The sequence below is a fragment of the Mustelus asterias genome, unplaced genomic scaffold (assembly GCF_964213995.1).
Source record: "Mustelus asterias unplaced genomic scaffold, sMusAst1.hap1.1 HAP1_SCAFFOLD_35, whole genome shotgun sequence".
Taxonomy (NCBI): Eukaryota; Metazoa; Chordata; class Chondrichthyes; order Carcharhiniformes; family Triakidae; genus Mustelus; species Mustelus asterias.
Genome location: NW_027590117.1, coordinates 2642584 through 2714180, shown reverse-complemented (window position 1 = coordinate 2714180; position 71597 = coordinate 2642584). Strand labels below are relative to the sequence as shown.

The 71597-nt window shown below is 44.7% G+C and overlaps 2 protein-coding genes, 4 non-coding genes and 1 pseudogene across 16 annotated transcripts; 3 read left to right on the top strand and 4 right to left on the bottom strand.

Moving 5' to 3' along the window:
• Positions 1 to 3546: 3546 nt before the first annotated feature.
• On the bottom strand, positions 3547 to 3618 carry trnam-cau (transfer RNA methionine (anticodon CAU)). Its single transcript has one exon. It is a non-coding gene; the product is annotated as a tRNA-Met (tRNA).
• A 12621-nt stretch (positions 3619 to 16239) lies between these two features.
• LOC144482253 (uncharacterized) lies at positions 16240 to 28446 on the top strand. Of its 9 annotated transcripts, none has more exons than XM_078201441.1 (5): positions 16258 to 16405; positions 16953 to 17135; positions 18703 to 18819; positions 26068 to 26117; positions 26974 to 28446. In XM_078201441.1, exons 2-5 carry the CDS (start codon positions 17027 to 17029, stop codon positions 26995 to 26997), a joined length of 300 nt encoding a protein of 99 aa, XP_078057567.1. In that variant the 5' UTR covers positions 16258 to 16405; positions 16953 to 17026; the 3' UTR covers positions 26998 to 28446. The 9 variants fall into 9 exon arrangements, 4 of the variants coding, with proteins under 4 accessions (XP_078057567.1, XP_078057568.1, XP_078057565.1 ...); XM_078201442.1 differs by having other exon boundaries at positions 26864 to 28446; XM_078201439.1 differs by having other exon boundaries at positions 26739 to 28446.
• Positions 28447 to 31346: 2900 nt separating this feature from the next.
• Positions 31347 to 31428, bottom strand: trnas-uga (transfer RNA serine (anticodon UGA)). Its single transcript has one exon. It is a non-coding gene; the product is annotated as a tRNA-Ser (tRNA).
• A 330-nt stretch (positions 31429 to 31758) lies between these two features.
• trnag-ucc (transfer RNA glycine (anticodon UCC)) lies at positions 31759 to 31830 on the bottom strand. Its single transcript has one exon. It is a non-coding gene; the product is annotated as a tRNA-Gly (tRNA).
• Positions 31831 to 33417: 1587 nt separating this feature from the next.
• On the top strand, positions 33418 to 34068 carry LOC144482201 (histone H1-like). The gene has a single exon (XM_078201407.1). The coding sequence runs from the start codon at positions 33418 to 33420 to the stop codon at positions 34066 to 34068; it is 651 nt and encodes a 216-aa protein (XP_078057533.1).
• Positions 34069 to 58111: 24043 nt separating this feature from the next.
• On the bottom strand, positions 58112 to 65868 carry LOC144482185 (histone H2B pseudogene; annotated as a pseudogene). 2 transcript variants are annotated; one of them, XR_013495890.1, is made up of 2 exons: positions 65192 to 65868; positions 58112 to 59331 (listed from the first exon to the last, which is right to left on the bottom strand). The product of XR_013495890.1 is annotated as a histone H2B pseudogene, transcript variant X1 (transcript). The 2 variants fall into 2 exon arrangements; XR_013495891.1 differs by lacking the exon at positions 58112 to 59331 and adding an exon at positions 64322 to 64350 and having other exon boundaries at positions 65192 to 65862.
• Positions 59623 to 59694, top strand: trnam-cau (transfer RNA methionine (anticodon CAU)). The gene has a single exon. It is a non-coding gene; the product is annotated as a tRNA-Met (tRNA).
• Positions 65869 to 71597: the final 5729 nt, after the last annotated feature.

Here is a 71597-nt window from a genome sequence, read left to right as displayed (position 1 = left end):
GTAGAGACAAAGCATACCGTTCATAGAGAAGGAAAGATGAGAATGCAGAATGTAGTGTTACAATCATAGCTAGGGTGTCGAGAAAGATCAACGTAATGCAAGGGAGGTCCATTCAGAGGCAGCAGGGCAGAAGCTGTTCTTCAGTCGGTTGGTAGGTGACCCCAGACTGTTGTATCTTTTTCCCGATGGAAGAAGGTGGAAGAGAGAATGTTGTCTGGTGAGATATTCAGACGTTGTGGGTCAGAATCTCATCGAAGTCGGCTTTTTAGGTAAAGTTTGAAGAAACAGAGGATAACAAAGAGAGAAATAAGGAAGGAGAGGATCAAATATGAAGGTAGGCTAGCCAGTAACATTAGGAATGATAGTAAAAGTTTCTTTAAATACATTAAAAACAAACGGGAGGCAAAAGTAGACATTGGGCCGCTCCAAAATGACGCTGGTAATCTCGTGATGGGAGACAAGGAAATAGCTGAGGAACTTAATAAGTACTTTGCGTCAGTCTTCACAGTAGAAGACATGAGTAATATCCCAACAATTCAGGAAAGTCAGGGGGCAGAGTTGAATATGGTTGCCATCACAAAGGAGAAAGTGCTAGGGAAAATTAAAGGTCTGAAAATTGATAAATCTCCGGGCCCAGATGGGCTACATCCTAGAGTTCTAAAGGAGATAGCTGAAGAAATAGTGGAGGCGTTAGTTATGATCTTTCAAAAGTCACTGGAGTCAGGGAAAGTCCCAGAGGATTGGAAAATCGCTGTTATAACCCCACTGTTCAAGAAGGGAACAAGAAAAAAGATGGAAAATTATAGGCCAATTAGACTAACCTCAGTTGTTGGCAAAATTCTAGAATCCATCGTTAAGGATGAGATTTCTAAATTCTTGGAAGTGCAGGGTCGGATTAGGACAAGTCAGCATGGATTTAGTAAGGGGAGGTCGTGCCTGACAAACCTGTTAGAGTTCTTTGAAGAGATAACAAATAGGTTAGACCAAGGAGAGCCAATGGATGTTATCTATCTTGACTTCTAAAAGGCCTTTGACAAGGTGCCTCACGGGAGACTGCTGAGTAAAATAAGGGCCCATGGTATTCGAGGCAAGGTACTAACATGGATTGACGATTGGCTGTCAGACAGAAGGCAGAGAGTTGGGATAAAAGGTTTTTTCTCAGAATGGCAACCGGTGACAAGTGGTGTCCCGCAGGGTTCAGTGTTGGGGCCACAGCTGTTCTCTTTATATATTAACTGGGGACTGGGGGCATTCTGGCCAAGTTTGCCGATGATACAAAGATAGGTGGAGGGGCAGGTAGTATTGAGGAGGTGGGGAGGCTGCAGAAAGATTTAGACAGTTTAGGAGAGTGGTCCAAGAAGTGGCTGATGAAATTCAACGTGGGCAAGTGCGAGGTCTTGCACTTTGGAAAAAAGAATAGAGGCATGGACTATTTTCTAAACGGTGACAAAATTCATAATGCTAAAGTGCAAAGGGACTTGGGAGTCCTAGTCCAGGATTCTCTAGAGGTAAACTTGCAGGTTGAGTCCGTAATTAAGAAAGCAAATGTAATATTGTCATTTATCTCAAAAGGCTTGGAATACAAAAGCAGGGATGTACTTCTGAGGCTTTATAAAGCACTGGTTAGGCCCCATTTGGAGTACTGTGAGCACTTTTGGGCCCCACACCTCAGGAAGGACATACTGGCACTGGAGCGGGTCCAGCGGAGATTCACACGGATGATCCCAGGAATGGTAGGCCTGACATACGATGAACGTCTGAGGATCGTGGGATTATATTCATTGGAGTTTAGGAGATTGAGAGGAGATCTAATAGAAACTTACAAGATAATGAACGGCTTAGATAGGATGGACGTAGGGAAGTTGTTTCCATTAGCAGGGGAGACTAGGACGCGGGGGCACAGCCTTAGAATAAAAGGGAGTCACTTTAGAACAGAGATGAGGAGAAATTTCTTCAGCCAGTGAGTGGTAGGTCTGTGGAATTCATTGCCACAGCGGGCTGTGGAGGCCGAGACGTTGAGCGTCTTCAAGACAGAAATTGATAAATTCTTGATTTCTCGAGGAATTAAGGGCTATGGGGAGAGAGCGGGTAAATGGAGTTGAAATCAACCATGATTGAATGGTGGAGTGGACTCGATGGGCCGAATGGCCTTTCTTCCGCTCCTATGTCTTATGGTCTTATGGTCTAAATTAGGAACGGTTGTGTCAATGCTCTCAGAGTAGTGAAACTGCCGCCTCGAACTTCATGAGAATCCCTGCAGGGCAGAAGGAGAACATTCGGTCCATCGGGCCTGCACCGACAACAATCCCACCCAGCCTGTATCCTCGTAACCCCACATATTTACCGTGCTAATCCCTCTGACATTAAGGGACTATTTAGCATGGCCAATCCTGCTAATACGGTGCTAATTTTCATGGCTGAGCTGCCTATTCCAGAAAGACAAAATCTCCCATTCGGGCCGCAAATGAAGCTGGCGTCTGCTTTGGAGTGTCTGAAACCTCAGGTTTCCCTGGTGGCAAACTCCTCTCCAAAACTGGTGTCCTGATTTTAATCGAGTTTCTCATCTGATTAGAAATATGGGAATGTGGAATTGTTCTGGACTCTTTACCCCTCAAGCCCGTGTATCCAAACTTCATCTTGGTTCTGTGAAGCTCAAAACACTGAACGAATCATTAGTTCATCGGCAATAAGGATACAGAACAAATGCACCACCGACGAGGATGGGATTCGAACCCACGCGTGCAGAGCACAATGGATTAGCAGCGTTAACCACTCGGCCATGAAATGGTCACTCCGCAATCCATTTTTAGTGTTTTAACATCCGGAAGAAAGAACATATTTCTCCCGCAGGAAAATGTTGCCTTTCTGCTTTCTCGTTAATCTTGATTCGCTGTTACTTTTCCATTTGATGTAAATTCAGAGAAAGTAAAGAGAGGGGCAGTTTACCTCTCTGGTCCCTGTTTGGTTTTGAATTCATCGAACATGACCCTGATGTAAAACGTGGCGCAACGGGAGAGCGTCTAACTTCAGAGTAAAGAGCTGCGTGTTCGAATCACGGAGCTTTTCTGCGTTGGTCTTTGGATTTTGGTTGTTTCCAATTGTTCCTGAAATGATACAACTGTGATAGAATTGAAATTTTAGGGATGCTTCCGTTTCGCATGCTCAGTTTACTTTTTTGCACACTTTCATATTTGAACAATGTGTCAGAGATATGATTCGTCCATTGTTTGTAAAATTAAAGCAAGGTCCACAGTCCCAGTTGTATCTGGGAGGCATCAATGGGGAGAGCTGACCGGTGGTGATTTAACCAGAGGAGTCACATCTCAGGCGAGGAGCAAGGCTGAGAAGGTGGGGCCTTCATGAACAATCTCAACCGATACTGGAATTGATCCCGCGCTGCTGGCTGAATAAACTGTTTAGCCAACTGAGACAAATACGCTGTGCTACTCGTTAATGAAAATCAAGAAGCAAATGAACTGCAAAGAAAACCCTGATTTGCTTTTGGGCAGCAGCAGAATACGTCTTTTTGATGGAGTGATTACATGATAGCAGAGGATGGTTTTGATCCATCGACCTCTGGGTTATGAGCCCTGCACGCTTCCGCTGCGCCACTCTGCTTCCTTGAACTGAGCAGCTTGATAGGTGACCTCAGAGGGCAGCTTAGAGTCAACCACATTGCTGTTGGTCGGGGGCCACATGTCGGTCCAGACCAGGTAAAAAAAAAATCATTTCTTAAAGGACATTAGTGAACCAGCTGTGTTATTTTATGAAAATCGATTCGTGGTCATTGGACTTTTAATTCCAGATGTTTTTTATTGATGTCAAATTTCACCAACTGCCATGGCGGTGTGAGTGTGTGTGTGTGAGAGAGAGAGAGAGAGAGAAAGAGAGAGATTCTCACATAGTCAGCCTGTTTGTGAGTATGGATTAATCCTTTATATTCCCTCATAAACACGGTGATCCCTTGTCTTTGTGAATTCCTCCGATACACTTGTACCACTGAGACTCTGGTGTGCAGGTGGAGGGTTGGTTGAGGTTTGAAGGCAATGCTGCAGGGTGCTCAGTGTGAAAACAGCCGATTTTGAAGTACGTGTGTCGGAAAGTGAAGGGTGAACTTGTCTGTGTGAACATCACAGAAAAGCTCTGTCTGGTGCTGTGTCCAAGAGACAACTTTTGGGTTGTCAGTAAATTAACTCCTGTAATGAAGGCACAAAATCTGAAACAGGAAATGCTGGAAATATTCAGCAGCTCCGAAAGCAGCTGTGGAGAAATATTCCTGTTGCCAGGATGAAAGCCTCCAATAGCATAGTTCACGTTACTCAGACCTCTCAATCTTAGCACCTTCTTGCAAGGAACCCGTAGGGCGGGAATTGGGTCTTTGTTGACTTGAGCAAATAGAACAATGCACAAGCCTAGTAAATAGGAGATCTCAGTTTCAAATCCCAGCGAGAGCCTTGAGTCCTTTCAAGTGATCAGTGCAATTGTGCAAGTCGCAATGTCCCATCCTTGCTCGTCGATATTGTCTTTACCTTTACAGTGGATGGTCTACAAAGATGAAACAAAAACATATTTCGAGACTGCCCACAAATATAGTCTAATATTTATTTACTCGATCAGGTATTTTCATCATCTTGCAGAAAAAAATAATCTTCAATAAAGCCAATGCTGTAAATTCTACAAATACAACTTTTCATTTTTTTTTCTCAGGGAATTTCTAACACAGTCGAATGGCCTTACAATCATACAATCCCAACAGTGCTGAAGGAGACCATTCTGCCCATCGAGTCTGTACCAACTCTCCAACAGAGAATTGCATACAGACCTATCCCCGTGTCGCCACGCATCCACCCCGCTAATCTACCTATACAAACACCTTCGGGATCAAGGGGCAATCTAGCATGGCCAATCCACCCAACTTGCTCATCTTTGGACTGTGGGAGTAAACAGGAGCACTTGGTTTCCTGAGATATCTTGCCTGGGTGAATGCAGCTTGAACAGCACTACAGAAGTTGAGCACCATCCAGGACAAATCATCCCACTTCATTCGCTTCCCACGCATAAAAATTCACTCCCTCCACTACAGCAGTGCGCACCGTCGACACGATGCACTGCAGCAGCTCAGCAAGGCTCCTTTGCCAGCAGCTTCCAAACCAATGACTACGACAGCCTGGAAGGACAAGCGCAGCAGACACACCAGAATAACACCACCAGGTTGCAGGGCACTGATATTCATTTATTGATTGTAGTTATTTGTAAGTTGTTGTTGTGTGTGTGTGTTCTTTAATCCTCTTTATCTTTCAAAAGAAGTGAAATATCTAATTGAAAAAGATGATACTATTTCTAACCCAACCAGCGAACGTTGTATCAAACTGAAAGAAAGCCCCCGGGGTTTGTGATTTATTCTCGAGTTAGTGGTTTCCCTGGGAGCCGAGGCAACAGAAACAGCGTGGAGAGTTGGCAGAGCAGGAAATGTCGGTGCCGAAGCTGAATCACATCATTGAAGCAGCTAACTGTTTGCCACTAATCTGACCCAAAATCCAACGCTGGTGGGTCTCGAAACCACAACCTTTGAATGGCTAACTTGCTATCATGTGGAAGCCCAACGCGCTTTCCATTGCGCCACAGAGCTGCGTGACGGAAGTTTACTTTACTTGTCCATATATGGATTTTTGACAACGTAGAAACGATTCGTATTTTCACCAATCTCGGAGTTAAAACGTCAAGAACTGTTCAGAGGAACTTCATTGATTGCAACTCGTGTTGGAACATCTTATGTCTGTTGAGACAGTTGTGGAAATACACACCTTTATACAGGAAATGTGTCCATCACAGAATGATCCTCCCTCTCTCTCTTCCTCATTCTCCTGTACAGCTTGGAGTCAAATCTCGCAGGCTTGATAGTCGGGAGACACACTCTACTCTATCTGCCACAGGGCTGATCAGAACCTGTTCCCTGTTCCAGTAAAACATCTGCACAGAACACAACGCAAAGCTGGAAGCTGGAAATCTGAAACAAAAACAGAAAATGCTGGAAGTGCTCAGCGGATGAGGCAAACATTTTGATTAATGAAGATTTCTGGAAAAAAAATTCCTGAAGCACAGCACAGCTGCACAGTTTAAAGTTTCCTTTCATCCACAATGGATGGGCCATTCTATGATTTTGAATAATCCAAATTGACAATGCGCATTGTTATTCTAGTGGCCACAGCCTGAAAACCACTCCAGGCATTGATGTCGCCCTTGGATTTTAAATTTGTAAATCCATTCTCTATCTTTTAAAGCTGCAATTGAAATTGTATCTATAACCCATTCAGTTCTTTGTGAGTGAGAAGGAGAATTGAAGATACATTTGGATAATTTTCCTTTGACTGAATTTGTACAGAAGCATAAAGGCGGGCATCACACACAGCACTTCATGAAACTCATCCGCTAAAAGCTTACAGCGTTTAATCAAGGGATGGTCCTATTTATTCATTTATTATTTATGGAGAATAGAAAAGTTGGAACTGTATGCAATCTGGGCAATATAACTGAGCAAAGTGAAACACAATGGGGACTGGGCACGATAAGCCTCCCATGGGCAAAAGACAAAGTGGAGGTGCGACGTTGACTGCCTTGTGAGACGGAGCAGGGAAATGTTGTCGGATGAAGATACATAGGAAAGTGGGAGTGCTAAATGTTTAATGATCACTGTACAAGCAAAAGGTGCAATGCAGACTGCAGGCTGGATATTCAATTCTTACTATCCTAAACAACAGTGATTCAAAATGCCACTTCGTTCAAAACATAATGCCAACCGGCACTAATACATTCCGTAAAAAGCATAGCCTTACTGATTTTTATAATTTAAATGATTTAATTTCATTACAGAGGAAAGCAGCGTACTGGTAGATTTCAAAAAGATACGGCCAACAGATTTAGTATTTCTAAATTCCTCCGTCCCGGGTTCAATATAATGTGAACAATTCTTGTCTGTTGTGTCCCTCTCTGATGTCTGAACTTCAGTCTACCAGAGTGTGCTGACATCCACTGGCCGCAACACAGAACTGTAGTAGCGCGGGATAAAATGCACATTAACTGTCGCTGTTGACCGACATGGAGTTGGTCAAAGAAGACAGAGGGGAGCAGTGGAAAGTGGCGTTCCTCAGGGATCAGTGTTGTGACCTTTGCTGTTTGTAATATATATAAATGATTTGGAGGAAAATGTAACTGGTTTGATTAGTAAGTTTGCGGACGACACAAAGGTTGGTGGATTTGCGGAGAGCAATGAGGACAATCAGAGGATACAGCAGGATATAGATCAGTTGGAGACTTGGGCCGAGAGATGGCAGATGGAGTTTAATCCGGACAAATGTGAGGTAATGCATTTTGGAAGGTCTAATACAGATAGTAAATATACAGTAAATGTCAGAACCCTTATGAGTATTGATAGACAAAGGGATCAGGTACACAGGTCACTGAAAGTAGCAATGCAGGTGGAGAAGGTAGTCAAGAAGGCATACAGCATGCTTACCTTCATCAGCCGGGGCATTGAGTTTAAAAATTGGCAAGTCATGTTGCAGCTTTATGGAACCTTAGTTAGGCCGCACTTGTTCAATTCTGGTCACCATACTACCAGAAGGATGTGGAGGCTTTGGAGAGGATACAGAAAAGATTTACCAGGATGTTGCCTTGTATGGAGGGCATTAGCTATGAGGAGAGGTTGGAGAAACTTGGTTTGTTCTCACTAGAACGACGGAGGTTGAGGGGCGACCTGATAGAAGTCTACAAGATTATGAGAGGCATGGATAGAGTGGATAGTCAGAAGCTTTTTCTCAGGGTGGGACAGTCAATTACTATGGGGCACAGGTTTAAGATGCGAGGGGCAAGGTGAGATGCACGAGGCAGCTTTTTTTACACAGAGAGTAATGGGTGCCTGGAACTCATTGCCGAGGGAGGTAGTGGAAGCGGATATGGTAGTGACTTTTAAGGGGTGTCTTGACAAATACATGAATAGGATGGGAATAGAGGGATATGGTCCCTGGAAGGGTAGGGGATTTTGGTTCAGTCGGGCAGCATGGTCGGTGCAGGCTTGGAGGGCTGAAGGGCCTCTTCCTGTGCTGTAATTTTCTTTGTTCTATAACTTCGAATTTGGTATTACCTAAAGCATTTGAATCGACTAGCACAGATGTACTAAAGGGCAATCGAGGTAATGAGACGTTGGAGAATGAATTTCAGAGATAAGCAGATGATGTTCCGTTGAAGATTTTGAGTAGAGGACCGTGTGGAATCATATACTAATTAGAACAAAAGGCCCAGTTTCAATTAGGTATCTTCCGGGTAGAAAATGTACAGATTTGCTAAGTTTCTCAGATAGAGAGAGAGCGATACAGAATGAGTCCAACATCATACATATAGAATCTTAGAATGGATACAACAGAGAGAGGGAGAGCATTCGGCCCTTTGCCTGCATGCTGGGCTGTACAAGAACATCTCAGCTCATCCCTTTCCAAGTCCTTGCCTCAAAACCCTGGAAATCCTTTCACTTCAGGTGCTGATCCCATTCTCCCTTGACAACCCGGATTTGATGCTGCCTCGACCAACCCCCCAGGCAGTGCATTCCAGGTTCTAAACACTCAGCACATTAAAAATCATCCTTCTCTCCTCTGGCAATGGGAACAATATTTCTTCATCTCCTCTTCTTAGACTGCACCCACCAACCCACCACCTCTACCATCTCGAAGGACAGCAGCAGTAAATACATGGGAATACCAGCACTGCAAACTCCCCCTCAAGGCACTCACCGTCCTGACTTGGAAATACATTGCGGTTCCTTCACTGTCGCAGTGGCAAAATCCTCAATGACTGTTTGGCTAACAGCACTGTGGCTGTACCGACACCTCAGGGACTGCAGCAGTTCAATAAAGCAGCAAACCACCACCTTCTTAAGGTCAGTTAGAGATTGGCAATGAATGCTGGCCTCGTCAGTGATGCCCTCTCGAAATGAATAAAACAAAAAAAAACTCGCAACTACAACTGGAGACAGACAGATACAGAACAAATCTCACTCACGTGCCCGTGTGGGATACAATATGAATCCGCAAATCACATTCACTAACAGAGGGTAAAATGTAGTCGAAATTGGGCGATCTTTATCCAGTTGCAGTTTAACCAGTGTTTTATACAAGAACAGAAAACATCTTCACACAACATGCGACATTTTAACCCAATATGGAACATCATGAGACCAGATAATTTACAGAGCAGGGCATATATTAACAAAGCATTTTTTTAAAATTACACAAGATGGACCGTATTTAAACAATCAGAAAGACATTGACAGCATCAGGGAAGCATTTTGCACAACAGCAGAAAACACTTCTCAACAACAGAGAGCACAGTTACACAGGAGGAAATATATTTGCAAACATGTATTTGCAACAGAAAATTCCTTGAAATATAGTGCTAGATTCCGTGTCATGCGGTTTCCCATCACCTTTGTCTGTCGTTATATGTCCAGACAATTTACCTTACTGCTATTGTGTGTTTTTCTCTGTTGTATTCTGGGTGTGATGCAGGGGCTGAGCCTCCTGACACTGGAACTAGTATTAAACGATACAGGGGCGAAAATCTGCCTGACTACATTGATAGACAGGTAGCCTTTGGCGTAGCAGAGTGGCGCAGCGGAAGCGTGCTGGGCCCATAACCCAGAAGTCGATGGATCGAAACCATCCTTTGCTATTCCTATTATCACTGATAATGAAACGACTTGAAACAACGTTTGTGACTTTTCGGTGCAGGATGCAGACAGGTATTTACATCGGCTTCTCTTTTCCCCAAAAAACCTCGATCTGCAGTGAATCACTTTTATATGCAAGAGTTTTACACTAAACAGGGAAAATCTTAACACAACATACAAAAATTTACTGACAGAAACATCTTCATGGAGAATCTTCTTACACAATAGAGAACACGTTTGCAGAGCAGGGGACATATTAAAAGAACAGAAAAAAAACATTTACACAGCCTGAAACACATTTACAACAACAGGGGAGCATTTTGCGCAACAGCAGAAATCATCTCTCAACAACAATTGAGACAGTTACATGGGTAAGGTGGGTGTGGAGGGATATGGGGCAAACATGAGCAATGGGAATAGCTCGGTGGTAAAAAAACTCGACGGCATGGACAAGTTGGGCCGATGGGGCTGTTTCCATGCTGTAAACCTCTAAGTCATAGAGCACAGCAGGAAAAAGAGTGAAATACTTTGCACAACAACAGTGAAAATCTTTGAACAACATAGAGCACAGTTACACAGCAGGAATTATATTTACAAACATATTTACACGAGAAAACGCATTTAAAACATCAGTGATCAATTCCGTGACCGTCCATACAGGTGTACAAACAACCTCTTTTGCTGTTTTCGTGCGTGTATTTCTCTGTCCCTTCAGTCTTGGTGCTATGCAGTGGACTTTTGTGTCCAGACTGAGCCTCCTGACACTGGTGCTGGTGTTAAACTACAACGTGGAAGTTAATATCTGACTGGCTACATTGAAAGGCAGCGGAGATGGGGAGGAGAGGGAGGGGGAGAGGGAGGGGGAGGCGGAAAGGGGGGAGGGAGGAGGGGGAAGGGGACGGGGAGGGGGGAAGGGGAAGAGGAAGGGGGAGAGGGAGGGGGAGGGGGAGGGGGAGAGGGAGAGGGAGGGGGAGGGGGAGAGGGAGAGGGAGGGGGAGGGGGAGAGGGAGGGGGAGGGGGATGGGGAGGGGGAGGGGGAGAGGGAGGGGGAGGGGGACAGGGAGGGGGAGGGGGACAGGGAGGGGGAGGGGAGGGGGACAGGGAGGGGAGGGGAGGGGGAGGGAAGGAGGGAGGGAGGGGGAGGAGGGGGAGGAGGGAGGGGGAGGAGGGAGGGCGAGAAGTGAGGGGGAGCGGGGGGAGGGGGACAGGGGAGGGTGAGGGGGAGGGGGAAGGGGAGGAGGGGGGACGGGGAGGGGGAGGAGGGGGGAGGGGAGGAGGGAGGGGGAGGAGTGAGGGGGAGCAGGGGGGAGGGGCGGAGGCGGTGGGGTGGGGTAGGTGAAGCTGGACTTGACGTAGCAGAAGTGGGGCAGTTGAAGCGTGCTGGGCCCATAGCTCAGAGGTCGATGGATCAAAACCATTCTCTGCTACTTCCTATTAACAATGATAACAAAACCACTTGACTACAATTCTGCAACATTTACGTGGAATATGCAGACAGGTATCTGCATTGGCTCCTCTTTTCTGTTATAAGCCCCAAAACAGTTTGGTATGCACACAAGGTGTAGGCACTGTGAACATGCACCAGGATCTATTAGTGACAGAGCTAATGGTGCACAGGGCACAATTTCAGAACTTTTGGATAATGTGAAACTTGGAAGCATTGTGAACTGTGAGAAGGAAAGTGTGAAACTTCAAAAAGGACATGGACTAGTTGACGGAATGAGTGGACAATTTATAGATGAAATTCAACGCTGAGAATTGTGAAGTGATTCATTCTGGTGGGAAAATTATAGAGAGACAATGAAAAGTAAAAGGAAAACAGTTCCAAAGTATCGAATCAATTTCATTCGTGAGTTTCTCAGTCCTACAACTCTAAATGAGGTGCAACAGTACAACTCTAAAATAATAGCAAATTACTGCGGGTGCAGTCATCTGAAACCAAAAGAGAAAATACTGGAAAATCTCTGCCGGTCAGGCAGCATCTGTAAGGAGTGAAATGAGCTAATGTTTCGAGATTGGTTTACTGCCAACTGTTAACTTCCTTAAAGTCAATAATAATCCATTCAAAATATCAGCATGTGTGTTTTACAATCATAATTACTCGGTTGAATCAATTACTGCATCTCACATTGCTTCTTGTTAGCTCATAAATGTATTTAAAAGTCATTTAACTGAACGCTGCTAGTTTTATCAATGCCTTAATGTCGACTGGTTTAAAAATCTTACCACCCCATCAGGGGTTCCACTTACAGGTATTAAAAGTTATGAGACGTCTGGACAGAGTGGATAGGGACAAACTGTTCCCATTCGTGGAATGATGAAGAATGAGAGGGAACAGATTGAATGAACATCATGAGCAAAGGAAGGAATAGGAACACGAGGAAAACATTTTTCACACAGTGAGTGTTTAAAGTGTGGAATGCACTGTTGGAGAGTGTGGTGGATACAGATTCAATTGAAACGTCCTCAGGGAACTAGACTGTTGTCCGAAAAGGAAGAATGTGCAGGATTACAGGGAGAAGTCGGAGATGTTGATTTTCTGTCACAACTCCTCACATCATTTCTCATTCATCTCTCATCACTGAATCGAGTGCGAACTGTTCTCTTGTCTTTGCTGAACAAGGAGAAGTGCAGCAATGATTAAATGACAAGACAGCTGGTGGCCTAAGTCGAATGGGAGAGTTAAAAAATTACAAATATGTTTCTACAAGGAGGTGAGGATGGCAGAGAGACGGAATTTGAAATAAAACAGAAAATGCTAGAAACCTCAGCAGGTCTGGCAGCATCTATCGGGAGAGAAACAGAGTTAATGCTTCCAGTGCCTATGACTCTTCTTCAGAGCTGAGGAGGGGTTGAAATGTGACGGATTTAAAATGTTGAGGAGAATTCGGAGCACAATCTGGATTATTCATTAAAGCAATCACAAAAGCAAATGGCATGTTTGTTTTTATTGCAAGTTAATTGGAGTAGATGAAGAAAAGTGTCTTGCTACAATTGTACAGGAGTTTATGGAGACCACATTTGCAATGCTGTGAACAGCTATGGTATCCACATTTGAGAAAAGATAAGCTTGCATTAGAGGCGGTACAGAGAAGGTTCACTGGATTGCCCCCCGGAATGAGGAGGTTGTTCCATGTTGAAAGGCCGAGTGAATTAGGCTGAGAGATCCTAGAGCTCAGAACAATGTGTAGATGCTGAGTGAACGCTTCCATTGCTGTCCTCTGGGCAGACGAGTGGCAGATAAAGTAAAAGTACAGAAAAGTAAAGTTAAAGGAAAGTTTATTAGTCACAAGTAAGGCTTACATTAACATTGCAATGAAGTTACTGTGAAATTCCCCAATTTGCCACAGTCGGGCACCTGTGCGGGTCAATCACCTAACTAGATGAAGTTCAATGCTGAGAAGTGTGAGTTGATTCATTTTCAGATTGTGGAGAAATAAATGGAGAAACTCTTAAGGAAATGCAGAAAAAAAGGGATCTCGGTTTCTAAGTACAAAAGTCATTAAAGGTGGCTGAGCATGTTGGGAGAGCAGTTAATAAAGCAAATGGCATCCTACATTTTATTGGAGGATTAAATAGACGAATAAGAAGATCATGTTGAGCTTTTAAATACACTAGACAGGCCTCACCTGGAGCACTGAGTCCAGTGCTGGGCACCACACTTGTCGAAGTTTGGAGGGAGTGCAAAGGATATTCACATGAATGATTCCATTGATAAAGGTTTGTAGCAATGATGATCGATTGAGAAGTTGGGTATTTTTCCTTACAGGAAGAAGCCTGTGAGGACCTGTAGAGGTACAGGTAGCATTGAGGAAGCAGGTGTGCTGCAGAAGGATTTGTATAGGCTGGGAGAGTGGGCAGAGAAGTGGCAGATGGAATACAATGTGGAAAAGTGTGAGGTTATGCAGTTTGGAAGGAGGAATGGAGGTGTAGATTATTTTCTAAATTGTGAAATGCTCAGGAACTCAGAAGCACAAACGGACTTGGGAGTCCTTGTTCAAGATTCTCTTAAGGCAAACGTGCAGGTTCAGTCGGCAGTTAGGAAGGGAAATGCAATGTCGAGAGGGTCAGAATACAAGAGCACGGATGTACTTCTGAGGCTGGCAAAGACTCTGGTCAGACCCCATTTGGAGTAATGTGAGCAGTTTGGGCCCCTTATCTAAGGAAGGATGTGTTGGCCTTGGAAAAGGTCCAGAGGAGGTTCACAAGAATGATCCATGGAATTAAGAGCTTGTTGTATGAAGAATGTTTGAGGACTCTGGGTCTGTACTCGTTGGAATTCACAAGGATGAGTGGGATCTTTCTGAAGCTTAGAGGACATTGCGAGGCCTGGTTAGAGTGGACACAGAGAGGATTTTTCCACTTGTAGGAAAAACTAGAACCAGAGGGCACAACCCCAGACTAAAGGGACGATCCTTTAAAACAGAGGAGGAGGAATTTCTTCAGCCAGAGAGTGGCGAATCTGTGGAAATCTTTGTCGCAAAAGGCTGTGGAGGCCAGGTCATTGAGTGTTTCTAAGACAGAGATGGATAGATTCTTGATGAATAAAGGGATTAGGGGTTATGGGGAAAAGACAAGAGAATGGGAATGAGAAAAATGGCAGAGCAGTCTCGATGGGCTGAGTGGCCTCATTCTGTTCCTATGTCATATGGTCTTTTGGAAGAGAAAGAAGGGTGGCTTTCGCACTGCTGCTGCAGAATGACAGGGAGTCGGGTTCAATTCAGGCCTTGAGTGACTTACGTATTTTCCAAATTTTCTCTGTGTCCACGTGGCTTTCCTCCGGGTGCTCTGGTTTCCTCCCACACTCCATTGATAGGGTAAGTGGATTTACCATGCTAAATTTACCCTTATGTCTCCCAGTATGTTTAGATTAGGAGGGTTAACAGGGTAAATATGTGAGGTTATGTGGACAGGTCAGAGAATCAGTGCTGACTCAATGGGCCGAATGGCCATCTTTTGCAATGTAGGGATTCATTGATAGAGATTTTCATGTTCCAGTCATGAGTTCATCAAGAACGAGGAGAAGATTTCAAAGTAAGTGTAAAAACTGCAACGATTCAGAGCCTAATTTACATATCTTTGGAAATTAAAGGAACATTTAACATGGCCAATACACCTAACCTGCACATCTTTGAACCATGGAAGTGAACCAGAGCACCCAGACGAAACTCATGGGGGAGAATGTGCAAAATCTGCACAGTCAGCAAAGGCCAGGACTCAACCCGGGTCTCTGGGGCTATGAGATGGTAGAGTGGGATTGGACAGCGTGCAATTTTCAATACGGGAGTGTAGACTTGACAGGCCAAATGGGCTGTTACTGCTTTGTTAAGATTCTGTGGTTTGGGAATCTAAAACATAATCCTATTGCATGGAGCAGCAGGCTTGAGGGGCCATTTAGTCCACTTCTGATGCGATTTATTGTGCTGCTGTGTCCAGAAAGCTGCAAATTGAGTTCTCATCATTAAATCTGAATTTACTCCAAATACCGTTGATGCATCAACTCAGTGCTCAGTGACAAACACTGACCCGCGGTTAAACAATGTCTAAATTTTAATATTCTTATCCGTGTTTCCAAACCCTCCATGTCCTCAGCTCTTCCTCCCTTTCATCACCTTCAGCCTAACAATCCTCTGAGAGATCTGAGCTCCTCTGATTCTGCCCTCGTGAGCATCCCTGATTTGGTTCACTCCGTAAGAAGTCTCACAACACCAGGTTAAAGTCCAACAGGTTTATTTGGTAGCAAATACCATAAGCTTCGTCAGATCTGACGAAGGAGCAGTGCTCCGAAAGCTTATGGTATTTGCTACCAAATAAACGTGTTGGACTTTAACCTGGTGTTGTAAGACTGCTTACTGTGTTCACCCCAGTCCAACGCCGGCATCTCCACATCTTGGTTCACTCCACCAGTGATGGTCGCACTTTCAGCTCTCTGGATCAGCTCTGGAATTCCCTCTCTCAACGCCGCTGCTTCTTGCTTGCCTTCCTCCCAGTTCTTTTTTGTCACCTGTTCCCTTCATTTATTTCCTCCTTCCTTTCCCGCGGGGTTCAGCTTTTGCATCCTCTGACTTTACGCAGTCCTTTTGCCGCTTTAACTGCCATCAAAGAATTATAATTGAACAACCATAATTCTGTGAGCGGTTCCACTTTAAGGATTATTTCGGCCACAAATTCTTTGATTTCTCATTGGTTTCAGCTCCGGATCGAATTGAATGACGCAATGACGCTGGGCTGGGAGTGACGCTGCACGAGTCGCGCACGAGCGGCACATTCCGATTGGACAGTGCGTTCCGATTGGCGAGAGAAGATGTCCATCTCATTGGGGGCGTGCGTTGTTAGCAACGCGATCTGCGATTGGGTACAATTAGAGCGTCATTTTCAATGGTCTCGAACTTCTGACTATGGAGATCACGGATTGGATAAAGCAGCTGTCACTCAGTGGGCGCAGAGCGGCCATTGGATAACCGCGATGCGGCAATTTCCGATTGGTTTTCCCAGCTGCCGGTCACAGGCCGTTGGCGGGGATTTACCCCGGGCCCATCAGACACCGCGCGGAGCGGCAGCAAATGTCCCGTCAGTGGCTTCAGTCCCCGGGCCCGGATTCTGAGCCCGCGGCGGAGCTCCGGATGGGAGCAGGGTTTCGGCAGCGGGAATCCCATCCTGCCTGGCTGTGAATAGGGCGGCACCGTGGTTAGGGACCCTAGTTCGATTACGGTTTGGGTCACTGACTATGCGGAGTCTGCACGTTCTCCCCGTGGGTTTCCTCCGGTTTCCTCCCACAGTTCAAAGATGTGTGGGTTCGGTGGATTGGCCGTGCCAAATTGCCCCTGAGTGTCCGGGAGATCAGCTAGGGTAAATGCATGGGGTTCTGGAGATAGGACCTGGGTGGGATTGTGGTTGGTGCGGACTCGATGGGCCGAATGACCGCCTTCTACGCTGTAGGATTCCATAAATCCGCAGCTCAGGGTTTCAATGGCAGCTTCCTGTGTAAACATGTCACGCTGCAGTTCCCCAGTCTCAGCAGTGGCGGCACTGCAAACTCCCTGGAGTCAGGCCAATCAGCACAGAGACTGGGATCTTCCTGTGCTCGATGTGTGGGGCTCAGTGCCATTCCCGGTTAGAGCAACTCACTTTGCAGAGGCCACGGTTAGATCCTGGAATCATCCTGTGCTCTGTTTTGGGGGTGGGGCTTGGTTCCTCTGACTGAATCTCCCTTCTTGTTTGGTTCCAATTATAGCCTCTCTCTCTCTTATCGTCAGTCTGGGTGTTCCTGACTGAGCAGAATGGCCTGATCTCACCACACACATTGAGATGGAGGAGCTGCCGCTTGAGGTGCAGATGATTGAGAACTCCAGCCTTCTCTACACTTGTTTACTGAGGCCCAGCCCTTCATCCATCTTTAGTTTTCCCAGGATGTCAGGTACATTAACATCTTCATCTGCTGTGCACACTGACCTGACAGTGTGAAGGTATTGGAGCAGGATAGTGCAGTCAACCATGTCAAAGGTGTGGACAGGTTGAGAAGGATAAGGAGGGATAGTTTAACTGGGTAAGACTGCATTTACCCTGTTCTGATCTTTTCTTTCTGGCTATATGCAAAATATCACCTGCAATGATTTCCTGCCACTGCCACCCTTAATCAATGTCAGGACTGGAATTTGAAACCAGGCCTCGAGAGGAGTCTGTGACCTGAACGCAGCAGCTTCGACTACTCAGCCGTCCTGACACAGACTATTTATTTCACTCCTCTGCCACTTTATGGTTCCCCACTTTTAATTCCCAGTCTCGATCTCTCAGGAGCTTATGTTCACTTTAGCCTCTCTCTTGTTATATATTTAAAGAAACTCTTTCTGATTCTTTTTATATTACTTGTTCATTTACGTTTGTCGTTCATCTTCTCTCACGTTAGTATTTTTTTGGTCATCATTTGTTGGTTTTAGAAACTTCCCCAATGCTCTGTCTTATCACGAATATATGAAACATCCTATGTTCTTCTTTCAGTTTAATGCAATCTTAACTTCCTCGGTTAACCATGGTTGATTTATTCCCTTTCAGAATCCTTGTTCATCACTGGTATATATCTTTGTTGTGAGTCACTATCTGTGTGGAGTCTGCACGTTCCCTCCGTGTCTGTGTGTGTTTCCTCTGGGTACTCCAGTTCCTCCCGCAGTCTGAAAGGCTGAAAGGAACATTACAGCACAGGAACAGGCCCTTCAGCCCTCCAAGCCTGCACCGACCATGCTGCCTGACTGAACTAAAACCCTCTACCCTTCCGGGGACCATATCCCTCTATTCCCATCCTATTCATGTATTTGTCAAGACGCCCCTTAAAACTCACTGCCGTATCCACTTCCACGACCTCCCCTGGCAACGAGTTCCAGGCACCCACTACTCTCTGTGTAAAAAATCTGCCTCATACATCTTCTTTAAACCTTGCCCCTGGCACCTTCAACCTGTGCCCCCTAGTTCGGTGAATTGGTCATGCTAAATTCTCCCTCAGTCTACCTGAACAGCCGCCGGAGTATGGCGACGAGGGGATTTTCACAATAACTTCATTGCAGTGTTAATGTAAACCTACTTGTGACACTAATAAACAAACTTTAACCTTTACCAATTAAAAACATTATGAGCGACCCTGTCGAAAGTATTCTGAAATTCTAAGTAAACAACATCCACCGGTTCTTCCTGGTCAACTCTACTAGTTACATCCTCGAAGAACTTCAGTAGTTTTATCAAGCATGATTTCCCTTTTGTAAATCCATGCTGACTTTATCTGATCATAACACTGCTTTCCAAACGCTTGGTAATGGGCTCGAGCAGCTGCCCTACGACTGACGTTCGGCTGACTGGTCATTGGTTCCCTCTTTCCTCTCTACCTCTGTTTTTGAATACAGGGTTTAGATTAGTTACCTCTCTATCCCTTGAAAGTAGTGACTCTGGCTGGGTTCAGTTCGACACTCACTGGTTCCTCTCTCTCTCTCCTGAAGGTGCTGTCTCTGGCTGGGATCTGTTCAGACACTGGAAATCTGCAATAAAAGCAGAAAAGAAAGCTCAGCAGATTGGGCAGCATCTGTTTAGAGAGAGAAACAGTGTTAGTTTTTCAGGTTTGTGACCTTTCATCAGAACTTGAAAACATAGAAACTCGGAACAGGAGTCGGCCATTCAACCCTTCGTGTCTGTTCCATCATTCAATGTGATCATGGCTGATCCTCTATCTCAATTCCATATTCTGTTTTTCCCAATACCCCTTGATGCCATTAAAATCTAAAAAAAATCTCTCTCTCCTTCTTGAACCTATGCAGTGACTTTGTCTTCACAGCTTCTTTGGTCGAGAATTCCATAGGTTCACCTCCTCTGAGTGAAGAAATTTTCCCTCATCTCATTCCTAAATGGTGTACCCCGTATCCTAAGACTGAGCCCCATTGTTTTACATTCAAAGAACAAGGAACATTACAGCACAGGAACAGGCCCTTCAGCCCTCCAAGCCTGCACCGACCATGCTGCCTGACTGAACTAAAACCCTCTACCCTTCCGGGGACCATATCCCTCTATTCCCATCCTATTCATGTATTTGTCAAGACGCCCCTTAAAACTCACTGCCGTATCCACTTCCACTACCACTCCTGGCAACGAGTTCCAGGCACCCACCACTCTCTGTGTAAAATATCTGCCTCATACATCTTCTTTAAACCTTGCCCCTGGCACCTTCAACCTGTGCCCCTGAGTAATTGACTCTTCCACCCTGGGAAAAAGCTTCTGACTATCCACTCTGTCCATGCCCCTCATAATCTTGTAGATGTCTATCAGGTCGCCCCTCATCCTCCGTCGTTCCAGTGAGAACAAACCAAGTTTCTCCAACCTCTCTTCATAGTTAATGCCCTCCATACCAGGCAACATCCTGGTAAATCTTTTCTGTACCCTCTCCAAAGCCTCTACATCCTTCTGGTAGTGTGGCGACCAGAATTGAACACTATGTTCCAAGTGCGTCCTAACTAAGGTTCGATAAAGCTGCAACATGACTTGCCAATTTTTAAACTCAATGCCCCGGCCGATGAAGGCAAGCATGCCGTATGCCTTCTTGACTACCTTCTCCACCTGCATTGCCACTTTCAGTGACCTGTGTACCTATTCACCCAGATCTTTTTGCCTATCAATACTCTTAAGTGTTCTGCCATTTACTGTATATTTCCTATCTGTATGAGACCTTCCAAAATGCATTACCTCACATTTGTCCGGGTTAAACTCCATGTGCCATCTCTCTGCCCAAGTCTCCAACTGATCTACATCCTGCTGTATCCTCTGATGGTCCTCACCGCTATCTGCAAATCCATCAACCTTTGTGTCGTCTGCAAACTTACTAATCAAGCCAGTTACATTTTCCTCCAAATCATTTATATATATTACAAACAGCAAAGATTCCAGCACTGATCCCTGAGGAACGCCACTTGTCACAGCCCTCCATTCAGAAACACACCGTTCCACTGCTACCCTCTGTTTTCTGTGACCAAGCCAGTTTTGTATCCACGTAGCCAGCTCACATCTGATCCCATGCAACTTCACCTTCTGCACGAGTCTGCCATGAGGGACCTTGTCAAAGGCCTTACTGAAGTCCAAGTATACAACATCCACTGCCCTACCCTGATCAATCATCTTTGTTACTTCCTCGAAAAACTCGATCAAGTTCGTGAGACACAACCTCCCTGCTTGCCATCCTTCTTAAATAAAGGAACAACATTGGCTATTCTCCAATCCTCTGGGACCTCCCCTGTAAGAGTTTTAACAACACCAGGTTAAAGTCCAACAGGTTTATTTGGTAGCAAATGCCATTTGCTACCAGATAAACCGGTTGGACTTTAACCTGGTGTTGTTAAAATTCTGACTGTGTTTACCTCAGTCCAACACCGGCATCTCCACATCATGACGTCCCCTGTTGCCAGTGAGGATACAAAGGTTTCCCTCAAGTCCCCAGCAATTTCCTCCCTTGCCTCTCTCAGTATTTTGGGGTATACCCCATCAGGCCCTAGGGACTTGTCTACCTTAATGTTTCTCAAGAACCTCAATACCTCCTCCTTTTTGATATCAACATGGCTCAAACTATCTACACATCCTTTCCCAGACTCATCACCCACCAAGTCCTTATCTTTGGTGAATACTGATGCAAAGTACTCATTTAATATCTCACCCATTTGCTCTGGTTCCATGCATAGATTCCCTCCCTTGTCCTTGAGTGGGCCCACCCTCTCCCTGGCTACCCTCTTGCTCTTGACATATGTATAAAAAGCCTTGGGATTTTCCTTAATCCTGCTGGCCAATGCTTTTTCGTGACCCCTTTTAGCCCTCCTTACTCCTTGCTTAAGTTTCTTTCTACTTTCCTTGTATTCTACACTTGCTTCGTGTGTTCCCGGCCTCCTAGCTTTGACAAATGCTTCCTTTTTCTCTTTGACTCGGCTCACAATATCTCTCGTTATCCAAGGTTCCCAAAACTTGCCATACTTATCCTTCATCCTTACAGGAATGTGCTGGTCCTGAATCCCTATCAACTTACATTTGAAAGCCTCCCACATGCCAGATGTTGATTTGCCCTCAAACATCTTCCCCCAATCTACATTCTTCTGTTCCTGCCTAATATTGTTGTAATTAGTCTTCCCCCAATTTAGCACCTTAACTTGAGGACTACACTTATCTTTATCCACCAGTACCTTAAAGCTTACTGGATTGTGGTCACTGTTCCCGAACTGCTCCCCGACTGAAACATCGACCACCTGGCTTGGCTCATTCCTCAATACCAGGTCCAGTATGGCCCCTTCCCTAGTTGGACTATCTACATATTGTTTCAAGAAGCCCTCCTGGATGCTCCTCACAAACTCTGCCCCATCCACGCCCCTAGCATTAAGTGAGTCCCAATCAATATAGGGGAAGTTAAAATCTCCCACCACAACAACCCTGTTACTTTTATACCTTGCCAAAATCTGCCAACATATCTGTTCCTCTATCTCCCGCTGGCGTTGGGTGGCCAATAGTAAACCCCCAACATTATGACTACACCTTTCCTATTCCTGAGCTCTACCCATATTGCCTCGCTGTATGAGCCCTCTGAGGTGACCTCCCGGAGTACAGCTGTGATATTCTCCTCATACTCACCTGATGAACAAAGAACAATACAGCACAGCAACAGGCCCTTCGGCCCTCCAAGCCTGCCCCGATCATGTGTTCCTAATTAGACCATCCGTTTGTATCCCTCTATTCCCAGTCTGTTCATATTTCTATGAACAGACTGGGAATAGAGGGATATTTCTATGAACAGACTGGGAATAGAGGGATACAAACGGATGGTCTAGTTCGGAACACATGATCGGGGCAGGCTTGGAGGGCCGAAGGGTCTGTTGCTGTGCTGTATTGTTCTTTGTTCATCAGGTGAGTATGAGGAGAATATCCATGTTCATGTGGCTATCTAGATAAGTCTTAAATTATCCCAGCGTGTCTGCCTCAACCACCTTGCTTGGCAGTGCATTCCAGGCCCCCACCACCCTCTGTGTAAAATACGTCCCCCACATATCTGTATTGAACCTTGCCCCCCTTGAAACTTGTGACCCCTTGTGTTTGTCATTTCTAAACTGGGAAAAAGCTTCCAACTGTTCACCCTATCTATGCCCTTCATAATTTTATAAACCTCTATTAGGTCGCCCCTCAACCTCCGTCTTTCCAGGGAGAACAACCCTAGTTTACTCAATCTCGCCTCATATCTAATAATCTCCATACCAGGCAACGTCCTGGTAAGCCTTTATTGCACTCTCTCCAAAGCCTCCATGTCCTTCTGGCAGTGTGGCGACCAGAACTGGACGCAGTATTCCAAATGTGGCCTAACCAACGTTCTATATAACTGCAACATCATATGCCAACTTTTATACTCTATGCCCCGTCCAATAAAGGCAAGCATGCCATATGCCTTCTTCACCACCTTTTCCAACTGTGCTGCCACCTTTAAGGATCTGTGGACTTGCACACCCAGATCCCTCTGCGTGTCTATACTCCTGATGGGTCTGCCATTTATTGTATAGCTCCCCACTGCATTAGATCTACCAAAATGCATCACTTCTCATTTATCTGGATTAAATTCCATCTGCCATTTCTCTGTCCAATTTTCCAGCCTATCTATATCCTGCTGTATTCTCTGACAATGTTCATCACTATCCGCAACTCCAGCAGTCTTTGTGTCGTCCGCAAACTTACTAATCAGACCAGCTACATCTTCCAAATCATTTATATATATCACAAACAGCAGAGGTCCCAGTACAGAGCCCTGCGCAACACCACTAGTCACAAACCTCCAATCAGAAAAAGACCCCTCCACTGCTACCCTCTGTCTTCTATGGCCAAGCCAGTTCTGTACCCATCTAGCTAGTTCACCTTTGATCCCATGAGATTTAATCTTTTGCACCAGTCTGCCATGAGGGACCTTGTCAAATGCTTTACTAAAATCCATGTAGACGACATCCACGGCCCTTTCCTTGTCTATCATTTTTGTCACCTCCTCAAAAAACTCAACCAAATTTGTGAGGCATGACCTCCCTCATACAAAACCATGTTGTCTATCGCTAATGAGACTATTCAGTTCTAAACGTGTATAGATTCTATCTCTAAGAATCTTCTCCAACAATTTCCCTACCACGGACGTCAAGCTCACTGGCCTATAATTACCCCGGTTATCCTTGCTACCCTTCTTAAATAACAGGACCACATTTGCTATCCTCCAATCCTCTGGGACCTCACCTGTGTCCAATGAAGAAACAAAGATTTCTGTTAGAGGCCCAGCAATTTCATCTCTTGTCTCTCTCACTAATCTAGGACAGATGCCATCTGGCCCTGGGGATTTGTCTACCTTTATGCTTCCTAAAACACCTCACACTTCCTCCCTTGTAATTGCGATTTGTTCTAACGGGTCTACAGATCCCTCTGAGACACTACCAATCAACGTGTCCGTCTTCTTTGTGAATACTGATGCAAAGTATTCATTTAGGATCTCACCTACTTCCTTGGGTTCTAAGCATAATTCCCTTCCTTTGTTCTTGAGAGGTCCGACTCTTTCTCTGACAACCCTCTTGTTCCTAACATATGTATAAAATGCCTTGGGATTCTCCTTAATGAAGGGGCAGCGCTCCGAACCTAGTGGCTTGTGCTACCAAATAAACCTGTTTGACTTTAACCTGGTGTTGTGAGACTTCTTACTGTGTTTATCCCAGTCCAACGCCGGCATCTCCACATCATATTCTCCTTAACCAGTAGTGCAACTCCCCCACCCCTTTTACATCCCCCTCTATCCCGCCTGAAACATCTGTATCCTGGAATGTTAATCTGCCAATCCTGTCCTTCCCTTAACCAAGTCTCTGTAATGGCAACAACATCGTATTTCCTAGTACTAATCCAAGCTCTAAGTTCATCTGCCTTACCTGTAACACTTCTCGCATTGAAACAGATGCACTTCAGTCCACCAGATCCTCTTTGATTATAAACCCCACCCTGCCTGCTGTTTCTCTGGGTCTTACTGGTCCTACTCTCTGGTTCTCCTTCAGCTAATTCACCTTTGCTTTGGTTCCCACCCCCCTGCTAAACTAGTTTAAATCCTTCCATGTGACATTGGCAAACCTCCCGGCCAGAATATTTGTGCTCTCCCAGTTTAGATGCAACCCGTCCTTCTTGTACAGGCCCCATCTGCCCCGAAAGAGACTCCAATCGTCCAGATATCTGAAACCCTCCCTCCTGCACCAGCTGTTTAGCCACATGTTGAGCTGCACTATCTATCCCTAGCCTCACTGGCACGTGGCACAGGGAGTAATCCTGTGATTACAACCCTCGAGATCCTGCTTTTTAACTTTCTGCCTAACTCCCTAAACTGCTGTTGCAGGACCTCATCACTCCTCTTACCTATGTCGTTAGTACCAATATGTACCACGACCTCTGGCTGTTTACCCTCTCCCTTCAGAATGCTTTCTGTCTGTTCAGGGACATCCTGGACCCTGGCACCAGGGAGGCAACATACCATCCTGGAGTCTCTTTCACGTCCACAGGAACGCCTATCTACACCCCTAACTATAGAATCCCCTATAACTATTGTTCTCGTGCTCTTTGTCCCTCCCTGCTTAACAACAGAGCCAGCCATGGTGCCACTGCTTTGGCTGCTGCTGCTGTTATTCCCTGATAGCCCATCTCCCCCAACAGTATCCAAAATGGTATACTTGCGAGAGAGGGGGATGACCACAGGGGATTCCTGCACTGACTGCCTGCCCCTTCTGGCGGCCACCCATCCATCTGCCTGCACCTTGGGTATGACCACATCTCTAAAGCTCCTATCTATGATGCTTTCCGCCTCCTCCATGCTCCTGAGGGCATCCAACTGCTGCTCCAACGTATCCATGCGGTCTGAAAGGAGCTGCAATTGGGTGCACTTCCTGCAGACATAGTTGTCCGAGATGCTGGAAGCCCCGGATCTCCCACATCCCACAAGTGCAACACTTAACCCCACCAACCGACATTTCGAGCACCAATTAAATTATTTGAGAAAATTTATAAAACTCTTACCTTCACTTTTACCTTCCCACGGTGGCCTTTTTTTTGATTAGAGGAGGGAGCAAGGGAAACACTAATGTAGTGTTTCGGGTTTACCGCTCCTTGACACCAGATCTTCAACTTCCCACTTCTTGGTAAATGTTGCTGGTCCGACTTCTCCCAGAATGCACCAGTGAAGTCCCTCAGCCGCCTCGACCGGATGTTCTAACTCCTGTTTATCACTGGAGGTGATCTTCCGCTTTCCACTTCTTGGTCAATGTTGCTGGTTCAAAAACCACGGAAAACATCCTTCCTGCATGTCGTCTGTCCAGCCCTGTTAGAATTTTATATGTTTTAATCAGATCTCATGTGATCCTTTCCTTTCTGTTTTTCACACCAAAGTGTATAACTTCACATTTAGCCACGTTGTACTGCATCTGCCATGTGTTTGCGCACTCACTCAAGTTGTCCAAATTACCTTGAAGCCTCCTTGCATCCTCCTCACAACTCACAATTCTGCCCAGTTTTGTGTTGTCAGCAAACGTGGAAATGTTACGTTTGGTTCCCTCATCCAGGTCGTACACGTGAATACGCACTGAAAAATGGGATTAGAATAGATAGATGCTGATGGCCAGTACATACACGAGGGGCTGAATGGCCTCTTTCTGTGCTGTAAAATTCGATGACTCTCTGACCTCTTAAAGAAGTCATTCATTTGGGAACTCCTGAGATAATGATTGGTTCGATAGAAATAAAGATCTCTTGTCTTTTCTCTGGTGTCTTACACTTTGCTCCTTGCTTCCTGACAGGAATCTCCAAACTGGGGGAATTGTGGATCCTGGTGACATCACCCTGTTGGGTATGAAGCTATTGTCACAGAGTCCTGTGTTGTCAATGTACCGACCCGTTACCATAATTACCCAGTTTCACTGGATGTTGGCAGAATGTTTACCATCGGTTTGGTGGTCGACCTGCCAGCTGTTCATACGGAATACAGATGCTGTGAGTGAGCATTGTCCATCTCCCACTTACAGCAATGACAGTGACAACCTGCATCATTTCCTATTGGGACTAGAGTCATAGTCATAGAGTGACAGAGATTTACAGCTGGAAACAGGCCCTTCAGCCCAACTCATCCATGCTGCCCAGATTTTGCCATTAAACTAGTCCAGGTGCCTGCGTTTGCCCCATATTCCTCCATACCAATCTTACCCATGTAACTATCTAAATGCTTTTTCAAAGGCAAAATTGTAACCACCTCTAGTACTACCTCTGGCAGCTCGTTCCAGACAGTTACCACCGTCTGTGCAAAAATTGCCCCTCTGGACCCTTTTGTGTTTCTCCCCTCTCACCTTAAACCTATGCCCTCCACTTTTAAACTCCCCAATCTTTGAGAAAAGACATTGACTATCGAGCTGATCTATAGCCCTCATTATTTTATAGATCTCTTTCAAATTTAATAATATTCTTTCTATAATAGGGTGACCAGAACTGCACACGGTATTCCTAGTGTGGCCTTCCCAATGTCTTGTGCAACTTCAACATGACGTGCAAAATCCTATTTGAGGATAAATGGGCCAATACATTGCATTGCTATTCCTACAGTTGTTAATGAAGTGAAAAAGCCGGTGTTTAATAAAAAGCCCCAGGTGGAAATCTACTCGAATGTAACAACACTGCAAAATCCTCAATTATTGTTGTTTCTGCTCAACCAGCCCTGGAAGCCCCGATTGGTCTGAAGTTGGAGGTGAAGAATAGCCAAATCTCAACAACTTGCTGACAGACATCAAATTCAGCTGCTTTGGAGCAAGGCGATCCTCGAACAGGCCATTCAGAGTTGGCTGGAGAACAGAGATGGAGTGAGCAAGGCCGGATTCTCGAGTGGTCAAAATGGGACCTCATTCATTAATGGAGTCTCCTACTCCAGTTCTCACTCCTTCTGACATTGTTGGATGGTTCGAAGTGGAGGAAATTAGTCAGGATGGAAGTGGTGACGAGATTCACAGTCACTCCGTTATCTTAGAGACCATTTTTAAGGCAATCTGTGCAGCGACTCCACTGTGGGGTGGATGTCAGATCAGCCCACCAGGTGGAAGGAGACCGAGAGCACAGACGAGGCCATTCAGCCCCAATACTTTCTTAAATGCTCCCCTGTGCAGTTCAAAAACTAGAAATCTGGGATTCGAGCCACGTTATGCAGGTGACTGGGAAAAGCACCATCGGATTAATCAGACCACTGGCCCATACCGGAAAGACTAAAAGCCCAGCAGAAGGACGTCAACATGTATTTTCACTTTTAATGTTTCTTCTTTACTCTAAATAACTTATTGTGTTTGTATAATTATCATAAATGTTTCACATTAAAACAAATACTCGGAATATTTAGCATTGCTGGAGAAGTGTAACTGCGAACAATGCCCTATTAATTCAGTTTGGGGAACACTTCCTGACAGAGGAAGACTGGGACATGACAGCTTCTCCCTATCAGCTCCTTCCAATTCCCTCCACAATTCTGAACACCTCTATCAAATCTCCTCTCAATCTTCTCTTCACCACAGACCCAAATTCTCCAATCTACCGATGTAACTGAACTTCCTCATCCCTGGACTCACGCCCAGAGATTTATTACACCCTTGCTAATGCATTCACACCCTTTCTAAACACTGCTGTCCAGATCAGAGTGCAATACTCCAATTGAGGCCAAACCAGGGTTTGATACAGGTTTCCCACAACTTGCTTCCTCTTGTTCACTATGCCCCCGACGTATAAAGCTCACAATCCCAAATGCCTTAGTAACCACACTCTCAACCTGCCACCTAAACAGCAATTATTAGTGTCACATTTGACCACAGGTCCCTTGTTCCTGCATGTCTTTACAATTGTATCATTTCTTTTCTCTTGTCTCTCCCTTTTCTTCCCACTGAAATAAATCATTTCACACTTCTCTGCTTTAAATTGGTCTTGTTTGGCCAATCCACGAGCTGTCTAAGAAACTGTGAGCTTCAACACTACCTCCTCACTGTTCACAATGCTGTCACATATTATGTAATTACCACAGTTTGAATGTGTGCTCTGTACAGCATTGCCGATGTCTCTAATATGTATCAGGAAGAGCAGAATTCCTAACACCAACTCTCCTGGAATCCCACTTTAACCGACCTCCAATCCAAATAAAAATACTTCCCACTGTGTTTCCTGTCACTCAGTCAGTTTCCTATCCATGTTGCTGCTGTCCCTTTTATTCTATCAGCTCCAAATGTTACCACAAGTTTGCTGTGTGCCCCTTTATTTATAAAATGCTTTTTGCCAGTCCATGTTCACATTAACCACATTACCCTCATCAACCTTTTCTGTTACCCTCATGAAAATCTCGAGCAAGTTAAATATGATTCCCCTTTAATCATTATGTATGTGTTTTCCTTAATTAATGCACATTAGCACAAGTGAGTGTTAATTTTATCTGCAGTTATTGTTTGGAGAATATCCCACATTGCTGAGGTGAAACTGATTGGATTTAGTTGGCTTATCCTCACAGCCTTTTCTGAAAAAGTGTGTTTACCATTTGCAATTCTCCAGTCCTCTGGCACCACACATATAACTAGCAAGGATAGGAAACTTTTGGCCAATGCCTCTACAATTTCCACCCTTATTTCCCTCAGTATCCATGGATCCGTCTCTTCCAGTCACAAGAACACAGGAAATAAGAGCAGACATTGGCCACATGGCTCATCAATAATGTTCCTCCATTCAAGGGCAGCATGATGGCACAGTGGATAGCACTGCTGCCTCACAGCATCAGGGAACTGGGTTCAATTGCAGTCCCAGTTCACTGTGTGGGGTTTGCACATTCTCCCCTTGTCTGCGGGGGTTAGGTTGATTGGCCATGCTAAATTGACTCTTAGTGTCAGGGGATTAGCAGGGTAAATATGTGCGGTTACGGGAATAGGGCTTGATGGGTTGAATGGCCTCATTCTGCACTGTAGGGATTGTATGATTCAATACAATGATGAGTTATGTGTCTTTATTGCCATACAGTGCGAAGCACAGAGGCACAGCATTAAAACAAGAACAGCATCAGACAATACAAAGATAGAAATCATACATATTTCTGACAAGTTTTTCAAAAGTCACTACATTTTCAGTATTCACCATCAAAATCAGGTAAAGCATTTGAAATATCAACAATTCTATGTGGGGAAAACAAATTGTGAATATCGTCGCATGAACCAAATTTCTGCACTTTATACTGATGCCCACCCAAAATACAGTAGATGCGAATAAAGATCTTTTGAAGCTTAGGTAATAAGGCCATGTATCAATTTATAATATTGAACTAAACCATAAATCAGCCTTCTCTAAAGATTGCAATTCAAGAATCCTTAATCCTTCATCAGGTATTCCCCTCATGCCTTCCATTTTCCTGGTTACATATCATTGCACTCTCTCTATCAGCTGAATATCTCTTTGAAAGTGTGGGTTCCAAAGTATGGGTGCAGTCTCCAGATGTGGGCATACCAGCTTCTTATAGAGTTTCAGATCTTGGGTTCAACTCCAGTTTACTCCTCACTCCCTTGATTCCCAAAGAAACCAAAATGTGTCTATCTCAGCCTGAACTGCAATAGAATCCCTCCAGCGCAGATGGAGGCCATTTGGCCCATTGAGTCTGCACCGACTCTCTGAGATACCATCCCACCCAGAACCTGTCTCAGTCACCCCACATATTTATCCCCTTAACTGATACATTTGGGAAACAAAGGGTACCTTAACAAGGTACCGCAAGATAGGTTGTTGCATAAGGTTAAATCTCACGGGATCCAGGGTGAGGTATCTTAATGAATACAAAATTGGCTTCTTGACAGAAGCCAGAGGGTGGTTATAGTGGGTTGTTTTTCAAACTGGAGTCCCGAGGGGTGTGCCTCAGGGATCAGTGCTGGGTGCACTGTTATTTGTCATTTATTTTAATGATTTGGATGAGAATATAGGAGGCATGGTTAGTAAGTGTGCAGATGACACCAAGATTGGTGGCATCGTGGACAGTGAAGAAAGTTATCTCCAATTGTAAAGGGATCTTGATCAATTGGGCCAGTGGGCTGACGAATGACAGACGGAGTTTAATTCAGACAAATGCAAGGTGATGCATTTTGGTAGATTAAACCAGGGCAGATTTACCAAGTTAATGGCAGAGCATTGGGGAGAGATGCAGAACAAAGAGATCTCGGGGTACATGTTCAAAGCTCATTGAAAGTGGAGTCACAGGTGGACAGAGTGGTGAAGAAGGCATTTGGCATGCTTGGTTTCATCGGTCAGAACATTGAATACAGGAATTGGGACGTCCTGTTGAAGTCATACAAGTCATTGGTAAGGCCACACTTGGAATACTGTGTACAGTCCTCGTCACTATTATAGAAAGGGTATCATTAAACTAGAGAGCATGCAGAAAAGATTTACTCGGATGCTACCGGGACTTGATGGTTTGAGTTTTAAGGCGAGGCTGGATAGACTGGGATTTTTTTCTCTGGACATAGGAGGCTGAGGGGTGATCTTATAGAGATCTATAAAATAATGAGGGACACAGATCAGCGAGAATAGTTAATATCTTTTCCCAAAGGTTGGGGAGTCGAAAGCTCGAGTGCACAGGTTTAAGGTGAGAGGGGAGAGATACAAAAGTGTCCAGAGGGACATTTGTTTTACACAGAGGGTGGTGAGTGTCTGGAACAAGCTGCCAGAGGTAGTAGTAGAGGTGGGTACAATTTTGTCTTTCAAAATGCATTTCCACAGTTACATGGGTAAGATGGGTATAGAGGGATATGGGCCAAATGCAGGCAAATGGGATTTGCTTGGTGGTTTAAAAAAAGGGCGGCATGGACAAGTTGGGCCGAAGGGCCTGTATGCTGTAAACCTCTCTGACTCGGAACCCATTCGGCCTATCTTGTCCATGCCAGCCCGAGGCCCCCCTTTCCAAGCTCACCTTCCTGCACCCGGCCCGGAGCCATGCAGCTGAAAGCATGATGGCGATCGAAATACTTCACACCAAAAAAATCAGCAGGTTTTTTTGAAATAGCGGAAGTAAACACTCCACAATCATAACCGCTGCGAGCGGGGCTCGAACCTGCGCGGGGAAACCCCATTGGATTTCAAGTCCAACGCCTTAACCACTCGGCCATCGCAGCTGCGCATTTCTGTAAATAATGTAACCTCAGTAATGTTTATATTAACTTCTATCAAGTACCGGGATTGTGCAGAGCACAGTGTGTGAGCTGAAATGTGTTCCTCTACTGTTACTTTGTATCTTTGTCACGAACGGAGAACTCATTTGATGTCAGAGACTTGTTTTCCTATTTCAATATTTTTTCATGAGAAACGAATTACGTCCGAATAGAAAAAAATAAAAACTGATACGTCTATTTTAATTCACTATTGTCAAATGTTGCGTTCGCCCTGTTTTTGTCCACTCGGTTTAAAATAATATTCGCGGATAAGGTTCTAAAACAAATTATGAATGCGATGGCCGGGAATCGAACCCGGGTCAACTGCTTGGAAGGCAGCTATGCTCACCACTATACCACCATCGCTCACTCTGCTGAAGGAATCGTTATTTTAATCAGTTGTAATTACGGAACTACCTGAGTTGCTGATTTCATTCCGCACCAGGTGTGTCCATAGCACAGTTTGTAAACTGAACTTGGCTTGTCTCGTTTTTCTGGACAGTTCAATTTATCTTTTTACTGTTGTTTCTGACTGGGAACTCATTGTTTAATTTTGAGGCCTGTCCTTTCATTTAAACAACTGAAAGCAAACTGAAGCTTGATTTTCCATTAGAAATCTTTAGTGAATTTTATTTTAGGAGTGCCCACCTACTGTTGTGACATGCGATAGCTAATTAAATAAATCACCACTGTGATGGTCAGGAACTGACGTTTGGTCAAATGCTCGCCCAGTCACCACTCCACCACCATCGTTCACCTGACTGTGCCACTCCCTCAGTAAGAAAGTCCAGCTCTGACAATGAATCTGGTTCCCTCCAGGCCCAATCGGAGGATGGTCAGAAACTGTGTGTCGCTTTTAGAAACTCCATTATCAGCGAGTGGGGGATTATTATTTAACTGGCTGTCACTGGGTGTTGAGGTTGTGATTTATTGTTACCTGTCAGTGCAGGAGAAACAAATAAAACAGGAAATCGAGAGACTCCAAGAGCAGATAATTTGTATTTCATCGTAAACAAACACAGTGATGTCAGCAATCACTGTAATAACTGGGGGGGGGGGGGGGACAGATATGATTGGCTCTGGCCGCTGAATCTGGTGAACAGATATGGTCCTACACCACATGGACTGCAGCGGTTCCAGAAGGCAGCTCATCACCACCTTCCCAAGGGCAATTAGGGATGGGCAATAAATGCTGACCCAGACAGCGACGCCCACATTCCATGAATGAATTCAAAGACAATCTGTGGGGAGCGGGCTTCAGAGTGTTTAACAGTTACTGAGGTGAAAAACTAACTAACCCCCTGGAATCCGGAGCAAAGGCCGGAAGGAGGGGAAATTCCGTCCTGGGACCTTACAGTTGGTGAAAGTTTTGTCCTGTGAATGTGTGGATGTGAATATTGTGTAAGAGAGAGTGTATGAAAGGAGCGGGCGGTTCAGACGAATCCAACTGTGTTTGTGTGTCTGTTCTGATCATGAGATCTCCGAGTCTCTCTTGTGTAAAATAAAATAATCTTCCAATCAAAGATTCCCTTAGTCCCCCTGCTGAGCCCCAAAGTTAGATTTCAAGGCAAATGGTTCGCTAAATTCAAGATTTGAGTGGAAAAGTTGAGAACATGTCAGCTATCGCGTGTGAGAGCGCGATCAGTGCAGCAGTAAAACGGGTTTCAGTGGAAAATGGAGTTCTCAGTTCGAGTGAAACCTTTTCAACAGCAAACATTCGTGTGTCAGAGACATGAAGGATGTGAGCTGGATCTCTGGAGAGGCGGAATTTCATTGCAAGGGGAGAGTTTGTGAGGAGAGAGAAACACAGAGAGGCTGGAGGAGCCGGGAGCTGACAGCAGCTTGTCTCTGCTCCGTCCGCTCTCTGCCTTTAAGTTGCTCTGTGCCGCCACCACTGGGTTCATTTCGGATCCAGTTCTGACTCTCACACAGATTTTCCACACACTCTCGGATATGACTGAAACTGCAGCCGCCGAAACGGCTCCTCCAGCCGCTCCCGCTCAAGTGAAGTCTCCCAGGAAGAAGAAGGCGGCTCCCCGACCTGCGGCAGCCGGTCCCAAGTTAGGCGAGCAGATCCTCAATGTTGTGGCGGAATGCAGCGATCGCAAGGGGATGTCCCTGGCCGCGATAAAGAAAGCTTTGGCTGGCAGCGGAGTGGATGTGGGGAAGCGCGTCTCCCAGATCAGGTTAACGATCAAGAGGAAGGTGGAGACAGGGTCTCTGGTGCAGACAAAGGGACAGGGCGCCTCCGGCTCCTTCAAACTCGCTAAGAAGGAAAGCCCGGGGAAAATGGGAAAGAAGGCGAAGAAACCAACAGCCAAGAAACCTTTAGTAAAGAAAACAGCGGCCAAGAAGGTGACAACAAAGAAAGCAGCAGCCAAGAAACCCGCAGCAAAGAAAACTCCAGTGAAGAAATCAACAGTGAAGAAAACAAGCAGCAAGAAGGCGGCAACTCCAAAAAAGGCGGTGAAGAAAGCAGCCCTGAAGAAAAAGTCTCCTGTGAAGAAGGTGACGGGCGGAAAGTCTGTCAAAAAAGTGACTAAATCGAAGGCCAAACCCAAAGTGAAAGCAGCAAAAGCGAAGAAAGCGTCAGGAAAGAAGTGAAACAACCCGAGCAAATTGTAAACCTCTGAACCCAAAGGCTCTTCTCAGAGCCACCCACATCTCAGGAAAGAGCTGATCCCGCAAGAAAATGATTCCTGTCCCGCGGCCCGGCTCGTTCTCAATAGAGATCATTTCAAATTCAGACTAAAGCAAAACACAGCAGATGCTGAATTTCATTTGAATTGCATATTTGTTCAATCGCCACTTTCTCTCATAATAAAGATGTCTGGTAGATTCATAAGAACATAAGAACATAAGAAATAGGAGCAGGAGTAGGCCATCTAGCCCCTCGAGCCTGCCCCGCCATTCAATAAGATCATGGCTGATCTGACGTGGATCAGTACCACTTACCCGCCTGATCCCCATAACCCTTAATTCCCTTACCGATCAGGAATCCATCCATCCGCGCTTTAAACATATTCAGCGAGGTAGCCTCCACCACCTCAGTGGGCAGAGAATTCCAGAGATTCACCACCTTCTGGGAGAAGAAGTTCCTCCTCAACTCTGTCTTAAACCGACCCCCCTTTATTTTGAGGCTGTGTCCTCTAGTTTTATCTTCCTTACTAAGTGGAAAGAATCTCTCCGCCTCCACCCTATCCAGCCCCCGCATTATCTTATAAGTCTCCATAAGATCCCCCCTCATCCTTCTAAACTCCAACGAGTACAAACCCAATCTCCTCAGCCTCTCCTCATAATCCAAACCCCTCATCTCCGGTATTAACCTGGTGAACCTTCTCTGCACTCCCTCCAATGCCAATATATCCTTCCTCATATAAGGGGACCAATACTGCACACAGTATTCCAGCTGCGGCCTCACCAATGCCCTGTACAGGTGCATCAAGACATCCCTGCTTTTATATTCTATCCCCTTCACAATATAGGCCAACATATATTCAAGAAAGGGAACAGGGACAGCCCGGGAAATTACCGACCGGTGAGTCTAACCTCAGTGGTTGGTAAGTTGATGGAGAGGATCCTGAGAGACAGGATTTATGATCATCTAGAGAAGTTTAGTATGATCAAAAGTAGTCAGCACGGCTTTGTCAGGGGCAGGTCGTGCCTTACGAGCCTGGTTGAGTTCTTTGAAAATGTGACCAAGCACATTGACGAAGGAAGAGCGGTGGATGTGGTCTATATGGACTTCAGCAAAGCGTTCGATAAGGTCCCCCATGCAAGACTTCTTGAGAAAGTGAGAGGGCATGGGATCCAAGGGGCTGTTGCCTTGTGGATCCAGAACTGGCTTGCCTGCAGAAGGCAGAGAGTGGCTGTGGAGGGGTCTTTCTCTGCATGGAGGTCAGTGACCAGTGGAGTGCCCCAGGGATCTGTTCTGGGACCCTTGCTGTTTGTCATTTTCATAAATGACCTGGATGAGGAAGTGGAGGGATGGGTTGGTAAGTTTGCTGACGACACCAAGGTAGGTGGTGTTGTGGATAGTTTGGAGGGATGTCAGAAGTTGCAGCGAGACATAGATAGAATGCAAGACTGGGCGGAGAAGTGGCAGATGGACTTCAACCCGGATAAGTGTGTAGTGATCCATTTTGGCAGATCCAATGGGATGGAGCAGCAGTATAAAATGAAGGGTACCATTCTTAGCAGTGTAGAGGATCAGAAGGACCTTGGGGTCCGGGTCCATAGGACTCTTAAATCGGCCTCGCAGGTGGAGGATGCGGTCAAGAAGGCGTATGGCGTACTAGCCTTCATTAATCGAGGGATTGAGTTTAGGAGTCGGGAGATAATGCTGCAGCTTTATAGGACCCTGGTTAGACCCCACTTGGAGTACTGCGCGCAGTTCTGGTCACCTCATTACAGGAAAGATGTTGAAGCCATTGAAAGGGTGCAGAGGAGATTTACAAGGATGTTGCCTGGATTGGGGGGCATGCCTTATGAGGATAGGTTGAGGGAGCTTGGTCTCTTCTCCCTGGAGAGACGAAGGATGAGAGGTGACCTGATAGAGGTTTACAAGATGTTGAGGGGTCTGGATAGGGTGGACTCTCAGAGGCTATTTCCAAGGGCTGAAATGGTTGCTACGAGAGGACACAGGTTTAAGGTGCTGGGGGGTAGGTACAGGGGGGATGTCAGGGGTAAGTTTTTCACTCAGAGGGTGGTGGGTGAGTGGAATCGGCTGACGTCGGTGGTGGTGGAGGCAAACTCGTTGGGGTCTTTTAAGAGACTTCTGGATGAGTACATGGGATTTAATGGGATTGAGGGCTATAGATAGGCCTAGAGGTGGGGATGTGATCGGCGCAACTTGTGGGCCGAAGGGCCTGTTTGTGCTGTGACTTTCTATGTTCTATGTTAACATCCCATTTGCCTTCTTGATCACCTGTTGTACCTGCAGACTGGGCTTTTGCATCTCATGCACAAGGACCCCCAGGTCCCTTTGCACGGTAGCATGTTTTAATTTGTTTCCATTGAGATAATAAACCCATTTGTTATTATTTCCTCCAAAGTGTATAACCTCGCATTTCTCAACGTTATACTCCATTTGCCATATCCTCGCCCACTCACTCAGCCTGTCCAAATCTCTCTGCAGATCTTCTCCGTCCTCCACACGATTCACTTTTCCACTTATCTTTGTGTCGTCTGCAAACTTTGTTACCCTACACTCCGTCCCCTCCTCCAGATCATCTATATAAATGGTAAACAGTTGCGGCCCGAGTACCGATCCCTGCGGCACGCCACTAGTTACCTTCCTCCAACCGGAAAAACACCCATTTATTCCGACTCTTTGCTTCCAGTCGGATAGCCAGTCCCCAATCCACTTTAACACACTACCCCCAACTCCGTGTGCCCTAATCTTCTTCAGCAGCCTTTTATGGGGCACCTTATCAAACGCCTTTTGGAAATCCAAAAACACCGCATCCACCGGTTCTCCTCCATCAACCGCCCTAGTCACATCTTCATAAAAATCCAACATGTTCGTCAAGCACGACTTTCCCCTCATGAATCCATGCTGCGTCTGATTGATCGAGCCATTTCTATCCAGATGCCCTGCTATCTCCTCTTTAATAATGGATTCCAGCATTTTCCCTACTACAGATGTTAAGCTGACCGGCCTATAGTTACCCGCCTTTTGTCTCCTTCCTTTTTTAAACAGCGGCATAACATTAGCCGTTTTCCAATCAACCGGCACTACCCCAGAATGCAACGAGTTTTGATAAATAATCACTAACGCATCCACTATTACCTCTGACATTTCTTTCAATACCCTGGGATGCATTCCATCCGGACCCGGGGACTTATCCACCTTCAGTCCCATTAGTCTACCCAGCACTGCCTCTCTGGTAACATTAATTGTATTAAGTATTTCTCCTGCTGCCAACCCTCTATCGTTAATATTTGGCAAACTATTTGTGTCCTCCACCGTGAAGACCGACACAAAAAACTTATTTAAAGACTCAGCCATATCCTCATTTCCCACTATTAACTCCCCCCTCTCGTCCTCCAAGGGTCCAACATTCACTCTAGCCACTCTATTCCTTTTTACATATTTATAAAAACTTTTACTATCATTTTTTATATTAATTGCTAGCCTAGCTTCATAGTCTATCCTTCCTTTCTTTATCGCTTTCTTAGTCTCTCTTTGTTGTTTCTTAAATTTTTCCCAATCACTTGTTTCTCCACTATTTTTGGCCACTCTGTACGCAGCTGTTTTTATTTTAATACTCTCCTTTATTTCCTTCGTTATCCACGGCTGGTTCTCCCTTTTCTTACAATCCTTGTTTTTTGCTGGAATATATTTTTGCTGAGAACTGAAAAGGATCTCCTTAAAAATCCTCCACTGTTCCTCAGCTATCCTACCTGCCAGCCTGCTCTCCCAGTCTACCTTAGCCAATTCATCCCTCATCCTATCATATCTCCCTCTGTTCAAACAGAGGACACTGGTTTGGGACCAAACTTTCTCCTCTTCCATCTGAATCAGAAATTCGACCATATTGTGGTCACTAGACCCAAGAGGGTCCTTCACAATAACATCCTTAATTCTACCTACCTCGTTACACAATACCAGATCCAAAATAGCTCGTTCCCTCGTCGGTTCCGTAACATGCTGTTCAAGGAAACTATCCCGACAGCATTCTAAGAACTCTTCCTCCATTCCACCCTTACCAACTTGAGTCTGCCAGTCAATGTGCATGTTGAAGTCCCCCATGATTATTGCCGTTCCGTTTTTACACGCATCCCTTATCTGCTTGTTTATAGCCCTCCCTACCTCAACATTATTATTTGGGGGCCTATATACCACACCTACTAGTGTCTTTCTCCCTCTACTATTCCTCATCTCTACCCATAATGATTCCACGTTTTGTTCCTCAGAGCCTATGTCATCCCTCAGTACTACCCTGATATTATCTCTTATTAATAGTGTGAGACAGTAACACTGGTGGCTAAATACCGCATTGCAGCCTAATTTTTAATCGAATCCCTGCAGTGCAGAAGGAGGCCAATCGTCCCATCGAGTCTGAACCGACCTCAATCCCACCCAGTCCGGATCCCCATTACCCTATTTATTGACCGGAGACTCCGGTGCAATTTAGCATGGCCAATCAACCTGACAGGCACTTTGGTGTGCGGGAGGAAACCGGAGCACCCGGAGGAAGCCCGGGGAGAATCTGCAAACTCCACACAGACAGAGACCTCAGCCGGGAATCGAACCCAGGTGCCTGGCGCTCTGAGACGGCAATTCTTAGCCAAAAATCAATGTCAATCATTTGAACCCACGCCTCCAGAGGAGACTGCGACCTGAACGCAGCGCCTTAGACCGCTCGGCCATCCTGACTCCCTTAATTCTAACACAGGAAATTGCCCCAAACAGCTTCAATAAAGTGTTTGCAAACAGCGAGAAGCAGATGTGTGTGAGGATGTTCCGGAGGAAGATTCTTGCTATAGAATCGACTGTGTTTAGGTCGGAATATTACTGACTGGGAATTATTACGGGAAGAAGTTTAACAACACCAGGTTAAATTATTACGGGACCAGGTTTAAAAACACAAAAGAACAAAGTCACGATCCGAAACGTTAACTCTGTCTCTCTCTCTCTTCACAAAAGCTGCCGGAGCTGCTAATTAGTTGCAGCATTTTCTGTTTTGATTCCATATTTCAAAGCTCCGGGTTTGTAGAAACTCTTGTGTGTGAAGGGCGGCTCTGGAAGGGTTTGTGTGGGGAGCTGTGTTTCGCTTCCATTGTTAATAAACGGGTTGAAATTGGCGGTTGCAGAAACTGGAGGTGGAGCTGAAAGATCACGGGCCGTTCTGTGTGTGTGTGTCAGTCCGGCTCTCTCCTCCCTCCCGCTCTGTGTTTGATCTTCACTCTGTCTCCTCCCCTCTCTGCTCTCACTCCGCCTTTCTCAGTCAGGTCGGGGCGGGCTGTATAAAAGGAGCCTGAAAGAGTTCCTCTCCCATATTGTGCAGAGATCTGAGTGAAGAATCATCATGTCTGGCAGAGGGAAAGGGGGCAAAGGACTGGGTAAAGGCGGCGCAAAGCGGCACCGCAAAGTGCTTCGTGATAATATCCAGGGCATCACTAAGCCAGCAATCCGCCGCCTGGCTCGCCGTGGCGGTGTCAAGCGGATCTCGGGTTTGATCTATGAGGAGACTCGCGGGGTGCTGAAGGTTTTCCTGGAGAATGTGATCAGGGATGCGGTCACCTACACTGAACACGCCAAGCGCAAGACGGTCACTGCCATGGATGTGGTGTACGCTCTGAAACGCCAGGGCCGCACTCTTTATGGATTCGGCGGCTGAACAACTGGAACCTTCCTACCGAACACACAACAAAGGCTCTTTTCAGAGCCAAAAACCGCTTCACAGAGAGAGCATTGACCTGGGGACGGAGCTGGGATAGGCTGTTCAGTACTTGAGATGCATGTTTGTTTTGTTTAGGTTACAGTGCGGGAATCACCGAATTTAACATTTCATTTGGAGCAGCGATGCGGATTGTTTTTGAAATTTTTAAGTGGATTGTCTGAGCAGCCCCCAGTTGACATGTGCCCTCAGTGAAACGCCGCATCACTCCTGTTTAATCACCCAGTGTTTGGATAGAGTTTATCAAAGCTTTCTCTGGAATAGCGGAGTTTAGTAGCAGCAGCCGGTGAATCGTTCACTGGAACCAGTCCCAGTTGTGATGCTATTTGCCCCCAGACGGTTGTTTCCGCACTGAAACTGACGCTTTGTGAAACTGATCAGTTTCCGCTCAGTCATTCACAAACCCGCAATTCCCGCAGTTTGAGCCGCTCCAACCCCAGCCTGCTTCTGATTGGCCATCCTCTCCGCATTCGCAGCTCTGAACCAATCGCAGAGCATCGAATGTGAACATTGAGCCAATCATTGGCTTCAACTGTCAACCAGCAGAAATTTTGAATTGGGGAAATGCCGCCAATTTCAGCGCGGGAAAGGGAATTGAGACAAATTCTTAACTTATTAAAAATAGATTCTCAATTAATATTCTGCTGTAAGATTATTTTACAAAGAGGTTTCATTTGTGAACATTTGTCCGCCACGGGCAGCAAACGACTCTATTCAGTAATGTCAAACGGGACAAATATGAAGTCACTCTCTGTAACAAACAACAGACTCAACCCCTTTCACACCGGCTTCAGGGAGACAGAGAAGCGACTGATTTCTGATCCTTTCCCCCGAAAACGGCGGCGAATGTTACAAGCGACAGGAGAGGGGAAATCTGAATGGGCTGGAGAGGAAAGGGACAGGGATCGAGTGGAACAGCGTGAGATTCTGGGAATGAACAGCCCAGAGAGCGGGAAAAGGGTCTAAAGCACTAAGAGATAGACTTCAAATCTTCAATGTTTCTGGGAATTATCTTATTAAGGACGGAATGAAGACTTATTTTATACAAACGGTTATTTCCTGCACAGAAAACGGCGGAATTTCTGAAAGGGGCGGTTCAGAAAACAACTGAACCAATCAGAACCTGAGGTACAGACATTAATTCGCTGGTCAGAGTTTGATTGAAACTTCCTGGGCCAATTCCCGCTGGGGGCGGTCCCTCGCAGAGTTTAAAAAGGCGGATGCAGCGCAGACTCTGTATTAACAGTCTTTGTGTCTCAGATTGTGCTGCATCCGTTCAGAAAATGGCCAGGACCAAGCAGACAGCGCGCAAATCGACCGGAGGGAAAGCTCCTCGCAAACAGCTGGCTACCAAAGCTGCCCGGAAAAGCGCTCCAGCCACGGGCGGAGTGAAGAAGCCTCATCGCTACAGACCCGGCACTGTGGCTCTGAGGGAGATCCGCCGCTACCAAAAATCCACCGAGCTGCTGATCCGCAAACTGCCCTTCCAGCGCCTGGTGCGAGAGATCGCTCAGGACTTCAAGACAGACCTGCGCTTCCAGAGCTCGGCCGTCATGGCCCTGCAGGAGGCCAGCGAGGCTTATCTGGTGGGTCTCTTTGAGGACACCAACCTGTGCGCCATCCACGCCAAGCGAGTCACCATCATGCCCAAAGACATCCAGCTGGCCCGCCGCATCCGCGGGGAACGCGCCTAAACCCCGACCTCAGCACCAAGAACAACAACGGCTCTTTTAAGAGCCACCAAATCGGCAAATGAAAGAGCTGCGATCTCCTGTTAACGATTCTAGTGTTTGAATTCCCAGGACTCTAGTACTGAAACCTCTCAATGTTACAATTAACCCTCCGTTGCATTGGGGTCACTCATATATCCAATCCTTTGATGGTTCGAGTAAAAACGATGCCGTTAACAATTCTACCACAATTTAATTTTAAAAGTAGTTTTATTAAACCTGCGATCATTTCAGTTTCCGAGCCATAATTCCGCAAATCCACTTTCTCCGCACGTGTTTCGAGTCGCAGCGAGAGTGTTGAAAATTGTGTCAATTACGTTCAGAATATGAAGCATGTCTCCAACAGTAACCCACTCACACAGATATAGCCATTGCAGGAACGCTTGCACATTCGCATAGACAATAATTAACACTTTTCCAGATCCAGTGACTGACTTTGAAAACCGATGGGCTGCAGATGAATATCCTCGCAGATTATCACATTTTAAAGCAATTATATTTGAAATAGGATCAATTCAGTTCACTGGGATGGTTTCCCCGATAAACAACAGCAACTTGCATTAAAATACTGTATGTGTCAATAGTACGGATTGATAGAACAAAGCGGGAAACAGCTGTGCTGTGAATAGCAGTGCAGAAACTGACCGATAGACACCAGGTCGCCCTTTTTCAGATAAAGTGAGTGGCTCTGAAAAGAGCCTTTGGGTTATCAGATTAAAGAATGGGCGCTTCACTTGCTCTTCGCGGCCCCAGCGCTGCTTTTCTTGTGCAGCAGCACGGCCTGGATATTAGGCAGCACCCCGCCCTGAGCGATGGTCACCCCTCCCAGCAGCTTGTTGAGCTCCTCGTCGTTGCGGACGGCCAGCTGCAGGTGTCTGGGGATGATGCGGGTCTTCTTGTTGTCCCGGGCCGCGTTCCCGGCCAGCTCCAGGATTTCAGCGGTCAGATACTCGAGCACAGCAGCCAGATAGACCGGGGCTCCGGCACCCACACGCTCAGCATAGTTGCCCTTTCTCAGGAGCCTGTGAACACGGCCCACCGGGAACTGCAGTCCAGCCCGGGAGGAGCGAGACTTGGCCTTGACCCGAGCTTTCCCGCCGCTCTTTCCTCTTCCAGACATTTTTTTTGTACTTTTCCAATTCAATCAAATTCAATTCAGAGTCTCAACAAGTTGAGACATTTCCGATCCAGGCTGACAAGACAGGGCAAGCGACCAAATTACCCTGTCCTGGGCCCGATCTACATGAGCCAAGCTGAATGGAGGAGGGGGAGGTTCCTCCTCCAAGGCTTGAGCTCATGTGCATCTGAGCCAAAAGGCCGAGATGCCGCTTTTAAAAATTGCTTCATATGAAACTTCAATGTAACCTAATGACCTCAACCAAGTGCAGCATCCAATCCATACTGCACTTGATCTTAGCCAAAAGGCCGAGAAGCGATTGAAAAGATGTGCGGGTTAGGTGGATTGGCCGTGCTCAATTGCCCCTTAGTGTCCCGGGATGCATAGTTTAGATGGATTTGCGGGATAACTATGTGGGGTTACGGGGATAGTTACGGGGTTACGGTGGATAGTCAGAGATTCTGTAGATAGTTGAACAAGAAAAGAGTTAGCAGAGTGAGCATTGGTTCTATAGAAAGTGCAACTGGGGGATTGATAATGGAAAACAGGGTATTGGCAAATGTATTTTTCATTGGTGTTCACTATAGAGGATACAAGTAACATCCCAGAAATAGCTGTAAACCAGCAAATGGAAGGGAGGAGCACAGGAAAATTCCAATCAACAGGGAAAGTGGTATTGAGCAAATTGTTGGGTCGACAGGCTGACAAATTCCTGGGTCCGGATGGACTTCTCGTGAAGGACATGAAAGAAGTGGCGAATGAGACAGTTGATGCATTTGTTTTAATTTTGCAAAATTCCCTGGCTTTGGAGAATGTTCCATCAGGTTGAAATATGACAAATGTAATACCTTGATTCAAAAAGGGATGGAGACAGAAAGCAGGAAACTACAGGCTGTTAGCCTAACAGCTGTCATCGGGAAAATGTTAGAAGCCATTCTGAAAGATATTACAACTTGGAAAAAATACAAGGCAATCAGGCAGAGTCAATATGGTTTTCTGAAAAGGAAATCATGTTTAACTAAATTATTGGAGTTTTTTGAAAGAGGCCCATGTGCTGTGAATGGGGAACCGGTGGATGTCCTGTACTTACATTTCCAGAAGACATTTGCCAAAGTGCCAGATTAAAGGTTATTGTGTAAAATAAACATTCATGGTTTTGGGCGTAACATTTTGGCATGGATTGATGGTTGGCTCGCTAACAGGTCAAAAAGAGTTCGCACAAATGGTTATTTTTCGGGGTGGCAGGATCTGATGAGTGGTGTATTCATGCTGGGGCTACAAATTGTTACAATTTATAAAAATTGCTTGGATGAAGGGACTGAAGGTACCGTTGCTAAATTTGCTGACAGCATAAAGATAGATAAGAAATTAATTGTGAAGTATACGTGAGGAGGCTTCAAAAGGAAACAGATAGATTAAGTGAGGGCAAAATGTGGCAAATGAGGCAAATTGCGAGGATAAAACAGTGGTTGACAAATGGGAGACTTTCAAAGTTGAGTTGAATGGGATGCCAGCCAGGTACATAGCCACCAGACACACATATGCAGTGTCCAAAGCTAGGGTATCCTGGATGTCTAAGGTTATTGACGAGAAAATAAGGAAGAAAAAAGAGGCATATGATGCATGCTGGAATAATAATAGCAATAGAAACCAGGAAAAACAGCTCAAAATGCAGGAGAGGGGCTAAGGCTGGAATAATGAAGAGGAAGCATGAGGAAATGTTAGCAGGCTGCGCTAATATAAATCATAACATGTTCTTCAAACATATTAATTGTAAAGGATTAGTGAAGGATAGAGTGGGGTTCATAAGGGCCAAGCAGGGTAAACTGCTCACTGCAGCAGAGGGTATGGCAGAGATAGTAAATAAGTACTGTACTTCTGGCTTTACCAAATTAGACAATGTGACAATGGCCCAGTTGAAAATGTATGTGTTGATTAACTGAGCTTCATAGTGAGAGTGTGGAATTAACTCTCTCTCAATCGATCATTGTGTGTGGGTGCGGAATTAACCCTGTCTCAATCTATTCGTGTGTGTCAGTGTTGAATGAACTCTCTCTCAATCTATTACTGTGAGAGTGTGTGGAATTAATTCTCAATCGATCATTGTGTGAGAGTGTGGAAGTAACTCTCAATCTTTTATTGTGTGAGAGTGTGGAATTAACGGTCCCTCAATCTATTACTTGTATGAATGTGGAATTAACTCTCTCTCAATCTATTACTATGTATCGGAGTGGAATTCACTCCCTCTCAATTATTTATGTGTGTGACTGTGGGATTAACGGTCCCTCAATCTATTACCTGTATGAGTGTGGAATTAACTCTCTCTCAATCTATTACTGTATGTGAGTGTGGAATTATCTCTCTCTCAATCTATTACTGTATGTGAGTGTGGAATTAACTCACTCTCAATCTATTACTGTGTCAGTTCGGAATGAACTCTCTCAATCTATTACTGTGTGAGAGTACGGAATTATCTCTCTCTCAATCTATTACTGTCTGTCAATGTGGATTTACCTCTGTCTCAACATATTACTGCATGTCAGCGTGGAATTAACTCTCAATCTATTACTGTGTGTGTGGAATTATCTCTCTCCCAATCTATTACTGTGTGTCAGTGTGGAATTATATCTCTCTCAATCTATTACAGTATGTGAGTGTGGAATTAACTCGGCTCTCAATCTATTAATGTGTCAGTTTGGAATTAACTCTCTCTCAATCTATTACTGTGTGTCTGTGTGGATTCAATCTCTCTCAATCTTTTCTTGTGTGAGAGTGTCGATTTATCTCTTTCTCTCTATTACTGTATGTCAGTGTGGAATTAACTCCCTCTCAATCTATGACTGTGTGAGAGTGTGGAATTAAGTTGCTCACAATCTATTACTGTGAGAGAGTTTGGAACTAACTCTCTCTCAATCTATTACTGTGTGTGAGTGTGAAATTAACTCTCTCAATCTATTACTGTGTGTCTGTGGAATTCACTCTCTCTCAATCTGTTATTGTGTGCGAGTGTGGAATTAAAAGTCTCTCAATCTATTACTTGTATGAATGTGAAATTAACTGTCAATCTATTAGTGTGTGTGAATGTGGAATTAACTCTCTCAATCTATTACCGTGTTTCAGTGTGGAATTATCTCTCTCGCAATCCAAAACAGAGAGTGTGTGGAATTATCTCCCTCTTAATCTATGACTGTATGTCAGTGTGGAATTAGCTCCCTGTCTCAATCTATTACAGTGTGTGTGTGTTGAATTAACTCTCTCAATCTATTAGTTTGTGAGAGTGTGGAATTAATTCCCTCTCAATCTATTACTGTGTGTCGGTGTGGAATTCACTCTCTCTCAATCATTCATTGTGTGTGACTGTGGGATTAACAGTCTCTCAATCTATTGCTTGGGGTGGTGATGTTCCTCAGGGATCAGTGCTGGGACCTTTGCTGTTTGTAATATATAGAAATGATTTGGAGTAAAATGCAACAGGATTGATTTGTAAGTTTGCGGACGACACAAAAGTTGGTGGATTTGCGGATAGCGATGAGGACCATCAGAGCATACAGCAGAATATTGATCAGTTGGAGATTTGGGCAGAGAGATGACAGATGGAGTTCAATCCGGACAAATGTGAGGCAGTGCATTTTGGAAGGTCTAATACAGCTAGGAAATATACAGTAAATGGCAGAACCCTTAAGAGTATTGATAGGCAAAGGGACCTGGGTGTACAGGTACACGGGTCACTGAAAGTGGCAATGCAGGTGGAGAAGGTAGTCAAGAAGGCATACGACATGCTTACCTTCATCAGCCGGGGTATTGAGTTTAAAAATTGGCAAGTCATGTTGGCGCTTTATAGAACCTTACTGAGGCTGCACTTGGAATATAGTGTTCAATTCTGGTCGCCACACTACCAGAAGGATGTGGAGGCTTTGGAGAGGGTACAGAAAAGATTTACCAGGATGTTGCCTGGTATGGAGGGCATTAGCTATGAGGAGAGGTTGGAGAAACTTGGTTTGTTCTCACTGGAGTGGCGGAGGTTGAGGGGAGACCTGATAGAAGTCTACAAGATTATGAGAGGCATGGACAGAGTGGATAGTCAGAAGCTTTTTCCCAGGGTGGAAGAGTCAATTAATAGGCGGCATAGGTTTAAGGTGCGACGGGCAAGTTTTAAAAGAGATGTATGAGGCAGATTTTTTACACAGAGAGTGGTGGGTGCCTGGAACTCGTTGCTGGGGGAGGTAGTGGAAGCGGATACGGTAGTGATTTTTAAGGTGCGTCTTGACAAGTACATGAATGAGATGGGAATAGAGGGATATGGTCCCCGGAAGCGTAGGGGGCTTTAGTTGAGTCAGACAGCATGGTCGGTGCAGGCTTGGAGGGCCGAAGGGCCTGTTCCTGTGCTGTAATTTTCTTTGTATGAGTGTGGAATTAACTCTCTCGCAATCTATTACTGTGTGAGAGTGTGGCATTATCTCTCTCTCAATCTAATACTGTATGTCAGTATGAATTTACCTCTCTGTCTCAACATATTACTGTGCGTCAGTGTGGAATTAACTCCCTCTCAATCTATTACTGTGTGTTGGTGCGGAATTAACACTCTCTCAAACTTTACTGTGTGTGTGTATGGAATTAACACTCTCAAACTATTACTGTGTGTGTGTATGGAATTAACACTCTCTCAAACTATTACTGTGTGTGTATGGAATTAATTCTCTCTCAATCTATTACTGTGTGTGTGTGTGAAATTTACTCTCTCACAATCATTTATTGTGTCTGAGTGTGGGATGAAGAACATAAGAACTAGGAGTCGGAATAGGCCATCTGGCCCCTCGAGGCTGCTCCGCCAGTCAATAAGATCATGGCTGATCTTTTTGTGGACTCAGCTCCACTTACCTGCCCATTCACCATAACCCTTAATTCCTTTACTGTTCAAAAATTTATCTATCCTTGCCTTAAAAACATTCAATGAGGTAGCCTCAACTGCTTCACTGGGCAGGGAATTCCACAGATTCACAACCCTTTGTGTGAAGAAGTTCCTCCTCACCTCAGTCCTAAATCTGCTTCCCCCTTATTTTGAGGCTATGCCCCCTAGTTCTAGTTTCACCCACCAGTGGAAACAACTTACCTGCTTCTATCTTGTCTATTCCCTTCATAATCTTATATGTTTCTATAAGATCTCCCCTCATTCTTCTGAATTCCAATGAGTATAGCCCCAGTCTACTCAGTCTCTCCTCATAAGCCAACCCTCTCAACTCTGGAATCAACCTATTGAATTTTCTCTGCACCCCCTCCAGTGCCAGTATATCCTTTCTCAAGTAAGGAGACCAAAACTGTACACAGTACTCCAGGTGTGGCCTCACCAGCACCTTATACAGCTGCAACATAACCTCGCTGTTTTTGAACTCCATCCCTCTCGCAATGAAGGACAAAATTCCATTTGCCTTCTTAATTAACTGCTGCACCTGCAAACCAACTCCTTGAGATTCCTGCATAAGGACACCCAGGTCCCTCTGCACAGCAGCATGTTGCAATTTTTAATCATTTAAATAAGAGTCCATTTTGCTGTTATTCCTACCAAAATGGATGACCTCACATTTACCAACATTGTACTCCATCTGCCAGACCCCCGCCCACTCACTTAGATTATCTATATCCCTTTGCAGACTTTCAGCGTCCTCTGCACACTTTGCTCTTCCACCCATCTGAGTGTCATCTGCAAATTCTGACACACTACACTTGGTCCCCAACTCCAAATCATCTATGTAATTCGTAAACAATTGCGGTCCCTACATTGATCCCTGAGGCACACAACTAGTCAATGATCGCCAATCAGAAAAATACCCACTTACCCCCACTCTTTGCTTTCTGTTAGTTAACCAGTCCTCTATCCATGCTAATACATTACCCATAACACTGTGCAACTTTATCTGATGTAGCAGTCTTTGGTGTGGCTCCTTGTCAAATGCCTTCTGGAAATCCACATACACCACATCTACAGGTTCCCCATTGTCCACTGCACATGTAATGTTCTCAAAGAATTCCAAAAATTAGTCAAACATGACCTGTCCCTTATGAACCCATGCTGCGTCTTACCAATGGGACAATTAATATCCAGATGTCTCGCTATTTCTTCCTTGATGATAGATTTAAGCATTTTCCCTACTACAGAAGTTAAGCTAACCAGCCTATAGTTACCTGCCTTTTGTCTACCTCCTTTTTTAAACAGTGGCGTCACATTTGCTGTTTTCCAATCCGCAAGAACCACCCCAGAGTCCAGCGAATTTTGATAAATTACCACTAGTGCATTTGCTATTCCTCCCGCCATCTCTTTTAGTACCCTTGGATGCATTCCATCAGGACCAGGAGACTTGTCTACATTTAGCCCCATTAACTTGCCCAATACTACCTCTTTCGTGATAATGATAGTTTCTAGGTTCTCACCTGCCATAGCCTTCCTGTCATTAATTTTTGGCATGTTATTTGTGTCTTCCACTGTGAAGACTGACACAAAATACCTGTTGAATGCCTCAGCCATTTTCTCATTTCCAGTTATTACATCCCCCTTCTCATCCTCTAAAGAACCAATGTTTACTTTTGCCACTCTTTTTCATTTTATATATTATAACGGATTAACGGTCTCTCACTCTATTACTGTGTGCCAGTGTGGAATTAACTCTCTCTCAATCTATTAGTGTGTCAGTGCAAAATTAATTCCCTCTCCATCTATTACTGTGTGTCAGTGTGCAATTAACTATCTCTCAATTACTGTGTGTGAATATGGAATTAACTCTCTCTCAATCTATTACAGTGTGAGACTGTGGAATTAACGCTCTCTCAATCTATTGCTGTGCGAGAGTGTGGAATTAACACACTCTCAATCTATTACAGTGTGTCTTTGTAGACTTAACTCTCTCTCAATCTATTACTGTATGACAGCCTGGAATTAACTCTCTCTCAATCTATTGCTGTGTGTCAGTGTCCAATTAACTGTCTCAATCTATCACAGTGTGACAGTGCAATGGAATTAACTCCATCTCAATCTATTACTGTGTGGGAATGTGGAATTATCTCTCTCTCAATCTATTGCTGTGTATCAGTGTGGAATTAACCCTCTCTCAATCTATTACTGTGTGTCAGTGTCCAATTAACTGTCTCAATCTATTATGGTGTGACAGTGCAAGGAACTCTCTCTCAATCCATTAATGTGTGTTCGTGAGGAATTAACTCTCTCAATCCATTAGTGAGTGTCAGTGTGTAATTAAAACTCTCTCAATCAATTACTGTGTGTGTGAGCGTGGAATTAACTCTCAATCTATTCCTGTGTGTGGATGTGGAATTGACTCTCTCGCAATATATTACAGTGTGAGTGTGTGGAATTATCTCTCTCAATCTATTACTGTGTGGGAATGTGCAATTATCTCTCTCTCAATCTATGTGTGTGTCTCCATGTGGAATTAACTCTCTCTCAATCTATTACTGTGTGTGTGTGGAATTAACTCTCTCTCAATCTATTGCTGTGTGCCAGTGTGGAATTAACTCTCTCTCAATCTATTACTGTATGTGAGTATGGAATTAATGCACTCTCAACCTATTAATCTGTGTGTGTGTGTGGAATTAACTCTCAATCTGTTACAGTGTGAGAGTGTGGAAATAACTCTCTCTCTGATCTATTACTATGCATGAATGTGGAATTAACTCTCCCTCGATCTATTGCTGTGTGTCAGTGTGGAATTAAGAACAAAGAACAAAGAAAATTACAGCACAGGAACATGCCCTTCGGCCCTGCACCGACCTTGCTGCCCAACTGAACCCCGACCCTTCCAGGGACCATATCCCACTATTCCCATCCTATTCATGTATTTGTCCAGACGCCCCTTAAAACTCACTATTGTATCTGCTTCAACCACCTTCCCCGGCAGTGAGTTCCAGGCACCCACCACCATCTGTGCAAAAAACTTGCCTCATACATCTCCTTTAAACCTTGCCCCTCGCACCTTAAACCGATGCCCCCCAGTAATTGACCCTTCCACCCTGGGGAAAAAGCTTCCGACTGTCCACTCTGTCCATGCCCCTCATAATCTTGTAGCCTTCCATCAGGTCGCCGCTCAACCTCTGTCGTTCCAGAGAGAACAAACCAAGTTTCTCTAACCTCTCCTCACAGCTAATATCCTCCATACCAGCCAACATCTTGGTTAGTCTTTGCTGTACCCTCTCCAAAGTCTCCACATCCTTCTGGTAGTGTGGCAACCAGAACTGAACACTATATTCCAAATGCAGCCTAACTAAGATTCTATAAAGCTGCAACATGACTTGCCAATTTTTAAACTCAATGCCCCGGCCGATGAAGGCAAGCATGCCGTATGCCTTCTTGACTACTTTCTCCACCTGCGTTGCCACTTTCAGTGACCTGTGTACCTGTACACCCAGATCCCTTTGCCTATCAATACTCCTAAGGGTTCTGCCATTGACTGTATATTTCCTATCTGTATTAGACCATCCAAAATGCATTACCTCACAGTTGTCCGGATTAAACTCCATCTGCCATGTCTCCGTCCAAGCCCCCAACCTATCTATATCCTGCTGTATCCTCTGATGGTGCTCATCGCTATCTGCAAATCCACCAACCTTTGTGTTGTTCGCAAACTAACTAATCAAACCAGTTGCATTTTCCTCCAAATCAGTCACATCTTTTACGAACAGCAAAGGTCCCAGCACTGATCCCTGAGGAACGCCAAATGTCACAGTCCTCCATTCAGAATCGCACCCTTCCACTGCTACCCTCTGTCTTCTGTTACCAAGCCAGTTCTGTATCCACCTTGCCAGCTCACCTCTGATCCCTTGTGACTTCACCTTCTGCACCATTCTGCCATGAGGGACCTTGTCAAAGGCCTTACTGAAGTCCATGTAGACAACATCCACTGCCCTACCCTCATCAACCATCTTCGTCACTTCCTCGAAAAACTCGATCAAGTTAGTGAGACATGACCAGCCCTTCACAAAACCATATTACGTCTCGCAAATACATCCACTAATTTCCAAGTGGCAGTAAATCCTGTAGCCAGTGAGGATACAAAAATTTCTCTCAAGGCCCCAGCAATTTCCTCCCTTGCCTCTCCCAGTATTTTGGGGTATATCGCTTCAGGCCCTGGGGACTTGTCTACCTTAATATTCCTCATGAACCCCAACACTTGATTTCAACATTACTCAAACTATCAACACATCCTTTCCCAGATTCATTATCCACCAAGTCCTTCTCTTTGGTGAATACTGACACAATGAACTAATTGAATACCTCACCCATTTCCTCTGGCTCCACGCATAGATTTCCTCCTTTGTCCTTGAGTGGGCCAACCCTCTCCCTGGCTATCCTCTTGCTCTTTATATATGTATAAAAAGCCTTGGTATTTTCCTTAATCCTGCTGGGCAATGATTTTTTGTGACCCCTTTTAGCCCTATATTAACTCTCTCTCCAATCTATTACTGTGTGCCAATGTGAAATTAACTCTCAATCTATTACTGTGTGTGGGGAATTAACTCTCCCTCAATCTATTACAGTGTCAGCATGGAATTAACTCTCTCTGTCTATCTATTACTGTGTCCATGTGGAATTAACTCTCTCAATTTATTACTGTGTGAAAGTGTGGAATTAACTCTCTCTCAACCTATTACTGTGTGAGCGTTGAATTAACTCACTCTCAATCTATTACTGTGTCAGTGTGGAATTCACTCTCTCACAATCTATTACTGTGAGAGAGTGCGGAATTAACTCCCTCTCAATCTGTTGCTGTGTGAGAGCACGGAAGTAACTCTCAATCTATTCCTGTGAGAGTGTGGAATTGACTCTCTCTCAATCTATTACAGTGAGAGAGTGTGGAATTAGCTCTCTCTCAATCTATTTCAGTGTCAGTGTGGAATTAACTCTTTCTGAATCTATTACTGTCTGGGAACATGGAATAACTCTCTCTCTATCTAATGCTGTGTGTGGGTGTGGAATTAACTCTCTCTCAATCGATTAGTGTGTCTGAATGTGGAATTAACTCTCTCTCAATCTATTACTGTGCATGAGTGTGGAATTAACATTTTCTCAATCTATTACTGTGTGTGTGTGGAATTAACTCTCTCAATCTATTACTGTGTGAGAGTGTGGAATTAACGCTGTCAGCCATTCTCTGTTCATGTGTTTCAGTATGGAATTACATCAGTTCATCTAGATTAGTGAATGCGAGGATGGAATTAAATCTGTATTTGTTATTCACTATTACCGAATGTGAGTGGGCCATTAACTCTCTGCTCATCGCTGTTATAGCATGTGAGAGTGGAATTAACGGTCAGTCTTGGTTATTGTGTATGAATGTAGCATTAACTCTTGCTCAGTAGAATTGAATGTGTAATTAACTCTGGCTGTGTTACTGTATGTTAGTGTGGAATTGATTCTCTATCCTTTAATCACCATCACTGGATTTATGTTTGCAATTACCGTTGTGTCAATCTCTGTTACTGCATCTGAATGTATAATTCACTCCCTATCTATCAATAATAATGTGTGAAATTATCTCACTGTCTGTCAGTCTCTGTTACTGCATGGAAGTGGGTCACTGTCAGCTTAGCAAACTGCTGCTTGCAGAGAGCCACATGGATCAGTGCTGGGTTCTCAGCTATTTACAATCTATATTAATGGCCCAGATGAAGGGACAGACCATCACCAAATTTTCAGACAATACATAAATAGGTGGGGAAGTAGGTTGTGAGGAGGACACAAAGAGTCTGTAAGGAGATATAGTGAGGTAAAGTGAATGGACACAAATCTGTCAGGTAGGATACAATGTAGGAAAATGTGAGGCTTTCCACTTCAGTGGGAAGGATGGGAAGGCAGAACATTATTTAAATAGAGAGGGAGATACAGCAGATTGATCCAGAAAAGGAGGAAATAACTCTAATTATAAGTACATATGTGGAGTATCAAAGTAGGGAAATGTTGCTACAAATACATGATATTGCTGAATTTAAAGGTTTTCTCCGATTTAAAGAGGGAGATACTTGTATTGGAGGCAGTGAAGATTCACTCGGCTGATTGCTGAGATGAAGGAGTTATCTTATGAGGAAAGTTCAATCAAGTTGAGCCGATCTCAAAAGTTGAGAAGAATGAGAGATGATCAGATTGAAACATTGAAGGATCTGAGGGAATTGGACAGGGTAGATATTGAGAGGAATGTTTTCATTTGTGGGCAAAAATAAAACAAGACGACACAGTTTAAAAATAAAGTATGCCCCACTTTAGATGGAGATGAGAAGAAATTTCTCTTCTCAAAATGTCCTTAATTTGTGGAATTTAATAGATTCCATCCGAAGTTAGAACGCGTTTTGATCTACAGGAGAGACAAGGGTTATGGGGCAGGCAATTAAATGGAGTTGAGGCCATAATCACATTAACCATGATCTTACCAAATGGTGGGGCAACCCTAAAGAACAAACTGCCTTCTGCTGCTCCTGCTTCTTATGTTCTGATTTGATGTCAATGTGGGACTAACTCACTGTCTGTTAGGCTCTGTTCCAGTATTTCAGTGTGAAATTAACTCAAGCTTGATACTGCTTATGAGTGCAGAACTGATTTGCTGTCGATTATTTATTCTATATGAGAGTGCAATGTCTCTGCCAGTCTCTGTTCCTGTACAGGAAACTTTGATGAGAAATGTTTGGCCTCGACTGGTCTCAAATGTACTCAAGGTTAAACCAATCAGCTTTTCCTCCATCAACACTCCAGTTCAAAGCCAGGCAACAAGAACGTACCTTCACAGAACATCCACCCTCATTCCAAAGGGTTCTTCATTTGTCTATTTCAGGCCTCAGTTTTCTGAACAGCTGCAATATTTCACCGGTAAAATCATGTGGACACTGAACATCTGAAACAAAGTGAAAATTCTGGAATGACTCAACAGGTCAGAGAGAAACAGAGTTCATGTTTCAGCTCTCTGACAATTGGCTTGCATTAAAACACGTACTGATGTCTGTGAATGGCAGCAGCCATTAATTTCCACATGAGGAATTAATGGTGGAGTGGTATTGTCACTGGACCATGATCCGGAATAATGCAATGGGACCTGAATATCACCACAACAGAGTGACATTTGAGCTCAATAAACATCTGGAAATAAAGGTCTAATGATGGCCATGTCGTAAAAACCCACTTGATTCACTGATGTCCCTTTCGACAAGCAAATCTGCCCACATGACCTCTTCTGGCCTACATGTGACTCCAGACACACAGCAATGTGTTTGACTCTTAAATGCCCTCTGAAATGGCCTAACAAGCCGCTCAGTTCAAAGGTAATTTGTGCAATGAATGCTGGCCAAGCCAGTGACGCACACATCACATGAATGAATAAAAATAATTCTCTGCGCCCCAGAAAGCGCTCTATCCAACACACTGACTTGCCCAGGCACTGAGAGTGGGCATGCTCCCCAGGGGCAGCCGCGGGGCAATCGGTGCTGGAACTTTCCCCACTGCCACTTGTCTCCCATTCCACCAAGCTGCCTGTGTCCTTTTGAAGTTTCCCACTTTCCTCCTCACACTTGCCAATGCCTCCAAGTTTGCTGGCGTGTGGAAATGTTGAGCTTGTGTCCTGTACACCAATGTGTGTGTCATTAATATATATCAGGAAGAGCAGGGCTCCTAACACCGAGCCCTGGGGAACTCCACTGGAAACCTTCCTCCAGTCTGAAAAACAACCATTAACCACTGCTCTCTGTTTCCTCTCTGTGGTGAACCATCGTTGGTTCCCACTGGATAGTACTGAGCCAGGGGCTGGCCAGTACTACAAGGATGTACATATGTTACTGTTGGGTTGTGCTATTGTTGCTGTTGGGGTTAGGGTGGGGTTGTTACACCTTTGTACTGTAGTGTTGTGGCACATCCCAGTCGGGCTCCGCCTCCTGGGAGAGGTATAAGAGTCCCTGCTCTGGCCGGGACCCCTTCATTCTGGGATAGTGTATATAAGTTCTGGGAGCTTCGTTACAGTAAATAAAAGCCTTTCATTTACTGAGCTTCAGGCCTCGTGTTTGAGTAGCGCATCAATTTTATTCACTGTAACGAAGCTGCCAGAACTTATATACACTATCCCAGACTGAAGGGGTCCCGGCCAGAGCAGGGACTCTTATACCTCTACCAGGAGGCGGAGCCCGACTGGGATGTGCCACAACACGACAGTACAAAGGTGTAACAACCCCACCCTAACCCCAACAGCAACAATAGCACAACCCAACAGTAACATATGTACATCCTTGTAGTACTGGCCAGCCCCTGGCTCAGCACTATCCAGTGGGAACCAACGATGGTTCACCACACTCTCACTCACACTATTCCATATGGGGCGGTGAGGATGGCCTCGCTGCACCATCCGCTTCATGGTGCCGCGCCCCCGGCTCCCTCGCCGCACGTCCGCCGAGCCCGGCGGCGCTGATTCGGGCTCTGAGAGCCGCTGAGACTCTCCGCTGTTGCGCCTGCACAGTTCCGCCTGCACAGTTCCGCTCAGCTTCCGGGAGCTGCAACGCGCAGACAGGCGGCCTCCGGGGCGGAGCATCCCGACGCCTGCGCAGTGCGGATCATTCTGAATGATATATATCGTATTCACGCTCGCGGCGCATCTTGGGTTACGCTGCCCACCATTTCATGGAATAATACAGCATATGGGGTTATATTTAAACCCATCGGAATTCTGCCAGAGATTTCGTAGCGAATCCATCCCATTTCCTCTTTATGCCCTAAAATTCGCCCTTTAAAACGGTTTTTCTCCAACTGCTCTTTGAAAAAATTTTGCATCAGATTCCCCAGTTTTTAGACAGCGTATTCAGGATTCACAGAAACTAGCTACCGATGTAAGTAAACATGTGTTTGCTCACAATCTCTTTACTTTTTTAACAAATCGTAATGAATCAGTGTCCTCATGTAACAGGAACAATTTATGCCAATTTACTCTATTAAAGCTGTCCATGATTTTGAACACCTCCATGAAAACTCCTGTTAACGTGCCTGCCGACATCAAAAGCTATGAATGCTGGAAGTACAAACTTCATTTTGAAAATCTGGATGTACACAACAAGTATGCACCTGCGGGGGTAAATAGTGATCAGGTTTAAACTTTCAGATCAACATCCTTTCATCAGCACTGGTGAAAGTTACAAATGTGATCGAAGATTTTAAGAAAATGCTACGGAGAACGGCAGATGGCAAAAAAAAAACAAAAGGGAGGTTTGTGATTGTGTGCAACACACGCGCATAAAATGGCAAACAGTCTAAAGGAAATAGTAAGAGTACAAGTAAAGATAGTGAGCACTGTGTCGTCAAGAGGGGTGCATGAGTTCCATTGGAGCACTAGAGAAGACCAAGGACAGAATGATCAGTGTGAGCAAAGCACAGAATTAAAATGATAGGAATTATCACAAATAGTGTGATACTTGTGGACTGAATGGAAATGTTCCACAATCTGTGCATCTGTCATCAGAATGTAGAGCAGAGTACATTGTGAGCAGCAAATACAGCACACTACATTTAAATGATTAGTCCAGGAGGATTCATTGAGGGGGTTTCTGATGAGGAGAAAAGAGGTAAAAGGCCTGTTGTTGCACCTTGACAGGTGCCATGGAAAGTCAAAACGACTAGTAGAAGCTGTTAGAAAAGGACTGCGGTATTCGGAGGGGAAGGAATGTTTGGTGACAGCATCCCACAAGCTGGAGGTGGTAAAAATGCTGAGAGCTAATCCATTGAAAAAGTTGGTAATTTAAAGGAGGAAGCATTATCATAATATAGAGAAGATAGAGACGGGGTGAGAGCAGAGGTGTGGGACAAGAGCAGACACAGATGAGTATGCTGTCAGCCACAGAGTGGGGAGATCAGTGGCTGAGGAAAAAGGAAGAAATATCAGAATTTCTCAAATGGAAAGCTCCATTATCAGTACGCATTGTTCAAGACCTTAATTATACGGCCAGGAGAAATATTGATGTATCTGAACGTTTTATGTTTCAATTTTGTAGAATACATTCAATGCTCACAATGTGGTTTGCTCTGGGTTGGATAGATTGAGTGTCTGCTTTGTGAAACACCTGTCTTCAGGCAGAACAAAGATTCAAATCCAAGCTTAAACTGAAGTCCCAGCTCTAAACAAAGGAAACTCAGAATGTATTACAGGTGAGTTGGCTAAAATAGATTGGGGAACTCGATGAAGGGGCACGAAGGTGGATAGACAGTGTCTGATATTTAAGGAAGAAATGCTTGCATTGTAACAGTTGTACATTTCCTTCAGTCGCAAAAACATAACAGGAAAAATGACCCAATCATGGCTAATAAAATTAGGTATTATTAGATCTGATGATGATTTTTATAAAGTTGAAAGAAAAAGTTGAAACCCAAAGGATTGGGAACAGTTTTTATTTCAGGAAAGGAGGACAAAGAGATTGATTAGAGGGATAAAATGCTGTACGAGAGTGAACTTGCAAGTCGCTTACAATTGGATTGTTAAAGCTTATGTTAGTATGTGAAAAAATATAACAAAGATAAATTTAGGTGCTTTGCATTCGGATATGGGCAAATTTATAATGGAGAACAAGGAAATGGCAGCGCAATTAAATAAGTGTTTTCATGCTGTCTTCATGGAGAAACACACAAATAACTTCCCAGCAATGCTCGGGAACCATGGTCTAGAAATTGGGGGGATTTAATATTACTAAAATATATAGTGCTGGAGAAATTACTGGGACTGAGGGCTGAAAAATCTCCAGAGCCCAATAATCTACATCACAGGGTTCTAAACGAAGTGGCAATGGGAATAATGGATCCAACATTCTCTACATTCTTTAACAGTCTAAGCAGTTTGGAGAGTGGAAAATCTAACCCCTGAGCACAGTTTCACAGCAGAGAGCACAGTTCCACAGCAGAGATCACAGTTTGACAGTAGAGAGCACAGTTCCACAGCAGAGAGTATTTTTCCACAACAGGGAAATGAGTTCCACAGCGGAGATCACAGTTCCACAGCGGAGATCACAGTTCCACAGCAGGGATCACAGTACCACAGCAGATATCACAGTTCCACAGCAGAGAGCACAGTTCCACAGCAGAGAGCACAGTTCCACAGCAGGGAGCGCAGTTCCACAGCAGGGAGCGCAGTTCCACAGCAGAGAACGCAGTTCCACAGCAGAGAGCACAGGTCCACAGCAGAGAGCACAGTTCCACAGCAGAGATCACAGTTCCACAGCAGAGATCACAGATCCAGAGCAGAGATCACAGATCCACAGCAGAGATCACAGATCCACAGCAGAGATCACAGTTCCACAGCGGAGAGCACAGTTCCACAGCAGAGAGCACATTTCCACAGCAGGGAGCACAGTTCCACAGCAGAGAGCACAGTTCCACAGCAGAGTTCACAGTTCCACAGCAGAGCACAGTTCCACAGCACTGAGAACTTTTCCACAACAGGGAAAAGAGTTCCACAGCAGAGATCACAGTTCCACAGCAGAAAGTACAGTTCCACAGCAGGGATCACAGTTCCACAGCAGGGATCACAGTTCCGCAGCAGGGATCACAGTTCCGCAGCAGAGATCACAGTTCCACAGCAGAGATCGCAGTTCCACAGCAGAGGATCTATTTAGAAACAAGGAAGCAGAATTAAACAAGAAGAAGGTGGTTAGAAACAGGAGACATCTTGGGATTTACATTAATGACCACTCAGTCCATTCTCCTTTGCCTGTGTGTGATCTTGTGTATCCTGACTATCTGTCGCTTCGTCTGTGTGTCTTTCTGTGTTTTCCATTCTTGGTGACAGTGGAATTGTGGCGCCAGGGGGAGCAGCCGAGCGCATGCACTCCAATGATGAACACGGAAGTGAATACCTGTGACACATTCACAATAGCTCGCAGGCAATTATAATTGTGGAGCAGAGTGGCGCAGCGGAAGCGTGCTGGGCCCATAACCCAGAGGTCGATGGATCGAAACCATTCTCTGCTATTACGTTTTGAGCAACAGCAAAAATAATTCCTCAGCGGCTCCTTCAAAATGATTTGACATTTCCGCCCAGGATGCTGTAATTTTCTTCCGCTTCTCGCTACTAGTTAACATTTGAATGAACAACAGATCGCTAAAATGCCATTTACTCACACACGGACACAAGCTGTAAATGTTGCAAAGATACACAAGCCAAGGTTTTTCCCTTTCAGCCCGTTTCTCCCAAACAGCTGACACAGGCGTGATGATCCGAATGATCTTGAATTATTCACCATCACTCTATGATTGTCCGAATAGAAAAAAAGCTATTTTCTGAAAATGAAAACAATCTAGTGAAGTTTAGACATATTAACTGCACTATTTCTGATCTCCGGGGCACTCTGCAGTAAGCCACCATGCTTATATGGGCAGCAGCGTGCTCCCTGTGACATGTACTATTCAGAAGGACAAGAATATCAGCACAGTGGACACAGCATCACGTTAAAGACAGAGTTAATCCTTATTTGGACAGAAATCACTATTTTTTTCTTAATTACTGGTTTAAAACATGAAATTCAGTTCCCAAAATCACCATAAACTGAGAAAGTGAAGTTTCCTTTCTTCAGGCTTGCATTAGATACACATTGTATGAAATACTTTTTTCAGTCTCTCTGATTGTTCCCTTGATTGGCCTCTTCATAGCTGGACGGATTTTAACGTGTTCAGTTTACAACACATTTCACCCTTCTCGGCCTTACTTAAGGTCAAAACTGTGACCTGCGTGTGTCCTTTCTCCACGCACTGAATGTCTGCCTCTAACATATTGCGGTCACTCAGTGTTTGATGTTTATTTACTGTCAGATTATTAATTAATCCTGCTCCTGCCTCATTACTAATATTAGTGGAACCTTTTGTCTTGTGCTTTCCAAAGCAAGGTGGAGGGCAGGAGTGATTAAGTAATAAAAGAATTGGTGCTGCAAGGCTAAAGGGAGTGGGAAAGGAACAAGTAACAGCAAACAGAGATGTGTCTGAAGGAGGTGTGAATTGAAGAATGATGAACAACTGCCAGCTGAAAGCAAAATCAAGAGAAAATATAGATGAAAACCAAAAATCAAAATAAAATGGAATCAATTATGACGGTTACTATCATATTAGAAATACGGACAGGAGTCAGGCCATTCAGCCCCTCAGTCCTGCATCATCATTCAAGAAGGGGAGGCGATGGTCTCGTGGTATCATCGCTAGACTATTAATCTGGAAACTCAGCTAATGTTCTGGGCACCCAGGTTTGAAACCCTCCACAGCAGATGGTAGAATTTGATTTCAATCAAAAGTAATTTGAAAATATGAATCTAGTGATGGCGATGGAACCATTGTTGGAAAAATCCATCTGGTTCACTAATGTGCTTTAGGGCAGGAAATCTGATGAAATTACCTTGTGTGGCCTACATGTGACTTCAGAGCGACAGCAATGTGGTTGACTCGATACGTGGATGGGTAATAAATGCTGGCCAGTGATGCGCACATCCTATGAATGGACCAAGGAAAAAGATCATAACTAAAATAATTGTGGCTGCAATTCGACTTTTCGAACTTTTGCAGCAATCATTCACTCCCTTGTATAATCTGTCTAATTCAGCCTAGAACATATTCAATGATCCAGTCTCAACTGTTGTCTGGGGAAGGGAATTCCACTGACTAACGATCCTCTGAGATGAGATGAGAGTGACTGCCCTTGACATCAAAACAGGATTTGACCGAGTTCAGCATCAAGGATCCTCAGCAAAAGCAAAGTCGATGGGAATCATGGAAACCTCTCCACTGGTTAGAACTTCATCCAGCATAAAGCCAGATGGTTGTGGTGGTCAGTCATTTCATCCTCAGGAGACCATTTCCCGAGTTTGTCAAGTTACTGTCCCAGACCCTTCCACCATAAGGTCAGATTGGAGATGCTCGCTGATGACTGTGCAATGTTTAGCACCATTCAGGACTCTTCAGTTACCAAAGCAGCCCATTCCCAAATGCAGCAAGAACTGGACAGTATCCAAGCTTGGGCTGAGATGTGGCAAATAACAATCACACCACACATGTACCAGACAAAGACCATTTCCAGCAAGACAGAATCTAACCATTGTCCCTTGACATTAAATGAAATTATATCAATATCTTTGTGATGACCTTCAATTGGACTAGCGATGTAATACAAGGGCTACAAGGCAGGTCAGAGACACAGAATCCCATGGTGAGTAACAAAGATCCTGACTGCCAAACACTGTTCACCATCTACCAGGCACAAATCAGGAGTATGATGGATTAATCTCCACTTGCCTGGGTTAATGCAGCACCAGCAACACTCAAGAGGTTTGACACCATCCCGGACAAAGCATCCCTCATGATTGACATCCCATCTGTAAACACACATGCCCTTGACCACTGACACACAGTGGCAGCAGTACTTACTACCTCCAAGATGAGCTACTGGAACTCACAAATGTTCCTTCAGTAGCATCTTTCAAACCAAAGAGCACTACCGTCTAGAGAAGGACAAGAACAGTTGACTCATGGAAACACCATTAAATGGACCTTCCCCTCCAAGTCACTTACCATTCTCACTTAGGAATATATCGCTGTTCCTTCATTGTGGCTGGATTCATTCTGTATCTGTCATTCTCTGGTGCAATATATCTGTACCATATGCCATATGTATCTTGCATTTTTTGCTGCAGGATGCATGTTGCGTCATTATTTGAACCTGTGTTTGGAACAGTAGTTGAGCAAGGGATTTTGTCTATCAGTTACTTTCTGATACTGCCAGTGAATTTGGGACTCATTCTGAATCTCTTAAGAATAGCATGTGTGAACATTCAAAATCTGAGCAGGAATAGACCACTCGAGTCTGCTCCTCCATTCTATAACATCATGGCTGATCTGATTTGAACATCGACTCCACACTCCTGTCTAACCTTAATACCTTTTACCTCTTTGCTAATCAACAATCTATCTACCTTTGGCTTAAAGACTCCATTTCAGTTAGTGTGTGTGTGTTTGTGTGTGTGACTATCAGTCAGTGCTATTGTATATGAATTTAAACACAATTCTGAATAGGAATCTTTCTGGTACCTCACGAGTGCAGTATTCAGTATTCTCTGAAATTGTATGAGTTTGGCAGGCATTCTGATCTGTCACAAAGATGGAATATTAGGGAAGGATTTATGTTTCTGTCTCTGGTACCATACGTGATTTGGGGTTCATTCAGCATCTGAGTATATCTGCTGCTGTTTCTAAAGGGTGCAAATCATGTGTATTGGTCAGACTGTCATAATGTGTGTGAGTGTGGGATCATTCTGAATCTGTCACTGGTACTCAATGTCTGGGATACTGCAATGTAAGTGTGATAATCAGATGTAACTTTCAGTCCCTGGTGCTGTGTGTGCAGCATGAGATTCATTCATCTAACACTGAGCACATGTGTGAGAATTATCGTGTGTATGTCAGAGTCTATGACTCAATGTGAGCATGGGATTCATCATGTAATCTTCAATCTATTTATAAGTTTGGATTCATTCTATATAAATTTCCAGCAAAGCAACAGGCCACTGATGTGGTAGGTTTGAAGCAAACAATGTATGTGAATTTCGGCCCAACATTAAATCTGTGTCACTCTGAACACAATTGTGAAAGATAATGTATCCTTCAATCTGATACTGGATTGCTATGCAAGCTTCACTCAGGTTGTTCACATTGATTTGATCTGTGACACTCAGCCTGATTCTGAGGAATAATTTTGACATGAATGTAAAAGGAAACTCAGTCTGGAATTCATATAGTATCGTCTATCTGGCTCAGTGTGAGTGGGGAGTTAGGATTAGTTAATAAGCTATCGTTCAATTCAAAGTAATCAAATTGATATTGTAACTTTAAGTTTCATAATCTGGGTGAGTTTTCAACTGGAATCTGAATTTGTATCTCAGGTTATACTCGCTCTCAGAATATCTCAATCTGAGAATGTATTTGAGATGAGGCTTTGTATCGAATGTATTTGTGAGGATACAAACTATGGGCCACTTTTAAACCCCTGATGTGGGTGGTATTTAACTCGAATCTCAGTGTACATTATTAAGGTGCATTGTGTAACTTTTAACCGAAAACCATTTGTCAGTTTTCTCAGATATTGAATTTGGAGCTGTGGCTGCTCTATTGTGGGACTGAAACAGTGATGATCCAATATTAGGTGAGAATTTGGACTGGGATTTATGGATCCCCCTATCAATGGCACTGAGTTTGATTTGATGTATTGGTATACAGTGAAAGGTATTGCTTCTTGCGTAAAACGGACGAATTCATACCGTTCGTAGAGTAGAGGGGAGAAGGAAAGGAGAGGGTGCAGACTGTAGTGTTAAAAATTCATTTACCAGGAGTCGGGTTCGAACCCACGCAGATATATGGCCATTGGATCTTAAGCCTTAACCACTCGGCCATTCTGGTACGAGAACTGGCTGTCAAATAGGCACATCATCTGTCTCTCCTGCTGTTTGGGTCTGTGGAATTGATCAGCTGTCTGTGTCTCTGAGCTGTCAGTGACAATGTACGGACTGTGTGTGAGAAGGAGTTGGCGACAATTTCCCCTGTAACTTGTGTGGAGGAAATATCACGTTTGTTTTGGATCTGTCAAATATTTGTCTGGGAAACAAAGTACATTTAATATCTCAAATCCAGATTCCGTCAGTTTAATCTCTATTAATAATCATTGTGAGCGGTTTGTGAGGCTGCAGCCAGACTCCAGCTCTGATTGGTCACTCACATTTCAATCGGAGTGCCAGGTCGAAGAAATGGGAGGTTTTGATTGGTTCACATTTTCAAATTGGAAAAACCCGCCAATTTCAGTGCAGAAAAAATAAAAAAATAACGGAACGCCTGAATGTTCAGGAAACTATTTCAATCTCACACTTTATAATCTGTTTATTGTATTTTCCCTCACAGAATCCTGGCGCTATTGTAGGAACAGTTTGAATTTCTCAATCTCTTATCTATAACCCGCGGTAATCAGACCCCGTTCAGCAATTTAAAACGGAGCAAATCTCAGCTCAGTGAAAAAAGCAGAACCAAAGAGATCACCAACCAACCCCTTCACACAGGCTTCACAGGGACAGAGAGAAACGGCTGATTTCTGATCCTATCCCCTGAAAGCGGCCGAGAATGTTACAATGGGAAGTGCGGAGAGAATCCCTGACTCTATCCCGCCGGTGGAACAAGGCAGCTTTGTCACCGGAGAAGGAGGAGGGCCTGGGGGAGACAGATCTGAAAAGCGCTGCAATGGACTCAGGTCCTGTGTGTGCAGAAATCTCAGTGATTCCGTCCTCTGGGAAAGCTGCGGAATAAACAGATCAGCCCGAGAATAACCTCTTCATTCCCGCCTTTAACTGTTCCGGGAGCGGCTCCCAGATCGCCCGAGAAAAAAATAATAATTTAATTCAGAGTCGTGAAACTCTGAATATAGTTAGAATCAAATTTAAATAATTACCTCCTGATATTTTTTCTGCCCATTGTCCGTGACGATCCCCAGACTGGGATTTAAAATCTGCTCTCAGTTCAGTTTGATTGTCCCTTCAATGTGAAAGTGTGTGTGAGGGGCGGATATGAAGTCCCATTCACAGCATTCTGCACCGGGACAAATCTCGATCCTCCAGAAAGACATTTCTCATTCACTCAATAAGGGAAAAGATGGCGCAGCTTTTTCACAGAGATTGTGGGTGGCTCTTAAAAGAGCCGTTGTGTTTGGGGTGTTTTTCAGTCCATGGGGGAGTTTTACTTGGAGCTGGTGTACTTGGTCACCGCCTTTGTCCCTTCCGACACGGCGTGCTTGGCCAGTTCTCCGGGCAGCAGCAGGCGCACGGCGGTCTGGATCTCCCGGGAGCTGATGGTGCTGCGCTTGTTGTAATGGGCCAGGCGGGAAGCCTCACCCGCGATGCGCTCGAAAATATCGTTCACGAACGAGTTCATGATGCTCATGGCTTTGGAGGAGATGCCGGTGTCGGGGTGAACCTGCTTCATCACTTTGTAGATGTAGATGGAGTAACTCTCCTTCCTCGACTTTCGCCGCTTCTTGCCGCCCTTTGTTCCCGGTTTCTTAATCACTTTCTTCGCTCCCTTCTTGGGAGCTGGTTTCGATGTTGGTTTCTTCTCATCAGCCATCTTCAATTTCACGCAGAAATAAAGCAAACCCCTTCCGAGCGCTGATTAAATAGACAGTCCCACAGAACTATGCTAATGAGGAATTGGGAAAGCAATGATTGTGATTGGACATTTTGAAAGTTATTACAGTCACTTATCAGGGATTCATTTGAGTGAATATGAAAACAGACCAATCTGATTGAGGTGTTTCCGCCAATCACAAGCCTCCTTACTAAATCAGGAAATACATTTTACAAAGAATCTCCAGCGCCAGTTTGTCAGTGTGTAAAGATCCACCGGGAAATGTCCCCTGACTGTCGGTGTGAGGGACCGTTCTCCACAGAGGGACTGTGCGGGAGAGTGGGATTCCTTCAGGAACTGTGAATCTCTGGTAAAGTGTGTGAGTGTGGGATTTACTCACTCTCTAACACAGTGTGTGTGTGGGATTTACTCACTCTCTGATACAGTGTGAGTGTGGGATTTACTCTCTCTGATACAGTGTGAGAGTGTGGGATTTACTCACTCTGATACAGTGTGAGTGTGGGATTTACTCTCTCTGATACAGTGTGTGAGTGTGGGATTTACTCACGCTCTGATACAGTGTGAGAGTGTGGGATTTACTCACTCTCTGATACAGTGTGAGAGTGTGGGGTTTACTCACTCTCTGATACAGTGTGTGAGTGTGGGGTTTACTCACTCTCTGATACAGTGTGTGAGTGTGGGATTTACTCACTCTCTGATACAGTGTGAGAGTGTGGGATTTACTCACTCTCTGATACAGTGTGTGAGTGTGGGATTTACTCACTCTCTGATACAGTGTGTGTGTGGGATTTACTCACTCTCTGATACAGTGTGTGAGTGTGGGGTTTACTCACTCTCTGATACAGTGTGTGAGTGTGGGATTTACTCACTCTCTGATACAGTGTGTGAGTGTGGGGTTTACTCACTCTCTGATACAGTGTGAGTGTGGGATTTACTCACTCTCTGATCCGGTGTGTGAGTGTGGGATTTACTCACTCTCTGATCCGGTGTGTGAGCGTGGGATTTACTCACCCTCTGATGCAGTGTGGGATTTACTCACTCTCTGATACAGTGTGTGTGGGGGTGGGGGGGGGGGATTTACTCACTCTCTGATACAGTGTGAGTGTGGGATTTACTCACTCTCTGATACAGTGTGTGAATGTGGGATTTACTCACTCTCGGATACAGCGTGAGTGTGGGATTTACTCACTCTCTGATGCAGTGTGAGTGTGGGATTTACTCACTCTCTGATACAGTGTGAGTGTGGGATTTACTCACTCTCTGATACAGTGTGAGTGTGGGATTTACTCACTCTCTGATGCAGTGTGAGTGTGGGATTTACTCACTCTCTGATGCAGTGTGTGAATGTGGGATTTACTCACTCTCGGATACAGCGTGAGTGTGGGATTTACTCACTCTCTGATACAGTGTGAGTGTGGGATTTACTCACTCTCTGATACAGCGTGAGTGTGGGATTTACTCACTCTCTGATACAGTGTGAGTGTGGGATTTACTCACTCTCTGATGCAGTGTGTGAATGTGGGATTTACTCACTCTCGGATACAGCGTGACTGTGGGATTTACTCACTCTCTGATACAGTGTGAGTGTGGGATTTACTCACTCTCGGATACAGTGTGAGTGTGGGATTTACTCACTCTCGGATACAGCGTGAGTGTGGGATTTACTCACTCTCTGACACAGTGTGAGAGTGTGGGATTTACTCACTCTCTGATACAGTGTGTGAGTGTGGGATTTACTCACTCTCTGATACAGTGTGTGAATTTGGGATTTACTCACTCTCTGATACAGTGTGTGTGGGGGGGATTTACTCACTCTCTGATACAGTGTGTGTGTGTGTGGGATTTACTCACTCTGATACAGCGTGTGAGACCATAAGTTATCGGAGCAGAATTAGGCCACTCGGACAATCGAGTCTGGTCCGCCAATCATGACTGATATTTTTCTCTTTCCCATTCTCCTGCCTTTTCCCCATAATCCCTGGTCCCCTTATTAATCAAGTCTATCTATCTCTGTCTTAAAAACACTCAATGACTTGGCCTCCACAGCCTTCTGCGACAACGAGTTCCACAGATTCACCAGTCTCTGGCTGAAGAAATTACTCCACATCTCTGTTTTAAAGGATCGTCCCTTTAGCCTGAGATTGTGCCCTCTGGTTCTAGTTTTTCCTGATTTTGGAAATAACCTCTCCATGTCCACTCTATCCAGGCCTCACAGTATCCTATAAGTTTCAACAAGGTCCCCCCTCATCCTTGTGAACTCCAATGAGTGCAGACCCAGAGTCCTCAACCGTTCCTCATATGACAAGCTTTTCATTCCAGGGATCATTCTTGTGAACCTCCTCTGGGCCCTTTCCAAGGCCAGCACATCCTTCCTTAGATACGGGGCCCAAAGCTGCTCACAATACTGCAAATGGGGTGTGACTGGAGCCTTGTACAGCCTCAGAAGTACATCACTGCTCTTGTATTGTATCCCTCTCGCCATGAATGCTAACATTGCATTTGCCTTCCGAACTGCCAACTGACCCTGCCAGTTAACCTTAAGAGAATCTTGAACAATGACTCCCAAGTCCCTTTGCGCTTCTGATTTCCTCAGCATTTCCCCATTTAGAAAATAGTCTATGCCTCCATTCCTCCCTCCAAAGTGCATAACCTCACACTTTTCCACATTGTATTCCATCTGCCACTTCTTTGCCCACTCTCCTAGCCTGTCCAAGTCCTTCTGCAGCCTCCCTGCTTCCTCAATACTACCTGTCCCTCTCCATATCTTTGTATCATCTGCAAACCTAGCAACAGAGCTTTCACTTCCTGCTTCCAAATTGTGAATGTATATGGTGAAAAGTTGTGGTCCCAGCACTGATCCCTGAGGCACACCACTCAACATCGGCTGCCATCCTGAAACAGACCTCTTTATCCCCACTCTCTGCCTTCTGCCAGTCAGCCAATCCTCTATCCATGCCTGGATCTTACCCTTAACACCATGGACTCTTAACTTATTTAGCAGTCTCCGACTCAGCACCGTGTCAGAGGGCCTTCTGGAAATCTAAATAAATCACGTACACTGGTTCTCCTTTATCGAACTTCCTTTTACCCCCTCAAAGAACTTAGTGTGGGATTTACTCACTGATAGAGCATGTGAGTGTGGGATTTGTATCTGTGAATGGATGAGAACATTTCTGAGTTTATGATTCATTCTGTATCTGGGTCTCATTGTGTGTCTGTCCAAAAGTGGTGCATGTGATTGCATGTAGTAATAATTCTCTTCTTGGTGGTATTAGTTTTATTTTTGTATGTATCCCTCTCCTCCACAATATCAGTGTGTTCATTTTATTCTGCATCTGTCAGTCTCTAGCTGTATTTAAGTGCACGTGCTGCAGAATGGCAGTGGAATCACACACTGACTCTGTTTGACTGTTCTTCCTTTGCGCTTGATAAGCAATTGCTAAAATACTCAATGTATAGCGTATTTTCTACCTATCCTCTTAAATTTAATCAACATTTTTCCTTCTGACAGGCAAAGAGTTGAAACCAGCAGAATAAATGGAGAGATTCTTTCACACAAGGAGAATTGCAGCCAGCTCCTCACATACAGTAAGTGTCACTCACACACAGCAGAGATGGCCAAGAGGTTCACTTGCTGGAGTTCTGATCCATTGTGCTCTGCAAGCACAGGCCCCAAGCACAATATTGTTGTTGGTTTATGGTTCAGTTGTCTGGTTGGTGAGGGTTTCAACTAAATTGACAGCGGGTTTGACACCAGCATATAGAAGTAGCAGAAAGGAATAAGGGCAGAAAGGAGGGAGAGTGATGGATAATACTGGACAAGGAGCAGACTATGAAGCATCGAAGTTAGTCCTCTTCCAATTTAGAATGTCTACTTTAGATTGTTCCTTGCTAATGTCAAGCTTGTGATACAATGATCACTGGATAAAAACACAGACACTTGATCCATGTGGCCAACCTTGGCCCACCCCATTCCCCAGCACCAGATCCAGCAATGCTTTGTTCATAGTTTCTTGAGAATACTCTGGTCCAAGAAATTCTCTTGAACATATTTCAAAAATTCCCAGACTGATGAATGTATGAATTAGGAGCAGGCGTAGGTCACTTGGCCCCTTGAGCCTGCTCCACCATTCAATATGATCATGACTGGTCTGATTGTAACTTCAAACCCACATCCTTACCTATCCCCGATAATCTTTCACCTCCTTGCTTCCTCATAGAACTAGGGAGCCGGGTTCAATTCCAACCTTGGGTGACTGTCTGGAATTTGCACATTCTCCCTGTGTCAACATTTGTTCATTTGGGTGCTTTTTCTGAGTGGCAGTCAGTGACTAGTGGGGTTCTGCAGGGATCAGTGCTAGGACCCCAACTGTTCACATTATATATTAATGATTTAGAAGAGGGAACTGAATGTATTGTCTCCAAATTTGCAGATGATACGAAGTTGGGTGGGAGGGTAAGCTGTGAGGAGGATGCAGAGTTACTTCAGTGTGATTTGGACAAGCTGAGTGCATGGGCATCACATGTCAGATGCAGTATAATGTGGATAAATGTGAGGTTATGCACTTTGGTAGAAGGAATCGGAAAAAAGATTATTTCATGAATGGTTGTAAATTTAGAGAGGTGGATATTCAATGAGAGCTTGGAGTCCTCATGCATCAGTTGCTGAAAGTAAGAACACAGGTAGAGCAGGCAGTAAAGAAGGCAAATGGTATGTTGGCCTTAATAGCGAGAGGATTTGAGTACAGAGATAGGGATGTTTTGCTGCAATTGTGTAGGGTGTTGGTGAGGCCACACCTGGAGTATTGTGTGCACTTTTGGTGTCCTTATCTGAGGAAGGATGTCCTTGCTATAGAGAGAGTACAATTGAGGTTTACTTGGCTGATTCCTGGGCTGGCAGATCTGTCATATGATGAGAGACTAAATCGCTTAGGATTCAGAGAGACTAAGTTGGCTGGAAAGAATGTTCCAAATGGTGGGGGAGTCCAGAACTAGGGGTCTTGGTTGAGGATAAGGGGTAAAGCTTTTAGAACTTAGGTGAGGAGAAATTTCCTCACCCAGAGGGTGGTGAATGCGCAGAATTCACGACCACAGAATGTAGTTGAGGCCAAAACGTTGTCTGGTTTCAAGAAGAAATTAGATATAGCTCTTGGGTTCAAAGGGATCAAGGGATAGCGGGGGGCGGGGGGGTGGGGGGGAAGAGTGGGGATCAGGATATTGAATTCAATGATCAGAATGAATTGTGGAGCAGGCTCGATGGGCTGAATGGCCTACTCCTGCTTCTGATTTCTATGTTTCTATGCTCCAGTTTCCTCACACATTCCTAAGATGTGCAGGTTAGGTGGATTGACCATGCTAACTTGCTTCTTTGTGTCCCAAGATGTGTAGGTTAGGGGGATTAGCATGGTAAATGCATGGGGTTACAGGTTTGCAGCAAGGAGTGGGCCTCAGAAAGATGCTCTGTTGGAAAATCGGTGCAAACCCGAGGGGCCAAATGGCCTTCGTCGACACTGTAGGTATTCTATGATTTTCTATCCACCTCTGCAATCAAAATATTGAAAGACTTTGCTTGCTTTGCCTTTTGAGGAAGGGAGTTCCATCGACACACAACCCTCTGAGAGAAAATAATCTCGCCTCATCTGTGCCTTAAATGGATGACCCTTTATTTTTAAACAGTGACCCCTCATTCTAGATTCTCCCACAAGAGGAAATAT

Coding starts and splice junctions, on each gene's coding strand:
- LOC144482201 (XM_078201407.1), top strand. CDS start 33,418: ATGACTGAAACTGCAGCCGCCGAAACGGCTCCTCCAGCCGCTCCCGCT.
- LOC144482253 (XM_078201439.1), top strand. CDS start 17,027: ATGGAGGAGCTGCCGCTTGAGGTGCAGATGATTGAGAACTCCAGCCTT. Junction 17,136..18,702: donor TAGTTTTCCCAGGATGTCAG/GTACATTAACAT, acceptor TCTCTCCTGAAG/GTGCTGTCTCTGGCTGGGAT. Junction 18,820..26,067: donor AAACAGTGTTAGTTTTTCAG/GTTTGTGACCTT, acceptor GCTTCCTGACAG/GAATCTCCAAACTGGGGGAA.